A 72,089-nucleotide genomic window follows, 5' to 3' on the forward strand; every position below is an offset into this window, starting at 1 on the left:
TTTTACTTTAGTTATTTTTTTTCTCGGCGAAAAACTGCGAACTCGACAAATTTGGTTGCACAACTTCCCTCTATCATATACACCCAGCTACACCGATGCTAGCTGACTGTGGTTTTGCAATAGCAGTGTTCAAATGACCATGATCGCCGGCGCCGACATTGTTACACTGTATCAACGTAATCCCAGCGCAACTTTGAACTTTGAATGAACTGTAAATGCTGCCTTCATTCTAGAACATATTATAGCAACACGGATGGAAATAATAAATGATGTAACAGAAGAATACGGCCTAGTAATAAACTTAAGTGACTTCTAAAGACTGAATGTTTTTTGCAAACTTCGTATATGGGCCCATTTAGTTATAAACAGACGTTAGCTTCACGTTTATGTCACACTATGAAAACAACCAAAAACATGTTGCTTGTTTTTGAGCGGAGCGGATCGCCAACCAGCCTACCGGCTTGTCACAATATTTGTCAAACCAAACAAAATCAATGCTAAACATAGCAGCTAAACATGTATTGATATATTTGAACTCGATTATACGTTGACATCTCTGTATATTCACTGTCGTCAAATCTTACATAATTTCCCCATCATTCCTTATCCAGCGCCCCAACACGTTCGTCTGCGTAACAGTCAAAATCACCATCTTTGTTTGTCTCGCGCGCATGCGTGGCACGACGACTACCAATCTTTAAAGAGATGGTAATTCATCAGAGAGTAATGGATGCAAATAGAATTTCATTTTTGTTTGTTCAACATCTCATTACTTGGCTTTTCATTCACATCGTTGCATTTACTTTCATCTCAGTTTGCATCTTTTATTTTAGTTTCTTTGTAGTACTTTCCAGGCCTCAAAGTCACTCTTGTATTTTATCTTTATCTGGAACGTCAATGTGTTTCAGCTATTTGACTAAAAGTCTGAAGTCAGCGTAAAATAGTGTAGCCTGTGCTTCACCAATTTTCTACGCTATACTACCCCTACAGAAATATCACGAGAGATTCAAGGGAAGAAGATTTTCTGTTTCCTTGATAGTGTCATCTTGAGTACTAGTATATTGAGAGAAGGCAGACATGTCTGATACAAAGGACATCATCCGTTGGATCGACAGGATCAGGTGATTTATTGTCAAACACGTCAATGAATATTACGACGACGGTTGGTTCCTCGGGAAGTGGACAAAATGGATCTCCCCCAATAAAAAGGAACGAGGTTGTGTGGAATGATTTGATCAGGGTATGAGGTGTGTTTTTATTGTCCTGCGCCATTGTTCGTACATGTGTTGGAGTTTCTGTTCCCAGGTGTTGAGATGATTAATTGTTTGAATTGCATTATTCTACTAGTTATTCGGCTTGACTTTATTTGCGTTTCCAGTAAACAAGACGATTGGATTATATTGATCAGTTTATTCAACAATGAAGTCATCGGTAAACAAAAGCGATTCACGCTTTTTATGTTAGGTGGTTCGTTGAAGTTTAAGTAAGCACCATTTATATTATTATCTGAAGTGGTCTATTCATTATTATCACGCAGACCAGTTAATGAGAGCACGTTGTTTATCAAAACGCTTACATTGTTGTTTTAACCATTTAGCTCCATGGTTTAACCGGATGCGTGTCACACAAGTGTTCGATGAATGGAGACACCAGAATTTCACAACTTGGGCATATTGACTCAGTTCCAGTAGGAATTACATATAATTCCCTCACTTCAATATTTTAAGACGCAATTCAGAATTTCCATGTAACAGCCGAAAACCTCAGCACACAGTTGCCTGACGGTGAATAAAGACAATCGATAATAGCATGTCGGGGCTATAGGCGATTTCAATGAATATAGATTTAGAACGTCAATATGTTTCAACACTCGTAACAAGAAAATATGCCGCTAAAACATCAGAGGCGAGGACTTATTTTTATTATTTCACACAGTTCTGATTGATCTAGCGGCCAGACTCGCTCGCAACTGCTACGTTTAGTGTACACACATACAAATAGCATCGTAGACATTCAGAATGTCGATACACTTCAACACGTGTAACTTAAAAACAAGTGGCTAGGACATCGGACATAATTAATTATTTTATTTCACACAATGCCGAATCGATGTAGCCATGGAACTAAAAACCATGATGTAGCTAGCACTCGCAACTACATACAAATCGCCACTCGCAACTGCCACTTTCTAGCGCTCGCAACTGACACGTTTTTCTACTTGCGACTCGCACCTCACCACTCGCAACTGGTGTATTTATGCACCCTTACATACCTCACAAACGACAACAACTGTTCTATGGAGCAAAATGCGTTGACATTAGCGCCCTCATCGGTGAATATGGCATAGGCACAAGATTGATACGATTTTTTATAGATAGAGAAAGGATGTGTACAGTACAAAATACTCTCACCTTTACAGTGCGACATGTCACCTTGACTCAGTTGAATCATGGAAGGTAGTGGTTGAATAAACGACTCATCCGTTGTGGATATACCCAAGTAGTCAGGAAGTGACGTAATGGTCGTGTATGACTTAGTCAAAGGTGACTTTGTTTTATTTGACGTCAACACAATGGGTGCAGAGACGGGATAATGGAAGATTCGATACAAGTGGAGAACCGAATTGTGGGTAGTCAAAGGAATCTGTACTTGTACGTATAGGTGTCGTTTCGTTTGGTGAAAGACAACTATCTTATTTTTATAATAATATGTCAAGTCCTCGTGCGCCAAATGAAATTGAGGATACCGCGATTGCAGGTATGATTTGGCTTGAGATATTCCTTTTCTGAGCTGATGGTGAGATATAAGTTTCACCGGTAATAATCCCTCAATCAATGCATGCATAGCCGGTAAGTGAGTTTGATATTTAATAATTAAGTTAGTTAGGGTCTGAGTCCTCTCTGAGTTACGTAATAGCAGTGCTGTGAGTCCTGCAAGAGCCTTCGTTTGCAGTGTGTTTTGTAACACGTGCGTCGCAGTGGAATTCAATGCTTCGTGTAGACGGGTTAAGTCCCCAGCAATGGACGAGATAGTATTGTGGGTAGAATTTAATTGTTTCCACAGATTGAGAATTCTTCTGTCCGTGATTTCCGAAATTGAATTAAGTTTTAAGTTGGCGTCATTTAGTTGTTCGTTAAATGAATAAGACGCTTTCTCAACGGAAGCAATGTGTTGCGAAAGTACTTTTAATTGCTTGTCCGTTGTGATGCCAAACAATTTATTGGCAATGGTACCAACGAAGTCGATCAGGCCTCTCTTCGAACGAATAGACTCAGATAGGTCGATCGGATCAGGTTTTCCCAATAGTAGTATTTCTTTGGACAAAGATTTGATTCGTAATAGTGCGTTTTGTGCGTTGTCATGGAATGTATCTGTGATAGACGAATATTGCTGACAAAACGTAGGATTTGGTGATGAGCATGGATTGATGGTCAAAGAATTCAGAAATAGGAATTTTGGGGATTACTCGCTTCTGCAGTGTAGGGATACCATAAGACCTTATAACGGAACACTAAAGTCGTTCACACACCCATGTAGTCAGACACAGTCAGTTTCTGGAGTTGAGCTTCGGTGTTCTTTAATATTAAGACACGTGAGACACCCCTTGCTAGGTTATCGTAACACTCCGTCAAGACCTGCACCTGGTACGACGTCCCAACGTCCCCGGATTCCCTTTCCCCCCTCCCCATTTAAGCGTTGGCGAGAAGTCAGTTCACACCTGCTGGCACATGAATTCACACTACGTGGACAAATTGTAATGCAGGAACAAAGAAATTTGAGTCGGCGTGGGTTCCCACGCCTGCTTCCGTTTTCGCAGTGCGCTGTTAAAATGCCAGCATGATGCAAACATGACAACAGCAATGTGGCTGGCAAAAACACAAGTATATAGTTCTTAGCTACTGATCGGATGGAACTTTAACTCTGTATGGAGGCCGGCGATTGGACAATAGCCGGTGCATATTATAGTGCAGACGCTTGTTTTTATACAAACTGTTCTGTAACATTTTTGTTTCAGGTTGTGTGTTTGTGCTTGGCGAACTGTAGACGCATGTGTCTCTGCTTGTAGATATGAAAGAATTGAGGGACACACACATAAACACCACCTAGTATTCCCAGGTTGAGGTGGGGTTTATTATAACGACCTTTTTATTATTTAATTAATTTTCTAATATTTTGATATATATATATATATATATATATATATATATATATATATATATATATATATATATATATATATATTAATATATATAGTCTATTTCGGTGGTCTATTTAATAAAGTCTTAACTCCTGATGAGTGAGGTACTCCATGTACCTTACGAAACAGTACTGTAGAGTGAACTTAATCATGTAGTCGTGTCTTAATTTCTCTGTCCACGTATATATATATATATATATATATATATATATATATATATATATATATATATATATATATATATATATATATATATATATATATATATATATATATATATATATATATATATATATATATATATATATATGTTGTCGTATTGCGTATATCGATATTGCGTATCCTTGTGCATAATAAATGTTCGTATAATTTATTTGAACGGGTCACTAAGCGGTGGGATGCTTTTTAGTGTTAAAAAATTAAACATACGTGGGTGTGACCACTTAAAATCAAATGTATTCACAGTATGACCATCTAAAATTCCCCAGTATACAAATACTAAAGCTATTATAAATAACCAATTTGTATAAATTCACATAAGGTGTTCAAACGTGTTACACTTTTTACTGCGGTTGCTCATATCTGATTGCGTACATTATTCATGGGGTGCATTTGTATTACGGGGTTAATGATTTAAAAAGAGAGGCTCTAAACATTTGCTGGTCTTAAATTCAGTTTAAATTTGCATTTAATAATAATTTGCATTTAAATTGATGAAAGGATGATGATATTTGCCGGACTCCTCGTATCTTGAGAGCTATACATCATCCTATCCTATTTCTTCAAAAATGTATATATTGAATACTATTGGTAAAATTAGACTGCCAATATAAAGAATCTCCTTATTATTTTTCGTACATACAGAGTCTGTACTTAATGTTTAATTGTTCACTAGGACAATGAGTTTTTTTTATTACAAACTACAACCATAAGTCCATAGCTTGAAATTCGCTAGTTCCTACTTTTAGATACATATTGTTTGAATAGGTTACTATGACGTATAAGTTATTAACATTCCTGATCACCACGGTGTTCTCTGTGTAAACATGTACACAAACTATTCAATTGCAGGAATTTCCAATAATTATGGACTACAGGAATCAATGTTTTAAATCGACTCGCACTGCATCTACCATGCATCTTGGAACGTAATACATGTACTTAATTCACTTGTTTATTTATTTATTTATTTATATATTCATTTATTATAAGTCTTATTCATGGATTTTGGTTACTTTCATCTTTTGAAAAAATCGAATAAATATTTATTTATTGAGTATATCGTTGGTGTCAATAAGACGTTATCCACGTACTGACGTAATACAAATAAAATGTTAATTAACAATAATATATACCACAATATATGCGCTTAAACTTAATCTTAAATGGTTATTAAATACGATGATATTTTTAGGATAATTGCAATTTCGTTGTAGTTATCTAAAATGAAAATAAAAACAGATCTGTGAGAAAGTGTTTTTCTATTTTTGTCACGTTCAACTAGATGAAAGATGTATAAATGACACATTGTATGATCATAATAAACCAAATACAGTGAACACATTTACATTTACATTCGAATACATATTCAGGAGTCTGACTGATGTTAATGTTCTTTACAATGTGCTTTCAGACATAATTGGTGTCGGTAAATCAAACCTACTAACAAATAAGATGTTAGTAAAACACATTTGTTCTATTTCATAATTGTTCATATCTGTCAAATTTTCTGTGCCTTTCATTCGGTTACTGAAATACATATCATTTTGTTCATTACTTTTCTTTTTTTTAAACTTATCTGTGCTTTTCATCCGGTTACTCAGTAATCCTCCTTTTTTCTTCAAGAAACACTTCTTGTAAACCCAATATAGGATAACGATAGCAAATCCCTCAACAATCGCAAAAATTGTGTGGATCATCGGTATCGTCATCATTTCAGCCATGTTGGTGTATCCCTGAAGTATGAGATAATTTATCAAACTCAAGGCAAGTGCTCCATTTTGGATTCCAGTCTCAAAAGCAACGGTTTTGGCTTGCTTAGGCATAAGTCCAAATAACCTAGATAGGAAATACCCAACGGTGAAGGCAGTGAAAGGATAAAGAGTGCCAACACACCATGGCCTCCAACCAGTAGCGAAGACATGTGGGAACACTACAACACTAAGTATTATGAAGAGAACAATTTGAATGTTGACAATGATGTTCAACACCTAGAATAAAAAGATAAACATATGATTATTAATCAGTAATTTTAATGTAAATTGCATTGTATACCGAACTACGTGGTAAAAAAATATCAAACGATGTTTTCCACCCCATACTTACAAAGGCAAGTTTTTCGGAAAAGCGTGGCCACTTCCATCGTATCAGCATTCCAACAGATGTTGGTATGAGCATAATTACCAGAGCTATTGCAATTTCCTCGGGTGCTGGCATAATAACATTTGATATTGCAATCCAATAACGTGAGTAGAGAAACAGACACCATGGCATCATACCAATGGCCAAGACGTTGGATACAGTTGTCATGCAGACACTGCAAAAAAGATCTTAGAATTTCGTTTGACACGTTTTCGTCCAACATGCACGGGCATGAATTTTTATACTTGATTTGGTGATCGAATTATAGTAATAATGAATTACTCATGAAGAAAGTGGGTCCCTATTCTACGTTTCATATTTTACGTTTACAAAAAACAAAAATATTTTATCTAAAATACAACTCTAATACAAACTGGGAGATTGTAGCCACGTAATTACCTGAGAGCAATGTCACCTTCTGACCAATATGTCATGATATTTGACGCTGTACCTCCTGGACATGTTGCAATGAGAATGGTTCCTATGGCGACGTTAGCTGGTAACTGAAAAACTACTGCTAACGTGAATCCAATAAGCGGCATGATACCAAACTGGCATAACGCCCCCACAGTTACTGGTATGGGTCTTTGAAATATTTTCTTTATATCCTTCCATTCCATTGTACATCCAAGACCAATCATGAGCAAAACTAAACATATGTTTAAGTTGATCTGATTGGCTATCAGTATGTCCTGAGGTGGCTTATGTGGAGCTGTTATTGTTTCATTTGTTATGTTTGGAAACATTCTGTAAAACATAGTCAACAAAAACGATTAAACACAAAACATAATTACTAAGGTCATGTTTATTTAAATTTGTATACTATTCTCTAGTACATATTCTGGATAAAGCTAGTACAGTTCACAGTATAGGATATTGAGAGGTGCATTTTAGGCTGAATTTGATTGTTATTCGAGCAAGCGAGGCTGCTTCTTTGGAAGATCACGTGATATAGCATCACGACCAATTATTACTTATTTCACTGTATGATTTATTAATTATTCAAAATACATGTAACAAAATCACAGGGTCTTTTCTCGACTAGTTGTGTTGAATTTGAATATAATATGGACGAGGCTCTTTTTTATTTAGTCTAGTTAAGGCGAGAGATGGCTGTCTCAAAATCTGTATTTTATTGTCTAAATATGCAAATTATGAGTGGATCATCACACAAAATTTAACGCTAATATTTTGTTCCATTAAAGTTATTGTAGATTCCTTTTGGTTGTACCTTTGTGTATAAATGTATTTTTTGTTGGAATATAACACATCACAGTTTCGTTTATTATAAATTTATTAAAAATGAAATAGCTGAAATGAACAAAATGACGGAGACATGTTTGTATATTAAATATCTCCAACTAAGTTATGCAATTGATTTTTTTCTTGACAGAAATGAACTTGGTATTGCAATAATTTTAATATTATATATATATATATATAACACGATATTGAGTTTTGAGAATTTTAAGACAAATCTTTAAAATATGTAATAATTGGCCTTGAACGAGGCCATATAAATAGATATCTCAAAAAGCTGTCTCTTCCACTTGAACATTAACATATACATTTGGGTCAATCACACACAAATGGTGTAGAAAAGTAGAATCCCATAAATAACCCACTCAGGTGATAAATGTCTCGTCCTTCTGCTGTATACGTACTATCGGAGAAATATTAAAAGTTCGATGTGAAATCATACGTGTTCGTGTATCTCCGTATCATGCACCTCGATTTTAGAGTATGCCATTCGCATGACGTCACTAATACTGTTATAATTATATCGTATTTACGTATGTTACATACGTGATACACACATGGATGCCTGAAACGGATTTAACTTTTATATTCTCATGTTTAAAACCTAATATAATACTACATAAACTGTGACAACAAACTGAACCGGTTTAAAATGAATCAGAATATTTCCGTGGACGTAGAGAAGAAACCCTCAGTATGTGTGACGTGATTGACCGACTTTGTATTAAATTAGTGACCTTGCGTGACCACAATGACCCCGACACAAACGAAGACTGCACTCACATTTAAAATTGCGTATGTAGGTAAAGCCCGATTAACTACTACCACGGGATATGATCATGATCGCTTGTGTGCTGTGCCAGGTAAACACAGATATTGCTATAGTGTTTTCACTAATCTTCTACTAACCTCATGTTCTGTGATTATTGCTCTCAATACTGGATTTGAGTGTATCAACTTGTCGTTATTAGAGCTACTTCGTTGGAACAATGTACGTTTAAGGTGGCTCATATGTAAATGAGTTTATCACTTCCCATTTCTGGTACGCAGGGTATGGTTGGTTCAAACTAGGTCACGTGACATTTATATACAGTATTACAAGACGTCAATGAAAGACGTAAATAAATCTAGTGCGCAACTGTATTGCACATAACAAACAATCGTTAACTGCCGATGGTGCCCCAGTCTTCATCGTGTTTGTTTTATACGTAGATTGTTTAGACAGAAAGTGTCCCGAGATCACGATGTAGCGGCATGTTTTAGGCGTAGCGCGTTTTTCGCGCTTAGGCTCACTAATGTATCAATGAAATTGTAAACTTTCACAATTTTTGTTTATTCCTTTTATTTATCTTTTATGTAACAATCTTGCTCTTTTAAAACAATTCTAGAACGTGCACCGCCCCCTGCACAGTATCAAACTCGATGCATTTAATATGAGCGGATATTGGGTGAGCGGCCTCTAGTGGTGTACTGGCTCCATCCCAATATGGCGTCATCTTATACAAGTCAGTCAGAATATATGTACTGTACAACTTTGCCACCCATTGCCATCCATTTGTTACTGCCAGGATTTAGAAAATACTATAAATCTAATTGTGAGGGTTGGATGTCTCATATTTTCTAAATTATTTACATTTGTTGATGATGTTTTATGAGGCTTGTATTCCAATTTACAGTGTCAGAGATGTATTTATACCATTTCGTACGTTGTTGTTAGTGATCAGCTGGTCCATTGATGGCAGGTGGCTAAAATGAATTAGAATGCATGCTTTGTTTTCCGAAACAATGACTTTCTTTGTGGCAATTACACACATGCATATTTGCAGTGCTGGTTGAGTCCTCAACTGTCTCCTATGGTATGATATTATAATAATAATTTTGTATTAATGCGTTTTTCCTGTATTTTTCTGTGGTTAATATTTCCATCATCATGTCTACCTGGCATTTTCCTTACCTCCTTCCCGGATATTCATGATATGTGTCTTATTATAAGACTATGTTTAACACTGGAGTGATAACTATGATGTTGTGTCAATTTGATTCACTTGAGTGTACTCAAATTAGCCTGCCTCTATTAAGAGATTAAATCTGCGCGTGCGTAATTGGTATACCCTTTCCAAACTTATTTCTCATTTTGATGCATTATCTATTTATATCTGTTTTAGCAAAACATCTAACTATATAATTTATAGAGTACAAAAAATGATGCAGAATTAAGCTGCAGCATCTTAAGCATTATTTCTAGTGTGTATTGAAAAATGTATGCATATATGTATAAATGTGAGTGTCTGCTGTGATTTTGCAATAACTCCATAAGTGAAGTTCTTTCTATAAGTGAGGCCTCTCTCTATAAGTGTAGCCTTGCCCTATAAGTGAAGCATCACACCATAAGCGAGCCACGCCCATGAGTGAAGCCTCAACCTATTAGTGAGGCATCGCCTTATAAATAAGGCCTCACAATATAAGTGAAGTCTCACACAAATATTGAAGCATCATCCTATAAGTGAAGCCCCACACTATAAGTGAAGCCTCACACTGTAAGTGAAGCCTTGCCCTATAAGTGAAGCCTTGCCTTAAAAGTGAAGCCTTGCCCTATAAGTGAAGCCTCACATTATAAGTGAAGCCTCACACTATAAGTAAAGCCTTGCCCCATGAGTGAAGCCACACTGTAAATGTGAAGCCTTGCCCCATAAGTGAAGCCCCACCCTAGAAGTGAAGCCTCTCTCTAAAAGTGAAGCATCCCACCATAAGCGCGCCACGCCCCATTAGTGAAGCATCACCCTATAAATGAAGCCTCAAACTATAACTGAAGCCTCACCCTAAAAGTGAAGCCTTGCCCCATGAGTGAAGCATCACACCATAAGCGAGCCACTCCCCATAAGTGAAACCTCAACCTATTAGTGAGGCATCACCAAATAAATGAGGCCTCACAATATAAGTGAAGCCCCACACTATAAGTGAAGCCTCTCCCTAAAAGTGAAGCATCACAACATAAGCGAGCCACGCCCCATAAGTGAAGCCTCACACTATAAATGAAGCCACACCCTATAAATGAAGCCTTGCCCCATGAGTGAAGCCCCATCTAGAAGTGAAGCCTTGCCCAATAAGTTAAGCCCCACTCTATAAGTGAATCCTTGTCCTATAATTGAAGCATCACACCATAAGCGAGCCACCCTAAAAATTGAAGCCTTGCCCCATAAGTGAAACCTCACCCTAAAAGTGAACCCTTGCCCTATAAGTGAAGCCTCACACTATAAGTGAAGCCTCACACTATAAGTGAAGCACCACCCTAAAAGTGAAGCCTTGTCCTATAAGTGAAGCATCACACCATAAGCGAGCCACGCCCCACGCCCCATAAGTGAAGCCTCACCCTAAAAGTGAAGCCTTGCTCCATAAGTGAAGCCTCACCCTATAAGAGAAGCCCCACCCTATAAGTAGAGCCTTGCCCTATAAGTGAAGCCTCACACTATAAGTGAAGCCTCACACTATAAGTGAAACACCACCCTAAAAGTGAAGCCTTGCCCCATAAGTGCAACCTCACACTAAAAGTGAACCCTTGCCCCATAAGTGAAGCCACACACTGTAAGTGAATCCTTGCCCTATAAGTGAAGGTCAAGGCGTCTCTTTTAGGGTGAGTCTTCACTTATAGGGCAAGGATTCACTTATAGGGTGTGGCTTGCTTATGGTGTGATGATTCACTTTTAGGGTGAGGCTTCACTTTTAGGGCGAGGCTTCACTTTTAGGGTGAGGCTTCACTTATAGTGTGAGGCCTCATTTATAAGGTGATGCTTCACTATTTGGGTGATGCTTCACTTATAGGGCAAGGATTCACTTATAGGGTGGCGCTTCACTTATAGGCCAAGGCGTCTCTTTTAGGGTGAGTCTTCACTTATAGGGCAAGGATTCACTTATAGGGTGTGGCTTGCTTATGGTGTGATGATTCACTTTTAGGGTGAGGCTTCACTTTTAGGGCGAGGCTTCACTTTTAGGGTGAGGCTTCACTTATAGGGCAATGCTTCACTTTTAGGGTGAGGCTTCACTTGTAGGGCAATGCTTCACTTTTAGGGTGAGGCTTCACTTATAGTGTGAGGCCTCAATTATAAGGTGATGCTTCACTATTTGGGTGATGCTTCACTTATAGGGCAAGGATTCACTTATAGGGTGGCGCTTCACTTATAGGTCAAGGCGTCTCTTTTAGGGTGAGTCTTCACTTATGGTGCGTGGCTCGCTTATAGTGTGATGCTTCACTTATAGGGCAAGGATTCACTTACAGTGTGGGGCTTCACTTATAGTGTGAGGCTTCACTAATAGGGCAAGGCTCTACTTATAGGGTGGGGCTTCTTTTATAGGGTGAGGCTTCACTTATGGGGCAAGGCTTCACTTTTAGGGTGAGGCTTCACTTATGGGGCGTGGCTCGCTTATTGTGTGATGCTTCACTTATAGGACAAGGCTTCACTTTTAGGGTGGTGCTTCACTTATAGTGTGAGGCTTCACTTATAGGGCAAGGCTCTACTTATAGGGTGGGGCTTCACTTACAGTGTGGGGCTTCACTTATGGGGCAAGGGTTCACTTTTAAGTTGAGGTTTCACTTATGGGGCAAGGCTTCAATTTTAGGGTGGTGCTTCACTTATAGTGTGAGGCTTCACTTATAGGGCAAGGCTCTACTTATAGGGTGGGGCTTCACTTATAGGGCAAGGCTCTACTTATAGGGTGGGGCTTCACTTATAGGGCAAGGCTTCACTTTTAGGGTGAGGCTTCACTTATAGGGCAAGGCCATACTTATAGGGTGAGGCTTCACTTATGGGGCAAGGCTTCACTTTTAGGGTGAGGCTTCACTTATGGGGCGTGGCTCGCTTATGGTGTGATGCTTCACTTATAGGACAAGGCTTTACTTTTTGGGTGAGACTTCACTTACAGGGCAATGCTTCACTTTTAGGGTGAGTCTTCACTTATATTGTGAGGCTTCATTTACAGGGTGATGCTTCACTATTTGGGTGAGACTTCACTTATGTGGCGTGGCTCGCTTATGGTGTGATGCTTCACTTATAGGACAAGGCTTTACTTTTTTGGGTGAGACTTCACTTATAGGGCAATGCTTCACTTTTAGGGTGAGGCTTCACTTGTAGGGCAATGCTTCACTTTTAGGGTGAGGCTTCACTTATAGTGTGAGGCCTCAATTATAAGGTGATGCTTCACTATTTGGGTGATGCTTCACTTATAGGGCAAGGATTCACTTATAGGGTGGCGCTTCACTTATAGGTCAAGGCGTCTCTTTTAGGGTGAGTCTTCACTTATAGGGCAAGGATTCACTTATAGGGTGTGGCTTGCTTATGGTGTGATGATTCACTTTTAGGGTGAGGCTTCACTTTTAGAGCGAGGCTTCACTATTTGGGTGAGGCTTCACTTATGGTGCGTGGCTCGCTTATAGTGTGATGCTTCACTTATAGGGCAAGGATTCACTTACAGTGTGGCGCTTCACTTATGAGGCAGGGGTTCACTTTTAGTGTGAGGTTGCACTTATGGGGCAAGGCTTCACTTTTAGGGTGGTGTTTCACTTATAGTGTGAGGCTTCACTTATAGCGTGAGGCTTCACTTATAGGGCAAGGCTCTACTTACAGGGTGGGGCTTCACTTATAGGGTGAGGCTTCACTTATGGGGCAAGGCTTCACTTTTAGGGTGAGGCTTCACTTATGGGGCGTGGCTCGCTTATGGTGTGATGCTTCACTTATAGGACAAGGCTTTACTTTTAGGGTGAGACTTCACTTATAGGGCAAGGCTTAACTTTTAGGGTGAGGCTTCACTTATATTGTGAGGCTTCATTTACAGGGTGATGCTTTACTATTTGTGTGAGGCTTCACTTATGTGGCGTGGCTTGCTTATGGTGTGATGCTTCACTTATGGGGCAAGGCTTCACTTATAAGGCAAAGCTTCACTTATAGGGCAAGGCTTCACTTATGGGGCAAGGCTTCACTTTTAGGTTGAGGCTTCACTTGTAGGGCAAGGCTTCACTTTTAGGGTGAGGCTTCACTTATAGTGTGAGGCCTCATTTATAAGGTGATGCTTCACTATTTGGGTGATGCTTCTCTTATAGGGCAAGGATTCACTTATAGGGTGGGGCTTCACTTATAGGTCAAGGCGTATCTTTTAGGGTGAGTCTTCACTTATAGGGCAAGGATTCACTTATAGGGCATGGCTTGCTTATGGTGTGATGATTCACTTTTAGGGTGAGGCTTCACTTTTAGGGTGAGGCTTCACTTATAGGGCACGACTTCACTTTTAGGGTGAGGCTTCACTTATGGGGCAAGGCTTCACTTATAGGGTGTTGCTTCATCTATTGGGCAAGCCTTCACTTTTAGGGTGAGGCTTCACTTATGGGGCAAGGCTTTACTTTTAGGTTGAGACTTCACTTATAGGGCAAGGCTTCACTTATAGGGTGGGACTTCACTTATGGGGCAATGCTTCACTTTTAGGGTGAGGCTACACTTATGGGGCTCGCTTATGCTGTGATGCTTCACTTTTAGGGTGGGGCTCCACTTATGGGACAAGGCTTCACTTTTAGGGTGAGGCTTCACTTTTAGGGCGAGGCTTCACTTTTAGGGTGGGGCTTCACTTATAAGGCAGTGCTTCACTTATAGGTCGGGGCTTCGCTTATGGGGCGTGGCTCACTTATGCTGTGATGCTTCAATTATACAGCAAGGCTTCACTGTTAGGGTGAGGCTTCACTTATAGGGCAAGGATTAGGGTGAGGCTTCATTTATAAGGTGATGCTTCACTATTTGGGTGAGGATTCACTTATAGGACAAGGCTTCACTTATAGGTCAGGGCTTCACTTATAGTGTGAGGCTTCACTTATACTGCAAGCCTTCACTTTTAGTGTGAAAGTGTGAGGCCTCATTTATAATGTGATGCTTCACTATTTGGGTGACACTTCGCTTATGGTGTGATGCTTCACTTATAGGGCAAGGATTTACTTATAGGGTGGGGCTTCACTTATAGAGCAAGGCTTAAATTTTAGGGTGCGGCTTCACTTATGGGGCAAGGCTTCACTTATAGGGTGGGGCTTCACTTATAGTGTGAGGCTTCACTTATAGGGCAAGGCTTCACTTATAGGGTGGAGCCTTGCCCCATAAGTGAAACCTCACCCTAAAAGTGAACCCTTGCCCCATAAGTGCAGCCCCACACTGTAAGTGAAGCCCCACCCTATAAGTAGAGCCTTGCCCTATAAGTGAAGCCTCACACTATAAGTGAAGCACCACCCTAAAAATGAAGCCTTGTCCTATAAGTGAAGCATCACACCATAAGCGAGCCACGCCCCATAAGTGAAGCCTCACCCTAAAAGTGAAGCCTTGCCCCATAAGTGAAGCCTCACCCTATAAGAGAAGCCCCACCCTATAAGTAGAGCCTTGCCCTAATAGTGAAGCCTCACACTATAAGTGAAGCCCCACACTGTAAGTGAATCCTTGCCCTATAAGTGAAGCGTCACACTATAAGCGAGCCACGCACCATAAGTGAAGCCTCACCCAAATAGTGAAGCATCACCTAATAAATGAGGCCTCACACTATAAGTGAAGCCTCACCCTAAAAGTGAGGCCTTGCCCTAAAAGTGAAGCCTCACCCTAAAAGTGAATCATCACACCATAAGCAAGCCACACCCTATAAGTGAATCCTTGCCCTATAAGTGAAGACTCACCCTAAAAGAGACGCCTTGACCTATAATTGAAGCGCCACCCTATAAGTGAATCCTTGCCCTATAAGTGAAGCATCACCCAAATAGTGAAGCATCACCTTATAAATGAGGCCTCACACTATAAGTGAAGCCTCACCCTAAAAGTGAAGCCTTGCCATACAAGTGAAGCCTCAACCTAAAAGTGAAGCTTGCCCTATAAGAGAAGCATCACACCATAAGCGAGCCACGCCCCATAAGTGAAGCCTCACCCTAAAAGTGAAGCCTTGCCCCATAAGTGAAGCCTCACCCTATAAGTGAAGCCCCACCCTGTAAGTAGAGCCTTGCCCTATAAGTGAAGCGTCACGCTATAAGTGAAGCCTCACACTATAAGTGAAACACCACCCTAAAAGTGAAGCCTTGCCCCTTAAGTGCAACCTCACACTAAAAGTGAACCCTTGCCCCATAAGTGAAGCCCCACACTGTAAGTGAATCCTTGCCCTATAAGTGAAGCATCACACTATAAGCGAGCCACGCACCATAAGTGAAGCCTCACCCAAATAGTGAAGCCTCGCCCTAAAAGTGAAGCCTCACCCTAAAAGTGAATCATCACACCATAAGCAAGCCACACCCTATAAGTGAATCCTTGCCCTATAAGTGAAGACTCACCCTAAAAGAGACGCCTTGGCCTATAAGTGAAGCGCCACCCTATAAGTGAATCCTTGCCCTATAAGTGAAGCATCACCCAAATAGTGAAGCATCACCTTATAAATGAGGCCTCACACTATAAGTGAAGCCTCACCCTAAAAGTGAAGCCTCGCCCTAAAAGTGAAGCCTCACCCTAAAATTGAATCATCACACCATAAGCAAGCCACACCCTATAAGTGAATCCTTGCCCTATAAGTGAAGACTCACCCTAAAAGAGACGCCTTGACCTATAAGTGAAGCGCCACCCTATAAGTGAATCCTTGCCCTATAAGTGAAGCATCACCCAAATAGTGAAGCATCACCTTATAATTGAGGCCTCACACTATAAGTGAAGCCTCACCCTAAAAGTGAAGCCTTGCCCTACAAGTGAAGCCTCACCCTAAAAGTGAAGCATTGTCCTATAAGTGAAGTCTCACCCAAAAACTAAAGCCTTGTCCTATAAGTGAAGCATCACACCATAAGCGAGCCACGCCCCATAAGTGAAGCCTCACCCTAAAAGTGAAGCCTTGCCCCATAAGTGAAGCCTCACCCTATAAGTAGAGCCTTGCCCTATAAGTGAAGCGTCACCCTAAAAGTGAAGCCTTGCCCTATAAGTGAAGCCCCACCCTATAAGTAGAGCCTTGCCCTATAAGTGAAGCCCCACCCTATAAGTAGAGCCTTGCCCTATAAGTGAAGCCTCACACTATAAGTGAAGCACCACCCTAAAATTGAAGCCTTGCCCCATAAGTGAAACCTCACCTTAAAAGTGAACCCTTGCCCCATAAGTGAAGCCCCACACTGTAAGTGAAGCCCCACCCTATAAGTAGAGCCTTGCCCTATAAGTGAAGCCTCACACTATAAGTGAAGCACCACCCTAAAAGTGAAGCCTTGTCCTATAAGTGAAGCATCACACCATAAGCGAGCCACGCCCCATAAGTGAAGCCTCACCCTAAAAGTGAAGCCTTGCCCCATAAGTGAAGCCTCACCCTATAAGAGAAGCCCCACCCTATAAGTAGAGCCTTGCCCTATTAGTGAAGCCTCACACTATAAGTGAAGCCTCACACTATAAGTGAAACACCACCCTAAAAGTGAAGCCTTGCCCCATAAGTGCAACCTCACACTAAAAGTGAACCCTTGCCCCATAAGTGAAGCCCCACACTATAAGTGAAGCACCACCCTAAAATTGAAGCCTTGCCCCATAAGTGAAACCTCACCCTAAAAGTGAACCCTTGCCCTATAAGTGAAGCCCCACACTGTAAGTGAAGCCCCACCCTATAAGTAGAGCCTTGCCCTATAAGAGAAGCCTCACACTATAAGTGAAGCACCACCCTAAAAGTGAAGCCTTGTCCTGTAAGTGAAGCATCACACCATAAGCGAGCCACGCCCCATAAGTGAAGCCTCACCCTAAAAGTGAAGCCTTGCCCCATAAGTGAAGCCTCACCCTATAAGAGAAGCCCCACCCTATAAGTAGAGCCTTGCCCTATTAGTGAAGCCTCACACTATAAGTGAAGCCCCACACTGTAAGTGAATCCTTGCCCTATAAGTGAAGCATCACACTATAAGCGAGCCACGCACCATAAGTGAAGCCTCACCCAAATAGTGAAGCATCACCTAATAAATGAGGCCTCACACTATAAGTGAAGCCTCACCCTAAAAGTGAGGCCTTGCCCTAAAAGTGAAGCCTCACCCTAAAAGTGAATCATCACACCATAAGCAAGCCACACCCTATAAGTGAATCCTTGCCCTATAAATGAAGACTCACCCTAAAAGAGACGCCTTGACCTATAATTGAAGCGCCACCCTATAAGTGAATCCTTGCCCTATAAGTGAAGCATCACCCAAATAGTGAAGCATCACCTTATAAATGAGGCCTCACACTAAAAGTGAAGCCTCACCCTAAAAGTGAAGCCTTGCCATACAAGTGAAGCCTCAACCTAAAAGTGAAGCCTTGCCCTATAAGAGAAGCATCACACCATAAGCGAGCCACGCCCCATAAGTGAAGCCTCACCCTAAAAGTGAAGCCTTGCCCCATAAGTGAAGCCTCACCCTATAAGTGAAGCCCCACCCTGTAAGTAGAGCCTTGCCCTATAAGTGAAGCCTCACGCTATAAGTGAAGCCTCACACTATAAGTGAAACACCACCCTAAAAGTGAAGCCTTGCCCCATAAGTGCAACCTCACACTAAAAGTGAACCCTTGCCCCATAAGTGAAGCCCCACACTGTAAGTGAATCCTTGCCCTATAAGTGAAGCATCACACTATAAGCGAGCCACGCACCATAAGTGAAGCCTCACCCAAATAGTGAAGCCTCGCCCTAAAAGTGAAGCCTCACCCTAAAAGTGAATCATCACACCATAAGCAAGCCACACCCTATAAGTGAATCCTTGCCCTATAAGTGAAGACTCACCCTAAAAGGGACGCCTTGACCTATAGGTGAAGCGCCACCCTATAAGTGAATCCTTGCCCTATAAGTGAAGCATCACCCAAATAGTGAAGCATCACCTTATAAATGAGGCCTCACACTATAAGTGAAGTCTCACCCTAAAAGTGAAGCCTTGCCCTACAAGTAAAGCCTCAACCTAAAAGTGAAGCCTTGCCCTATAAGTGAAGCTTTGCCTTATAAGTGAAGCCTTGCCCCATAAGTGAAGCATCACACCATAAGCAAGCCACGCCACATAAGTGAAGCCTCACCCAAATAGTGAAGCATCTCCCTGTAAATGAAGCCTCACAATATAAGTGAAGCCTCACCCTAAAAGTGAAGCATTGCCCTATAAGTGAAGTCTCACCCAAAAAGTAAAGCCTTGTCCTATAAGTGAAGCATCACACCATAAGCGAGCCACGCCGCATAAGTGAAGCCTCACCCTAAAAGTGAAGCCTTGCCCCATAAGTGAAACCCCACACTATAAGTATGGCCTTGCCCTATAAGTGAAGACTCACCCTAAAAGTGAAGCACCACCCTAAAATTGAAGCCTTGCCCCATAAGTGAAACCTCACCCTAAAAGTGAACCCTTGCCCCATAAGTGAAGCCCCACACTGTAAGTGAAGCCCCACCCTATAAGTAGAGCCTTGCCCTATAAGTGAAGCCTCACACTATAAGTGAAGCACCACCCTAAAAGTGAAACCTTGTCCTATAAGTGAAGCATCACACAATAAGCGAGCCACGCCCCATAAGTGAAGCCTCACCCTAAAAGTGAAGCCTTGCCATACAAGTGAAGCCTCAACCTAAAAGTGAAGCCTTGCCCTATAAGAGAAGCATCACACCAAAAGCGAGCCACGCCCCATAAGTGAAGCCTCACCCTAAAAGTGAAGCCTTGCCCCATAAGTGAAGCCTCACCCTATAAGTGAAGCCCCACCCTGTAAGTAGAGCCTTGCCCTATAAGTGAAGCCTCACGCTATAAGTGAAGCCTCACACTATAAGTGAAACACCACCCTAAAAGTGAAGCCTTGCCCCATAAGTGCAACCTCACACTAAAAGTGAACCCTTGCCCCATAAGTGAAGCCCCACACTGTAAGTGAATCCTTGCCCTATAAGTGAAGCATCACACTATAAGCGAGCCGCGCACCATAAGTGAAGCCTCACCCAAATAGTGAAGCCTCGCCCTAAAAGTGAAGCCTCACCCTAAAAGTGAATCATCACACCATAAGCAAGCCACACCCTATAAGTGAATCCTTGCCCTATAAGTGAAGACTCACCCTAAAAGAGACGCCTTGACCTATAGGTGAAGCGCCACCCTATAAGTGAATCCTTGCCCTATAAGTGAAGCATCAACCAAATAGTGAAGCATCACCTTATAAATGAGGCCTCACACTATAAGTGAAGTCTCACCCTAAAAGTGAAGCTTTGCCCTACAAGTAAAGCCTCAACCTAAAAGTGAAGCCTTGCCCTATAAGTGAAGCTTTGCCTTATAAGGGAAGCCTTGCCCCATAAGTGAAGCATCACACCATAAGCAAGCCACGCCACATAAGTGAAGCCTCACCCAAATAGTGAAGCATCTCCCTGTAAATGAAGCCTCACAATATAAGTGAAGCCTCACCCTAAAAGTGAAGCATTGCCCTATAAGTGAAGTCTCACCCAAAAAGTAAAGCCTTGTCCTATAAGTGAAGCATCACACCATAAGCGAGCCACGCCGCATAAGTGAAGCCTCACCCTAAAAGTGAAGCCTTGCCCCATAAGTGAAGCCTCACACTATAAGTATGGCCTTGCCCTATAAGTGAAGACTCACCCTAAAAGTGAAGCACCACCCTAAAATTGAAGCCTTGCCCCATAAGTGAAACCTCACCCTAAAAGTGAACCCTTGCCCCATAAGTGAAGCCCCACACTGTAAGTGAAGCCCCACCCTATAAGGAGAGCCTTGCCCTATAAGTGAAGCCTCACACTATAAGTGAAGCACCACCCTAAAAGTGAAGCCTTGTCCTATAAGTGAAGCATCACACAATAAGCGAGCCACGCCCCATAAGTGAAGCCTCACCCTAAAAGTGAAGCCTTGCCCCATAAGTGAAGCCTCACCCTATAAGAGAAGCCCCACCCTATAAGTAGAGCCTTGCCCTATTAGTGAAGCCTCACACTATAAGTGAAGCCCCACACTGTAAGTGAATCCTTGCCCTATAAGTGAAGCATCACACTATAAGCGAGCCACGCACCATAAGTGAAGCCTCACCCAAATAGTGAAGCATCACCTAATAAATGAGGCCTCACACTATAAGTGAAGCCTCACCCTAAAAGTGAAGCCTCACCCTAAAAGTGAATCATCACACCATAAGCAAGCCACACCCTATAAGTGAATCCTTGCCCTATAAGTGAAGACTCACCCTAAAAGAGACGCCTTGACCTATAAGTGAAGCGCCACCCTATAAGTGAATCCTTGCCCTATAAGTGAAGCATCACCTAAATAGTGAAGCATCACCTTATAAATGAGGCCTCACACTATAAGTGAAGCCTCACCCTAAAAGTGAAGCCTCGCCCTAAAAGCGAAGCCTCACCCTAAAAGTGAATCATCACACCATAAGCAAGCCACACCCTATAAGTGAATCCTTGCCCTATAAGTGAAGACTCACCCTAAAAGAGACGCCTTGACCTATAAGTGAAGCGCCACCCTATAAGTGAATCCTTGCCCTATAAGTGAAGCATCACCCAAATAGTGAAGCATCACCTTATAATTGAGGCCTCACACTATAAGTGAAGCCTCACCCTAAAAGTGAAGCCTTGCCCTACAAGTGAAGCCTCACCCTAAAAGTGAAGCATTGCCCTATAAGTGAAGTCTCACCAAAAAAGTAAAGCCTTGTCCTATAAGTGAAGCATCACACCATAAGCGAGCCACGCCCCATAAGTGAAGCCTCACCCTAAAAGTGAAGCCTTGCCCCATAAGTGAAGCCCCACACTGTAAGTGAAGCCCCACCCTATAAGTAGAGCCTTGCCCTATAAGTGAAGCCTCACACTATAAGTGAAGCACCACCCTAAAAGTGAAGCCTTGTCCTATAAGTGAAGCATCACACCATAAGCGAGCCACGCCCCATAAGTGAAGCCTCACCCTAAAAGTGAAGCCTTGCCCCATAAGTGAAGCCTCACCCTATAAGAGAAGCCCCACCCTATAAGTAGAGCCTTGCCCTAATAGTGAAGCCTCACACTATAAGTGAAGCCCCACACTGTAAGTGAATCCTTGCCCTATAAGTGAAGCGTCACACTATAAGCGAGCCACGCACCATAAGTGAAGCCTCACCCAAATAGTGAAGCATCACCTAATAAATGAGGCCTCACACTATAAGTGAAGCCTCACCCTAAAAGTGAGGCCTTGCCCTAAAAGTGAAGCCTCACCCTAAAAGTGAATCATCACACCATAAGCAAGCCACACCCTATAAGTGAATCCTTGCCCTATAAGTGAAGACTCACCCTAAAAGAGACGCCTTGACCTATAATTGAAGCGCCACCCTATAAGTGAATCCTTGCCCTATAAGTGAAGCATCACCCAAATAGTGAAGCATCACCTTATAAATGAGGCCTCACACTATAAGTGAAGCCTCACCCTAAAAGTGAAGCCTTGCCATACAAGTGAAGCCTCAACCTAAAAGTGAAGCTTGCCCTATAAGAGAAGCATCACACCATAAGCGAGCCACGCCCCATAAGTGAAGCCTCACCCTAAAAGTGAAGCCTTGCCCCATAAGTGAAGCCTCACCCTATAAGTGAAGCCCCACCCTGTAAGTAGAGCCTTGCCCTATAAGTGAAGCGTCACGCTATAAGTGAAGCCTCACACTATAAGTGAAACACCACCCTAAAAGTGAAGCCTTGCTCCATAAGTGCAACCTCACACTAAAAGTGAACCCTTGCCCCATAAGTGAAGCCCCACACTGTAAGTGAATCCTTGCCCTATAAGTGAAGCATCACACTATAAGCGAGCCACGCACCATAAGTGAAGCCTCACCCAAATAGTGAAGCCTCGCCCTAAAAGTGAAGCCTCACCCTAAAAGTGAATCATCACACCATAAGCAAGCCACACCCTATAAGTGAATCCTTGCCCTATAAGTGAAGACTCACCCTAAAAGAGACGCCTTGGCCTATAAGTGAAGCGCCACCCTATAAGTGAATCCTTGCCCTATAAGTGAAGCATCACCCAAATAGTGAAGCATCACCTTATAAATGAGGCCTCACACTATAAGTGAAGCCTCACCCTAAAAGTGAAGCCTCGCCCTAAAAGTGAAGCCTCACCCTAAAATTGAATCATCACACCATAAGCAAGCCACACCCTATAAGTGAATCCTTGCCCTATAAGTGAAGACTCACCCTAAAAGAGACGCCTTGACCTATAAGTGAAGCGCCACCCTATAAGTGAATCCTTGCCCTATAAGTGAAGCATCACCCAAATAGTGAAGCATCACCTTATAATTGAGGCCTCACACTATAAGTGAAGCCTCACCCTAAAAGTGAAGCCTTGCCCTACAAGTGAAGCCTCACCCTAAAAGTGAAGCATTGCCCTATAAGTGAAGTCTCACCCAAAAACTAAAGCCTTGTCCTATAAGTGAAGCATCACACCATAAGCGAGCCACGCCCCATAAGTGAAGCCTCACCCTAAAAGTGAAGCCTTGCCCCATAAGTGAAGCCTCACCCTATAAGTAGAGCCTTGCCCTATAAGTGAAGCCTCACCCTAAAAGTGAAGCCTTGCCCTATAAGTGAAGCCCCACCCTATAAGTAGAGCCTTGCCCTATAAGTGAAGCCCCACCCTATAAGTAGAGCCTTGCCCTATAAGTGAAGCCTCACACTATAAGTGAAGCACCACCCTAAAATTGAAGCCTTGCCCCATAAGTGAAACCTCACCTTAAAAGTGAACCCTTGCCCCATAAGTGAAGCCCCACACTGTAAGTGAAGCCCCACCCTATAAGTAGAGCCTTGCCCTATAAGTGAAGCCTCACACTATAAGTGAAGCACCACCCTAAAAGTGAAGCCTTGTCCTATAAGTGAAGCATCACACCATAAGCGAGCCACGCCCCATAAGTGAAGCCTCACCCTAAAAGTGAAGCCTTGCCCCATAAGTGAAGCCTCACCCTATAAGAGAAGCCCCACCCTATAAGTAGAGCCTTGCCCTATTAGTGAAGCCTCACACTATAAGTGAAGCCTCACACTATAAGTGAAACACCACCCTAAAAGTGAAGCCTTGCCCCATAAGTGCAACCTCACACTAAAAGTGAACCCTTGCCCCATAAGTGAAGCCCCACACTATAAGTGAAGCACCACCCTAAAATTGAAGCCTTGCCCCATAAGTGAAACCTCACCCTAAAAGTGAACCCTTGCCCTATAAGTGAAGCCCCACACTGTAAGTGATGCCCCACCCTATAAGTAGAGCCTTGCCCTATAAGAGAAGCCTCACACTATAAGTGAAGCACCACCCTAAAAGTGAAGCCTTGTCCTATAAGTGAAGCATCACACCATAAGCGAGCCACGCCCCATAAGTGAAGCCTCACCCTAAAAGTGAAGCCTTGCCCCATAAGTGAAGCCTCACCCTATAAGAGAAGCCCCACCCTATAAGTAGAGCCTTGCCCTATTAGTGAAGCCTCACACTATAAGTGAAGCCCCACACTGTAAGTGAATCCTTGCCCTATAAGTGAAGCATCACACTATAAGCGAGCCACGCACCATAAGTGAAGCCTCACCCAAATAGTGAAGCATCACCTAATAAATGAGGCCTCACACTATAAGTGAAGCCTCACCCTAAAAGTGAGGCCTTGCCCTAAAAGTGAAGCCTCACCCTAAAAGTGAATCATCACACCATAAGCAAGCCACACCCTATAAGTGAATCCTTGCCCTATAAATGAAGACTCACCCTAAAAGAGACGCCTTGACCTATAATTGAAGCGCCACCCTATAAGTGAATCCTTGCCCTATAAGTGAAGCATCACCCAAATAGTGAAGCATCACCTTATAAATGAGGCCTCACACTAAAAGTGAAGCCTCACCCTAAAAGTGAAGCCTTGCCATACAAGTGAAGCCTCAACCTAAAAGTGAAGCCTTGCCCTATAAGAGAAGCATCACACCATAAGCGAGCCACGCCCCATAAGTGAAGCCTCACCCTAAAAGTGAAGCCTTGCCCCATAAGTGAAGCCTCACCCTATAAGTGAAGCCCCACCCTGTAAGTAGAGCCTTGCCCTATAAGTGAAGCCTCACGCTATAAGTGAAGCCTCACACTATAAGTGAAACACCACCCTAAAAGTGAAGCCTTGCCCCATAAGTGCAACCTCACACTAAAAGTGAACCCTTGCCCCATAAGTGAAGCCCCACATTGTAAGTGAATCCTTGCCCTATAAGTGAAGCATCACACTATAAGCGAGCCACGCACCATAAGTGAAGCCTCACCCAAATAGTGAAGCCTCACCCTAAAAGTGAAGCCTCACCCTAAAAGTGAATCATCACACCATAAGCAAGCCACACCCTATAAGTGAATCCTTGCCCTATAAGTGAAGACTCACCCTAAAAGGGACGCCTTGACCTATAGGTGAAGCGCCACCCTATAAGTGAATCCTTGCCCTATAAGTGAAGCATCACCCAAATAGTGAAGCATCACCTTATAAATGAGGCCTCACACTATAAGTGAAGTCTCACCCTAAAAGTGAAGCCTTGCCCTACAAGTAAAGCCTCAACCTAAAAGTGAAGCCTTGCCCTATAAGTGAAGCTTTGCCTTATAAGTGAAGCCTTGCCCCATAAGTGAAGCATCACACCATAAGCAAGCCACGCCACATAAGTGAAGCCTCACCCAAATAGTGAAGCATCTCCCTGTAAATGAAGCCTCACAATATAAGTGAAGCCTCACCCTAAAAGTGAAGCATTGCCCTATAAGTGAAGTCTCACCCAAAAAGTAAAGCCTTGTCCTATAAGTGAAGCATCACACCATAAGCGAGCCACGCCGCATAAGTGAAGCCTCACCCTAAAAGTGAAGCCTTGCCCCATAAGTGAAGCCTCACACTATAAGTATGGCCTTGCCCTATAAGTGAAGACTCACCCTAAAAGTGAAGCACCACCCTAAAATTGAAGCCTTGCCCCATAAGTGAAACCTCACCCTAAAAGTGAACCCTTGCCCCATAAGTGAAGCCCCACACTGTAAGTGAAGCCCCACCCTATAAGTAGAGCCTTGCCCTATAAGTGAAGCCTCACACTATAAGTGAAGCACCACCCTAAAAGTGAAACCTTGTCCTATAAGTGAAGCATCACACAATAAGCGAGCCACGCCCCATAAGTGAAGCCTCACCCTAAAAGTGAAGCCTTGCCATACAAGTGAAGCCTCAACCTAAAAGTGAAGCCTTGCCCTATAAGAGAAGCATCACACCATAAGCGAGCCACGCCCCATAAGTGAAGCCTCACCCTAAAAGTGAAGCCTTGCCCCATAAGTGAAGCCTCACCCTATAAGTGAAGCCCCACCCTGTAAGTAGAGCCTTGCCCTATAAGTGAAGCCTCACGCTATAAGTGAAGCCTCACACTATAAGTGAAACACCACCCTAAAAGTGAAGCCTTGCCCCATAAGTGCAACCTCACACTAAAAGTGAACCCTTGCCCCATAAGTGAAGCCCCACACTGTAAGTGAATCCTTGCCCTATAAGTGAAGCATCACACTATAAGCGAGCCGCGGACCATAAGTGAAGCCTCACCCAAATAGTGAAGCCTCGCCCTAAAAGTGAAGCCTCACCCTAAAAGTGAATCATCACACCATAAGCAAGCCACACCCTATAAGTGAATCCTTGCCCTATAAGTGAAGACTCACCCTAAAAGAGACGCCTTGACCTATAGGTGAAGCGCCACCCTATAAGTGAATCCTTGCCCTATAAGTGAAGCATCAACCAAATAGTGAAGCATCACCTTATAAATGAGGCCTCACACTATAAGTGAAGTCTCACCCTAAAAGTGAAGCTTTGCCCTACAAGTAAAGCCTCAACCTAAAAGTGAAGCATTGCCCTATAAGTGAAGTCTCACCCAAAAAGTAAAGCCTTGTCCTATAAGTGAAGCATCACACCATAAGCGAGCCACGCCGCATAAGTGAAGCCTCACCCTAAAAGTGAAGCCTTGCCCCATAAGTGAAGCCTCACACTATAAGTATGGCCTTGCCCTATAAGTGAAGACTCACCCTAAAAGTGAAGCACCACCCTAAAATTGAAGCCTTGCCCCATAAGTGAAACCTCACCCTAAAAGTGAACCCTTGCCCCATAAGTGAAGCCCCACACTGTAAGTGAAGCCCCACCCTATAAGGAGAGCCTTGCCCTATAAGTGAAGCCTCACACTATAAGTGAAGCACCACCCTAAAAGTGAAGCCTTGTCCTATAAGTGAAGCATCACACAATAAGCGAGCCACGCCCCATAAGTGAAGCCTCACCCTAAAAGTGAAGCCTTGCCCCATAAGTGAAGCCTCACCCTATAAGAGAAGCCCCACCCTATAAGTAGAGCCTTGCCCTATTAGTGAAGCCTCACACTATAAGTGAAGCCCCACACTGTAAGTGAATCCTTGCCCTATAAGTGAAGCATCACACTATAAGCGAGCCACGCACCATAAGTGAAGCCTCACCCAAATAGTGAAGCATCACCTAATAAATGAGGCCTCACACTATAAGTGAAGCCTCACCCTAAAAGTGAAGCCTCACCCTAAAAGTGAATCATCACACCATAAGCAAGCCACACCCTATAAGTGAATCCTTGCCCTATAAGTGAAGATTCACCCTAAAAGAGACGCCTTGACCTATAAGTGAAGCGCCACCCTATAAGTGAATCCTTGCCCTATAAGTGAAGCATCACCCAAATAGTGAAGCATCACCTTATAAATGAGGCCTCACACTATAAGTGAAGCCTCACCCTAAAAGTGAAGCCTCGCCCTAAAAGCGAAGCCTCACCCTAAAAGTGAATCATCACACCATAAGCAAGCCACACCCTATAAGTGAATCCTTGCCCTATAAGTGAAGACTCACCCTAAAAGAGACGCCTTGACCTATAAGTGAAGCGCCACCCTATAAGTGAATCCTTGCCCTATAAGTGAAGCATCACCCAAATAGTGAAGCATCACCTTATAATTGTGGCCTCACACTATAAGTGAAGCCTCACCCTAAAAGTGAATCCTTGCCCTACAAGTGAAGCCTCACCCTAAAAGTGAAGCATTGCCCTATAAGTGAAGTCTCACCAAAAAAGTAAAGCCTTGTCCTATAAGTGAAGCATCACACCATAAGCGAGCCACGCCCCATAAGTGAAGCCTCACCCTAAAAGTGAAGCCTTGCCCCATAAGTGAAGCCTCACCCTATAAGTAGAGCCTTGCCCTATAAGTGAAGCCTCACCCTAAAAGTGAAGCCTTGCCCTATAAGTGAAGCCCCACCCTATAAGTAGAGCCTTGCCCTATAAGTGAAGCCCCACCCTATAAGTAGAGCCTTGCCCTATAAGTGAAGCCTCACACTATAAGTGAAGCACCACCCTAAAATTGAAGCCTTGCCCCATAAGTGAAACCTCACCTTAAAAGTGAACCCTTGCCCCATAAGTGAAGCCCCACACTGTAAATGAAGCCCCTCCCTATAAGTAGAGCCTTGCCCTATAAGTGAAGCCTCACACTATAAGTGAAGCACCACCCTAAAAGTGAAGCCTTGTCCTATAAGTGAAGCATCACACCATAAGCGAGCCACGCCCCATAAGTGAAGCCTCAACCTAAAAGTGAAGCCTTGCCCCATAAGTGAAGCCTCACCCTATAAGAGAAGCCCCACCCTATAAGTATAGCCTTGCCCTATTAGTGAAGCCTCACACTATAAGTGAAGCCTCACACTATAAGTGAAACACCACCCTAAAAGTGAAGCCTTGCCCCATAAGTGCAACCTCACACTAAAAGTGAACCCTTGCCCCATAAGTGAAGCCCCACACTATAAGTGAAGCCTCACCCTAAAAGTGAAGCCTTGCCATACAAGTGAAGCCTCAACCTAAAAGTGAAGCCTTGCCCTATAAGAGAAGCCCCACCCTATAAGTAGAGCCTTGCCCTATTAGTGAAGCCTCACACTATAAGTGAAGCCCCACACTGTAAGTGAATCCTTGCCCTATAAGTGAAGCATCACACTATAAGCGAGCCACGCACCATAAGTGAAGCCTCACCCAAATAGTGAAGCATCACCTAATAAATGAGGCCTCACACTATAAGTGAAGCCTCACCCTAAAAGTGAAGCCTCGCCCTAAAAGTGAAGCGTCACCCTAAAAGTGAATCATCACACCATAAGCAAGCCACACCCTATAAGTGAATCCTTGCCCTATAAGTGAAGACTCACCCTATAAGAGAAGCCCCACCCTATAAGTAGAGCCTTGCCCTATAAGTGAAGCCTCACACTATAAGTGAAGCCCCACACTGTAAGTGAATCCTTGCCCTATAAGTGAAGCATCATACTATAAACGAGCCACGCACCATAAGTGAAGCCTCACCCAAATAGTGAAGCATCACCTAATAAATGAGGCCTCACACTATAAGTGAAGCCTCACCATAAAAGTGAAGCCTTGCCCTAAAAGTGAAGCCTCACCCTAAAAGTGAATCATCACACCATAAGCAAGCCAAACCCTATAAGTGAATCCTTGCCCTATAAGTGAAGACTCACCCTAAAAGAGACGCCTTGACCTATAATTGAAGCGCCACCCTATAAGTGAATCCTTGCCCTATAAGTGAAGCATCACCCAAATAGTGAAGCATCACCTTATAAATGAGGCCTCACACTATAAGTGAAGCCTCACCCTAAAAGTGAAGCCTTGCCATACAAGTGAAGCCTCAACCTAAAAGTGAAGCTTGCCCTATAAGAGAAGCATCACACCATAAGCGAGCCACGCCCCATAAGTGAAGCCCCACCCTATAAGTAGAGCCTTGCCCTATTAGTGAAGCCTCACACTATAAGTGAAGCCCCACACTGTAAGTGAATCCTTGCCCTATAAGTGAAGCTGTGCCTTATAAGTGAAGCCTTGCCCATAAGTGAAGCATCACACCATAAGCAAGCCACGCCACATAAGTGAAGCCTCACCCAAATAGTGAAGCATCTCCCTGTAAATGAAGCCTCACAATATAAGTGAAGCCTCACCCTAAAAGTGAAGCCTTGCCCCATAAGTGAAGCCTCACCCTATAAGTAGAGCCTTGCCCTATAAGTGAAGCCTCACCCTAAAAGTGAAGCCTTGCCCTATAAGTGAAGCCCCACCCTATAAGTAGAGCCTTGCCCCATAAGTGAAACCTCACCCTAAAAGTGAACCCTTGCTCCATAAGTGAAGCCCCACACTGTAAGTGAAGCCCCACCCTATATGTAGAGCCTTGCCCTATAAGTGAAGCCTCACACTATAAGTGAAACACCACCCTAAAAGTGAAGCCTTGTCCTATAAGTGAAGCATCACACCATAAGCGAGCCACGCCCCATAAGTGAAGCCTCACCCTAAAAGTGAAGCCTTGCCCCATAAGTGAAGCCTCACCCTATAAGAGAAGCCCCACCCTATAAGTAGAGCCTTGCCCTATTAGTGAAGCCTCACACTATAAGTGAAGCCTCATACTATAAGTGAATCACCACCCTAAAAGTGAAGCCTTGCCCCATAAGTGCAACCTCACACTAAAAGTGAACCCTTGCCCCATAAGTAAAGCCCCACACTGTAAGTGAAGCCCCACCCTATAAGTAAAGCCTTGCCCCATGAGTGAAGCCCCACCCTAGAAGTGAAGCCTCTCCCTAAACGCGAAGTATCACAGCATAAGCGAGCCACGCCCCATAAGTGAAGCCTCACCCTAAAAGTGAAGCCTTGCCCCATAAGTGAAGCCTCACCCTATAAGAGAAGCCCCTCCCTATAAGTAGAGTCTTGCCCTATTAGTGAAGCCTCACACTATAAGTGAAGCCCCACACTGTAAGTGAATCCTTGCCCTATAAGTGAAGCATCACACAATAAGCGAGCTACGCACCATAAGTGAAGCCTCACCCAAATGGTGACGCATCACCTAATAAATGAGGCCTCACACTATAAGTGAAGCCTCACCCTAAAAGTGAAGCCTCGCCCTAAAAGTGAAGCCTCACCCTAAAAGTGAATCATCACACCATAAGCAAGCCACACCCTATAAGTGAATCCTTGCCCTATAAGTGAAGACTAACCCTAAAAGAGACGCCTTGACCTATAAGTGAAGCGCCACCCTATAAGTGAATCCTTGCCCTATAAGTGAAGCATCATCCAAACAGTGAAGCATCACCTTATAAATGAGGCCTCACACTATAAGTGAAGCCTCACCCTAAAAGTGAAGCCTTGCCCTACAAGTGAAGCTTCAACCTAAAAGTGAAGCCTTGCCCTATAAGTGATAACTCGAACTATAAGTGAAGCCTTGCCTATAAGTGAAGCTTTGCCTTATAAGTGAAGCCTTGCCCCATAAGTGAAGCATCACACCATAAGCAAGCCACGCCACATAAGTGAAGCCTCACCCAAATAGTGAAGCATCACCCTGTAAATGAAGCATCACACCATAAGCAAGCCACGCCACATAAGTGAAGCCTCACCCAAATAGTGAAGCATCACCCTGTAAATGAAGCCTCACAATATAAGTGAAGCCTCACCCTAAAAGTGAAGCATTGCCCTATAAGTGAAGTCTCACCCAAAAAGTAAAGCCTTGTCCTATAAGTGAAGCATCACACCATAAGCGAGCCACGCCCCATAAGTGAAGCCTCACCCTAAAAGTGAAGCCTTGCCCCATAAGTGAAGCCTCACCCTATAAGTAGAGCCTTGCCCTATAACTGAAACCTCACCCTAAAAGTGAAGCCTTGCCCTATAAGTGAAGCCCCACCCTATAAGTAGAGCCTTGCCCTATAAGTGAAGCCCCACCCTATAAGTAGAGCACCACCCTAAAATTGAAGCCTTGCCCCATAAGTGAAACCTCACCCTAAAAGTGAACCCTTGCCCCATAAGTGAAGCCCCACACTGTAAGTGAAGCCCCACCCTATAAGTAGAGCCTTGCCCCATAAGTGAAGCCTCACACTATAAGTGAAGCACCACCCTAAAAGTGAAGCCTTGTCCTATAAGTGAAGCATCACACCATAAGCGAGCCACGCCCCATAAGTGAAGCCTCACCCTAAAAGAGAAGCCTTGCCCCATAAGGGAAGCCTCACCCTATAAGAGAAGCCCCACCCTATAAGTAGAGCCTTGCCCTATTAGTGAAGCCTCACACTATAAGTGAAGCCCCACACTGTAAGTGAATCCTTGCCCTATAAGTGAAGCATCACACCATAAGCAAGCCACGCCACATAAGTGAAGCCTCACCCAAATAGTGAAGCATCACCTAATAAATGAGGCCTCACACTATAAGTGAAGCCTCACCGTAAAAGTGAAGCCTTGCCCTAAAAGTGAAGCCTCACCCTAAAAGTGAATCATCACACCATAAGCAAGCCACACCCTATAAGTGAATCCTTGCCCTATAAGTGAAGACTCACCCTCAAAGAGACGCCTTGACCTATAATTGAAGCGCCACCCTATAAGTGAATCCTTGCCCTATAAGTGAAGCATCACCCAAATAGTGAAGCATCACCTTATAAATGAGGCCTCACACTATAAGTGAAGCCTCACCCTAAAAGTGAAGCCTTGCCATACAAGTGAAGCCTCAACCTAAAAGTGAATCCTTGCCCTATAAGAGAAGCCCCACCCTATAAGTAGAGCCTTGCCCTATTAGTGAAGCCTCACACTATTAGTGAAGCCCCACACTGTAAGTGAATCCTTGGCCAATAAGTGAAGCATCACACTATAAGCGAGCCACGCACCATAAGTGACGCCTCACCCAAATAGTGAAGCATCACCTAATAAATGAGGCCTCACACTATAAGTGAAGCCTAACCCTAAAAGTGAAGCCTCGCCCTAAAAGTGAAGCGTCACCCTAAAAGTGAATCATCACACCATAAGCAAGCCACACCCTATAAGTGAATCCTTGCCCTATAAGTGAAGACTCACCCTAAAAGAGACGCCTTGACCTATAAGTGAAGCGCCACCCTATAAGTGAATCCTTGCCCTATAAGTGACGCATCACCCAAATAGTGAAGCATCACCTTATAAATGAGGCCTCACACTATAAGTGAAGCCTCACCCTAAAAGTGAAGCCTTGCCCTACAAGTGAAGCCTCAACCTAAAAGTGAAGCCTTGCCCTATAAGTGATGACTCGAATTATAAGTGAAGCCTTGCCCTATAAGTGAAGCTGTGCCTTATAAGTGAAGCCTTGCCCCATAAGTGAAGCATCACACCATAAGCAAGCCACGCCACATAAGTGAAGCCTAACCCAAATAGTGAAGCATCACCCTGTAAATGAAGCCTCACAATATAAGTGAAGCCTCACCCTAAAAGTGAAGCATTGCCCTATAAGTGAAGTCTCACCCAAAAAGTAAAGCCTTGTCCTATAAGTGAAGCATCACACCATAAGCGAGCCACGCCCCATAAGTGCAGCCTCATCCTAAAAGTGAAGCCTTGCCCCATAAGTGAAGCCTCACCCTATAAGTAGAGCCTTGCCCTATAAGTGAAGCCTCACACTATAAGTGAAGCACCACCATAAATTGAAGCCTTGCCCCATAAGTGAAATCTCACCCTAAAAGTGAACCCTTGCCCCATAAGTGAAGCCCCACACTGTAAGTGAAGCCCCACTCTATAAGTAGAGCCTTGCCCTATAAGTGAAGCCTCACACTATAAGTGAAGCACCACCCTAAAAGTGAAGCCTTGTCCTATAAGTGAAGCATCACACCATAAGCGAGCCACGCCCCATAAGTGAAGCCTCACCCTAAAAGTGAAGCCTTGCCCCATAAGTGAAGCCTCACCCTATAAGAGAAGCCCCACCCTATAAGTAGAGCCTTGCCCTATTAGTGAAGCCTCACACTATAAGTGAAGCCTCACACTATAAGTGAAACACCACCCTAAAAGTGAAGCCTTGCCCCATAAGTGCAACCTCACACTAAAAGTGAACCCTTGCCCCATAAGTGAAGCCCCACACTATAAGTGAAGCACCACCCTAAAATTGAAGCCTTGCCCCATAAGTGAAACCTCACCCTAAAAGTGAACCCTTGCCCCATAAGTGAAGCCCCACACTGTAAGTGAAGCCCCACCCTATAAGTAAAGCCTTGCCCCATGAGTGAAGCCCCACCCTAGAAGTGAAGCCTCTCCCTAAACGCGAATAATCACAGCATAAGCGAGCCACGCCCCATAAGTGAAGCCTCACCCTAAAAGTGAAGCCTTGCCCCATAAGTGAAGCCTCACCCTATAAGAGAAGCCCCTCCCTATAAGTAGAGTCTTGCCCTATTAGTGAAGCCTCACACTGTAAGTGAATCCTTGCCCTATAAGTGAAGCATCACACTATAAGCGAGCCACGCACCATAAGTGAAGCCTCACCCAAATAGTGAAGCATCACCTAATAAATGAGGCCTCACACTATAAGTGAAGCCTAACCCTAAAAGTGAAGCCTCGCCCTAAAAGTGAAGCGTCACCCTAAAAGTGAATCATCACACCATAAGCAAGCCACACCCTATAAGTGAATCCTTGCCCTATAAGTGAAGACTCACCCTAAAAGAGACGCCTTGACCTATAAGTGAAGCGCCACCCTATAAGTGAATCCTTGCCCTATAAGTGACGCTTCACCCAAATAGTGAAGCATCACCTTATAAATGAGGCCTCACACTATAAGTGAAGCCTCACCCTAAAAGTGAAGCCTTGCCCTACAAGTGAAGCCTCAACCTAAAAGTGAAGCCTTGCCCTATAAGTGATGACTCGAATTATAAGTGAAGCCTTGCCCTATAAGTGAAGCTGTGCCTTATAAGTGAAGCCTTGCCCCATAAGTGAAGCATCACACCATAAGCAAGCCACGCCACATAAGTGAAGCCTCACCCAAATAGTGAAGCATCACCCTGTAAATGAAGCCTCACAATATAAGTGAAGCCTCACCCTAAAAGTGAAGCATTGCCCTATAAGTGAAGTCTCACCCAAAAAGTAAAGCCTTGTCCTATAAGTGAAGCATCACACCATAAGCGAGCCACGCCCCATAAGTGAAGCCTCACCCTAAAAGTGAAGCCTTGCCCCATAAGTGAAGCCTCACCCTATAAGTAGAGCCTTGCCCTATAAGTGAAACCTCACCCTAAAAGTGAAGCCTTGCCCTATAAGTGAAGCCCCACCCTATAAGTAGAGCCTTGCCCTATAAGTGAAGCCCCACCCTATAAGTAGAGCCTTGCTCTATAAGTGAAGCCTCACACTATAAGTGAAGCACCACCCTAAAATTGAAGCCTTGCCCCATAAGTGAAACCTCACCCTAAAAGTGAACCCTTGCCCCATAAGTGAAGCCCCACACTGTAAGTGAAGCCCCACCCTATAAGTAAAGCCTTGCCCCATGAGTGAAGCCCCACCCTAGAAGTGAAGCCTCTCCCTAAACGCGAAGAATCACAGCATAAGCGAGCCACGCCCCATAAGTGAAGCCTCACCCTAAAAGTGAAGCCTTGCCCCATAAGTGAAGCCTCATCCTATAAGAGAAGCCCCTCCCTATAAGTAGAGTCTTGCCCTATTAGTGAAGCCTCACACTGTAAGTGAATCCTTGCCCTATAAGTGAAGCATCACACTATAAGCGAGCCATGCACCATAAGTGAAGCCTCACCCAAATAGTGAAGCATCACCTAATAAATGAGGCCTCACACTATAAGTGAAGCCTCACCCTAAAAGTGAAGCCTCGCCCTAAAAGTGAAGCCTCACCCTAAAAGTGAATCATCACCCCATAAGCAAGCCACACCCTATAAGTGAATCCTTGCCCTATAAGTGAAGACTCACCCTAAAAGAGACGCCTTGATCTATAAGTGAAGCGCCACCCTATAAGTGACTCCTTGCCCTATAAGTGAAGCATCACCCAAATAGTGAAGCATCACCTTATAAATGAGGCCTCACACTATAAGTGAAGCCTCACCCTAAAAGTGAAGCCTTGCCCTACAAGTGAAGCTTCAACCTAAAAGTGAAGCCTTGCCCTATAAGTGATGGCTCGAACTATAAGTGAAGCCTTGCCCTATAAGTGAAGCTTTGCCTTATAAGTGAAGCCTTGCCCCATAAGTGAAGCATCACACCATAAGCAAGCCACGCCACATAAGTGAAGCCTCACCCAAATAGTGAAGCATCACCCTGTAAATGAAGCCTCACAATATAAGTGAAGCCTCACCCTAAAAGTGAAGCATTGCCCTATAAGTGAAGTCTCACCCAAAAAGTAAAGCCTTGTCCTATAAGTGAAGCATCACACCATAAGCGAGCCACGCCCCATAAGTGAAGCCTCACCCTAAAAGTGAAGCCTTGCCCCATAAGTGAAGCCTCACCCTATAAGTAGAGCCTTGCCCTATAAGTGAAACCTCACCCTAAAAGTGAAGCCTTGCCCTATAAGTGAAGCCCCACCCTATAAGTAGAGCCTTGCCCTATAAGTGAAGCCCCACCCTATAAGTAGAGCCTTGCCCTATAAGTGAAGCCTCACACTATAAGTGAAGCACCACCCTAAAATTGAAGCCTTGCCCCATAAGTGAAACCTCACCCTATAAGTGAACCCTTGCCCCATAAGTGAAGCCCCACACTGTAAGTGAAGCCCCACCCTATAAGTAGAGCTTTGCCCTATAAGTGAAGCCTCACACTATAAGTGAAGCACCACCCTAAAAGTGAAGCCTTGTCCTTTAAGTGAAGCATCACACCATAAGCGAGCCACGCCCCATAAGTGAAGCCTCACCCTAAAAGTGAAGCCATGCCCCATAAGTGAAGTCTCACCCTATAAGAGAAGCCCCACCCTATAAGTAGAGCCTTGCCCTATTAGTGAAGCCTCACACTATAAGTGAAGCCTCACACTATAAGTGAAACACCACCCTAAAAGTGAAGCCTTGCCCCATAAGTGCAACCTCACACTAAAAGTGAACCCTTGCCCCATAAGTGAAGCCCCACACTATAAGTGAAGCACCACCCTAAAATTGAAGCCTTGCCCCATAAGTGACACCTCACCATAAAAATGAACCCTTGCCCCATAAGTGAAGCCCCACACTGTAAGTGAAGCCCCACCCTATAAGTAGAGCCTTGCCCTATAAGTGAAGCCTCACACTATAAGTGAAGCACCACCCTAAAAGTGAAGCCTTGTCCTATAAGTGAAGCATCACACCATAAGCGAGCCACGCCCCATAAGTGAAGCCTCACCCTAAAAGTGAAGCCTTGGCCCATAAGTGAAGCCTCACCCTATAAAAGAAGCCCCACCCTATAAGTAGAGCCTTGCCCTATTAGTGAAGTCTGAGACTATAAGTGAAGCCCCACACTGTAAGTGAATCCTTTCCCTATAAGTGAAGCATCACACTATAAGCGAGCCACGCACCATAAGTGAAGCCTCACCCAAATAGTGAAGCATCACCTAATAAATGAGGCCTCACACTATAAGTGAAGCCTCACCCTAAAAGTGAAGCCTTGCCCTAAAAGTGAAGCCTCACCCTAAAAGTGAATCATCACACCATAAGCAAGCCACACCCAATAAGTGATTCCTTGCCCTATAAGTGAAGACTCACCCTAAAGGGACGCCTTGACCTATAAGTGAAGCGCCACCCTATAAGTGAATCCTTGCCCTATAAGTGAAGCATCACCCAAATAGTGAAGCATCACCTTATAAATGAGGCCTCACGCTATAAGTGAAGCCTCACCCTAAAAGTGAAGCCTTGCCATACAAGTGAAGCCTCAACCTAAAAGTGAAGCCTTACCCTATAAGAGAAGCCCCACCCTATAAGTAGAGCCTTGCCCTATTAGTGAAGCCTCACACTATAAGTGAAGCCCCACACTGTAAGTGAATCCTTGCCCTATAAGTGAAGCATCACACTATAAGCGAGCCACGCACCATAAGTGAAGCCTCACCCAAATAGTGAAGCATCACCTAATAAATTAGGCCTCACACTATAAGTGAAGCCTCACCCTAAAAGTGAAGCCTCGCCCTAAAAGTGAAGCCTCACCCTAAAAGTGAATCATCACACCATAAGCAAGCCACACCCTATAAGTGAATCCTTGCCCTATAAGTGAAGACTCACCCTAAAAGAGACGCCTTGACCTATACGTGAAGCGCCACCCTATAAGTGAATCCTTGCCCTATAAGTGAAGCATTACCCAAATAGTGAATTATCACCTTATAAATGAGGCCTCACACTATAAGTGAAGCCTCACCCTAAAAGTGAAGCCTTGCCCTACAAGTGAAGCCTCAACCTAAAAGTGAAGCCTTGCCCCATAAGTGAAGTCCCACCCTAGAAGTGAAGCCTTGCCCCATAAGTGAAGCCTCACCCAAATAGTGAAGCATCACCTTATTCATGAGGCCTGACACTATAAGTGAAGCCACACCCTGAAAGTGAAGCCTTGCCCTATAAATGAAGCCTCACCCTAAAAGTGAAGCCTTGACCTATACGTGAATCATCACACCATAAGCAAGCCACGCCACATAAGTGAAGCCTCACACTATAAGTGAAGCCTTGCCCTATAAGTGAAGCCTCATACTATAAGTGAGGCCTCACCCTAAAAGTGAATCCTTGCCCTATAAGTGAAGCCTCACCCCAAAAGTGAAGCCTTGCCCTATAAGTGATGCCTCACAATATAAGTGAAGCCTCACCCTAAATCAGAAGCATTGCCCTATAAGTGAAGCCCCACCCTGTAAGTGAACCATATAAGTAAAGCCTTGCCCTATAAGTGAAGCATCACAGCATAAGCAAGCCACGCCCCATAAGTGAAGCCTCACCCAAACAGTGAAGCATCACAGCATAAATGAGGCCTCACACTATAAGTGAAGCTTCACCCTTAAAGTGAAGCCTTGCCATGTAAGTGAAGCCTCACACTATAAGTGAAGCCCCGACCTATAAGTGAAGCCTCACACTGTAAGTGAAGCCTTGCCCTATAAATGAAGCAATGCGTTATAAGTGAAGCCATGCCCTATAAGTGAAGCCACACTATAAGTGAAGCCTCACACTGTAAGTGAAGCCTTGCCCTATAAGTGAAGCATTGCCTAATAAGTGAAGCCATGCCCTATAAGTGAAGCCACACTATAAGTGAAGTCTCACCTTATAAATGAGGCCTCACACTATAAGTGAAGCCTCACACTATAAATGAAGCCTTGCCCTATAAGTGAAGCACTGCCCTATAATTGAAGGCTTGCCCTATAAGTGAAGCCTCACCCTGAAAGTGAATCCTTGCCCTATAAGTGAAGCATGACACCATAAGCAAGCCATGCACCATAAATGAAGCCTCACCCAAATAGTGAAGCATCACCCTGTAAATGAAGCCTCACAATATAAGTGAAGCCTCACCCTAAAAGTGAAGCCTTGCCCTATAAGTGAAGCCTCACACTATAAGTGAAGCCTCACACTAAAAGTGAAGCCTTGCCCCATAAGTGAAGCCCCACCCTAGAAGTGAAGCCTCTCCCTAAAAGTGAAGCATCACAGCATAAGCGAGCCACGCCCAATAAGTGAAGCCCCATCCTATAAGTGAACCCTATAAGTCAAGCCTTGCCCTATAAGTGAAGCATCACAGCATAAGCAAGCCACGCCCCATAAATGAAGCCTCACCCAAATGGTGAAGCCTTGCCCTATAAGTGAAGCCTCACCCTAAAAGTGAAGCCTTGCCCTATAATTGAAGCATCACAGCATAAGCGAGCCACGCCCCATAAGCGAAGCCCCGATCTATAAGTGATGCATTGGCCCATAAGTGAAGCCTCACCCTAAAATTGAAGCCTTGCCCCATAAGTGAAGCCCCACCCTATAAGTGAAGCCTTGCCCCATAAGTGTAGCCTCACCCTAAAAGTGAAGCATTGCCCCATAAGTGAAGTCCCACCCTAGAAGTGAAGCCTTGCCCTATAAGTGAAGCATCACACCATAAGCGAGCCATGCCCCATAAGCGAAGCCCCGATCTATAAGTGATGCATTGCCCCATAAGTGAAGCCTCACCCTAAAATTGAAGCCTTGCCCCATAAGTGAAGCCCCACCCTATAAGTGAAGCCTTGCCCCATAAGTGTAGCCTCACCCTAAAAGTGAAGCATTGCCCCATAAGTGAAGTCCCACCCTAGAAGTGAAGCCTTGCCCTATAAGTGAAGCATCACACCATAAGCGAGCCATGCCCCATAAGCGAAGCCCCGATCTATAAGTGATGCATTGCTCCATAAGTGAAGCCTCACCCTAAAATTGAAGCATTGCCCCATAAGTGAAGTCCCACCCTAGAAGTGAAGCCTTGCCCCATAAGTGAAGCCTCACCCAAATAGTGAAGCATCAACTTATTAATGAGGCCTGACACTATAAGTGAAGCCTCACCCTGAAAGTGAAGCCTTGCCCTATAAATGAAGCCTCACCCTAAAAGTGAAGCCTTGCCCTATACGTGAATCATCACACCATAAGCAAGCCACGCCACATAAGTGAAGCCTCACACTATAAGTGAAGCCATGCCCTATGAGTGAAGCCTCATACTATAAATGAGGCCTCACCCTAAAAGTGAATCCTTGCCCTATAAGTGAAGCCTAACCCCAAAAGTGAAGCCTTGCCCTATAAGTGATGCCTCACAATATAAGTGAAGCCTCACCCTAAATCAGAAGCATTGCCCTATAAGTGAAGCCCCACCCTGTAAGTGAACCATATAAGTAAAGCCTTACCCTATAAGTGAAGCATCACAGCATAAGCAAGCCACGCACCATAAGTGAAGCCTCACCCAAATAGTGAAGCATCACAGCATAAATGAGGCCTCACACTATAAGTGAAGCTTCACACTTAAAGTGAAGCCTTGCCATGTAAGTGAAGCCTCACACTATAAGTGAAGCCCCGACCTATAAGTGAAGCCTCACACTGTAAGTGAAGCCTTGCCCTATAAGAGAAGCATTGCGTTATAAGTGAAGCCATGCCCTATAAGTGAAGCCACACTATAAGTGAAGCCTCACACTGTAAGTGAAGCCTTGCCCTATAAGTGAAGCATTGCCTTATAAGTGAAGCCATGCCCTATAAGTGAAGCCACACTATAAGTGAAGCCTCACACTGTAAGTAAAGCCATGTCCTATAAGTGAAGCCACACTATAAGTGAAGCCTCACACTGTAAGTGAAACCTTGCCCTATAAGTGAAGCATTGCCTTATAAGTGAAGCCATGCCCTATATGTGAAGCCACACTATAAGTGAAGCCTCACACTGTAAGTAAAGCCTTGCCCTATAGGTGAAGCATTGCGTTATAAGTGAAGCCATGCCCTATAAGTGAAGCCACACTATAAGTGAAGCCTCACACTGTAAGTGAAGCATTACCCTATAAGTGAAGCATTGCCTTATAAGTGAAGCTTTGGCCTATAAGTGAATCATCACACCATAAGCAAGCCACGCCCTATAAGTGAAGCCATGCCCTATAAGTGAAGCCACACTATAAGTGAAGCCTCACACTGTAAGTGAAGCCTTGCGCTATAAGTGAAGCATTGCCTTATAAGTGAAGCTATGCCCTATAAGTGAAGCCACACTATAAGTGAAGCCTCACACTGTAAGTGAAGCCTTGCCCTATAAGTGAAGCATCAACTTATAAATGAGGCCTCACCCTAAAAGTGAAGCCTTGACCTATAGATGAAGCATCACAGTATAAGCGAGCATCGCCCTATAAGTGAAGCCTCACACTATAAGTGAAGCCTCACACTATAAGTGAAGCCTTGCCCTATAAGTGAAGCACTGCCTTATAAGTGAATCCTTGGCCTATAAGTGAATCATCACACCATAAGCAAGCCACGCCCCATAAGTGAAGCCCCACCCAAATAGTGAAGTATCACCTTATAAATGAGGCCTCACACTATAAGTGAAGCATCACCTTAAAAGTCAAGCCTTGCCCTGTAAGTGAAGCATCACAGCATGAGCAAGCCACGCCCCATAAATGAAGCCTCACCCAAATAGTGAAGCCTTGCACTATAAGTGAAGCCTCACCCTAAAAGTGAAGCCTTGCCCTATAATTGAAGCATCACACCATAAGCGAGCCATGCCCCATAAGCAAAGCTCCGATCTATAAGTGATGCATTGCCCCATAAGTGAAGCCTCACCCTAAAATTGAAGCCTTGCCCCATAAGTGAAGCCCCACCCTATAAGTGAAGCCTTGCTCCATAAGTGTAGCCTCACCCTAAAAGTGAAGCATTGCCCCATAAGTGAAGTCCCACCCTAGAAGTGAACCCTTGCCCCATAAGTGAAGCCTCACCCAAATAGTGAAGCATCACCCTATAAATGAGGCCTCTCACTATAAGTGAAGCTTCACCCTAAAAGTGAATCTTTGCCGTATAAGAGAAGCCTCGAACTATAAGTGAAGCCCTGACCTATAAGTGAAGCCTTGCCCTATAAGTGAAGCCTCACCCTAAAAGTGACGCCTTGCCCTATAAGTAAAGCCCCACCCTATAAGTGAAGCCTTGCCCTATAAGTGAAGACTCACACTATAAGTGAAGCCCCACCCTATAAGTGAAGCCTTGCCCCATAAGTGTAGCCTCACTCTAAAATTGAAGCCTTGCCCTATAAGTGAAGCCCCACCCTATAAGTAAAAGTTTGCCCTATAAGTGAAGCATCACGCCATAAGCGAGCCACGCCGCATAAGCGAAGCCTCACCCAAATAGTGAAGCATCACCTTATAAATGAGGCCTCGCACTAAAAGTGAACTTTCACACTAAAAGTGAAGCCCTGACCTATAAGTGAAGCCTTGTCCTATAAGTGAATCCTCACCCAAATAGTGAAGCATCACCTTATAAATGAAGCCTCACCCTAATCCTCGCCCTATAAGTGAAGCCTCACACTAAAAGTGAAGCCTTGCCGTATAATTGCAGCATCACAGCATAAGCGAGCCACGCCCTATAAGCAAAGTCCCGATCTATAAGGGAAGCATTGCCCTATAAGTGAAGCCTCACGCTAAAAGTGACGCCTTGCCCTATAAGTGAAGCCCCACCCTATAAGTGATGCCATGCCCTATAAGTGAATCCTCACACTATAAGTGAAGCTTCACCCTATAAGTGCCGCCTTGCCCTATAATTGAAGCCTCACCCTAAAAGTGAAGCCTCGTCCTAAAAGTGAAGCCTTGTCCCATAAGTGGAGTCCCACCCTAAAAGTGAAGCATCACAGCATAAGCGAGCCACGCCCCATAAGTGAAGCCTCACCCAAATAGTGAAGCGTCACCTTATAAATGAGGCCTCACACTATAAGTGAAGCCTCACACTATAAATGAAGCCTTGCCCTATAAGTGAAGCACTGCCCAATAATTGAAGGCTTGCCCTATAAGTGAAGCCTCACCCTGAAAGTGAATCCTTGCCCTATAAGTGAAGCATGACACCATAAGCAAGCCATGCACCATAAATGAAGCCTCACCCAAATAGTGAAGCATCACCCTGTAAATGAAGCCTCACAATATAAGTGAAGCCTCACCCTAAAAGTGAAGCCTTGCCCTATAAGTGAAGCCTCACACTATAAGTGAAGCCTCACACTAAAAGTGAAGCCTTGCCCCATAAGTGAAGCCCCACCCTAGAAGTGAAGCCTCTCCCTAAAAGTGAAGCATCACAGCATAAGCGAGCCACGCCCAATAAGTGAAGCCCCATCCTATAAGTGAACCCTATAAGTCAAGCCTTGCCCTATAAGTGAAGCATCACAGCATAAGCAAGCCACGCCCCATAAATGAAGCCTCACCCAAATAGTGAAGCCTTGCCCTATAAGTGAAGCCTCACCCTAAAAGTGAAGCCTTGCCCTATAATTGAAGCATCACAGCATAAGCGAGCCACGCCCCATAAGCGAAGCCCCGATCTATAAGTGATGCATTGGCCCATAAGTGAAGCCTCACCCTAAAATTGAAGCCTTGCCCCATAAGTGAAGCCCCACCCTATAAGTGAAGCCTTGCCCCATAAGTGTAGCCTCACCCTAAAAGTGAAGCATTGCCCCATAAGTGAAGTCCCACCCTAGAAGTGAAGCCTTGCCCTATAAGTGAAGCATCACACCATAAGCGAGCCATGCCCCATAAGCGAAGCCCCGATCTATAAGTGATGCATTGCCCCATAAGTGAAACCTCACCCTAAAATTGAAGCATTGCCCCATAAGTGAAGTCCCACCCTAGAAGTGAAGCCTTGTCCTATAAGTGAAGCATCACACCATAAGCAAGCCACGCCACATAAGTGAAGCCTCACCCTATAAGTGAAGTCTTGCCCTATAAGTGAAGCCTCATACTATAAGTGAGGCCTCACCCTAAAAGTGAATCCTTGCCCTATAAGTGAAGCCTCACCCCAAAAGTGAAGCCTTGCCCTATAAGTGATGCCTCACAATATAAGTGAAGCCTCACCCTAAATCAGAAGCATTGCCCTATAAGTGAAGCCCCACCCTGTAAGTGAACCATATAAGTAAAGCCTTGCCCTATAAGTGAAGCATCACAGCATAAGCAAGCCACGCACCATAAGTGAAGCCTCACCCAAATAGTGAAGCATCACAGCATAAATGAGGCCTCACACTATAAGTGAAGCTTCACCCTTAAAGTGAAACCTTGCCATGTAAGTGAAGCCTCACACTATAAGTGAAGCCCCGACCTATAAGTGAAGCCTCACACTGTAAGTGAAGCCTTGCCCTATAAGTGAAGCATTGCCTTATGAGTGAAGCCATGCCCTATAAGTGAAGCCACACTATAAGTGAAGCCTCACACTGTAAGTAAAGCCTTGCCCTATAGGTGAAGCATTGCGTTATAAGTGAAGCCATGCCCTATAAGTGAAGCCACACTATTAGTGAAGCCTCACACTGTAAGTGAAGCCTTGCCCTATCAGTGAAGCATTGCCTTATAAGTGAAGCCATGCCCTATAAGTGAAGCCACACTATAAGTGAAGCCTCACACTGTAAGTAAAGCCTTGCCCTATAGGTGAAGCATTGCGTTATAAGTGGAGCCATGCCCTATAAGTGAAGCCACACTATAAGTGAAGCCTCACACTGTAAGTGAAGCATTGCCCTATAAGTGAAGCATTGCCTTATAAGTGAAGCTTTGGCCTATAAGTGAATCATCACACCATAAGCAAGCCACGCCCTATAAGTGAAGCCACACTACAAGTGAAGCCTCACACTGTAAGTGAAGCCTTGCCCTGTAAGTGAAGCATTGCCTTATAAGTGAAGTTATGCCCTATAAGTGAAGCCACACTATAAGTGAAGCCTCACACTGTAAGTGAAGCCTTGCCCTATAAGTGAAGCATTGCCTTATAAGTGAAGCCTTGCCCTGTAAGTGAAGCCTCACACTATAAGTGAAGCCTCACACTATAAGTGAAGCCTTGCCCTATAAGTGAAGCACTGCCTTATAAGTGAATCCTTGGCCTATAAGTGAATCATCACACCATAAGCAAGCCACGCCCCATAAGTGAAGCCCCACCCAAATAGTGAAGTATCACCTTATAAATGAGGCCTCACACTATAAGTGAAGCATCACCTTAAAAGTCAAGCCTTGCCCTGTAAGTGAAGCATCACAGCATAAGCAAGCCACGCGCCATAAGTGAAGCCTCACCCAAATTGTGAAGCATCACTTTATAAATCAGGCCTCACCCTAAAAGTGAAGCCTTGACCTATAGATGAAGCATCACAGTATAAGCGAGCATCGCCCTATAAGCGAAGCCCCACAGTATAAGTGAAGCCTCTCCCTAAAAGTGAAGCATCACCCTAAAGTGAAGCCTAATCCTATAGTCGAAGCTTTTGCCAATAATTGAATCCTCGCCCTATTAGCCTCATCCTGTAAGTGAAGCATCACTCTGTAGTGAAGCTTTGCTCTATAAATGAAGTCTCACACTAAAAGTGAAGCCTTACCTTATAAGTGAAGCTTCACACTATAAGCGAAGCTTTTGCTAAAAAGTAAAGCCTCACCTTATTAGACACACCTTATAATTGAAGCCTGGTCTCACAGTGAAGCCACATCTTGTGAAAGAAGCTTCGCTCTATAAGTGAAGCATCACCCTAATAGTGAAGCCTCATCCCATAAGTGAAGCCTCATCTGTAGTGAAGCCCTGCCCAATAAGTGGGCCTCGTCCTGTAAGTGAAGCCCCACCCTATTAATGAAGCCCTACACTATAAAAAAAGCCTCGCCCTATTAGACCCACCCTATAATTGAAGCCTCGCCACATAAGTGAATCTTTGCACTACTAGTGCAATATAGTAAAATATTATGTTACATACTCTATGTTATTGCGATAGACAAGATCTTTCTCATAGGTTTAAATCGACAGACATTGACTATATTTATATAATTTAGCACCTTCTTGCAACGAAGGGTTGTGGTTTATTGTGTTCTGGTGGAAACGAGTATTGAACTGAAGCAGGCTTTTACAGAATCAATTTAAAGCAGCCTTTTAAAGAATCAATTTCTCAAAATTCGCCAACAAATTTAGTCTTGTAAATTTACTCACAGGATGACAACACCTCTCTTTGCTGTGTTTTATATGAGTCAACTTTTCACAATTATAATTATTATAAATGTTTGGTAGGAATATACACTTAATATCAGAGAAGTGGATAACATATCGACGAGATATATATGACCGGTATATATATGCGTCAGTCTGTCATTCGCATCGCCACCACTTTCAAAAGTACACGACACAATTGAAAATATAAATAAACAAGTAGGCAAATAATATCTTAGTTTGAAACGTTTTATTGCCGTTGAATATTAGATGATAAATCATCACACTGTTTGATATACATTATATGAGACTACTAATCAGTTGACCTTATTAGTACATACTATTGATTATTACATATGCTGAACACTCATTGTACTTGGTGACAGTTTTTCTTACATTTCTACCAAAATGTTAGGGCAAAAAATAACACATTAATACATTCTAATTTCAGAGGATTATATTATATCTGTAATATATCTGTAACAACTGTGATAAGTGATTTTGGAAGAGGAAAAGGTTTTCAAGGCTCTTTGTTTATATCCCATGATGTACGATTGCCAATTATTACATCTTTTTTACACCTTTTAACCACCTTGGAAGTCTTGGGGTAACACACAAATCGTTTGATTTTAAAATATAATAAAAAAAACACAGAAGGCACCTTACTAGCTAAGTACCTAAACTTACTAATGTCTCTACTCTGGTGAATTGTATTTGTCTTTCTTGTGACAAAACACTTTGCTTGAAGTTCCTTTGTGAAAATACCGAACCGAATCACTCAATTGCTACCCAATGCAGATTTAATCGACTACAGTTCCTCCTATAAATTTCCTTAAATATGTCCATAATTGTTTGAGTTATCTGGAGATGGTGTAAAAGCCTTCAACAAATCCTTATTTCCCTACCAATAAGATACAGGTCTCTTCTAAAATCAATTCAATGAACACATTTGAAATACAATTGAACAATAATTTTCAGAAGAGTCTTTGTTCTAAGCGCAATCGTCCTGTAAATCTGATGAACATTTTTGTTTTAGTTATTATATTTTACTGAGCACATTCGTTTCACATGCCAACTTGCACCCCTACATCAACCATACTGACACCTGAGATACTTTCTAAGCTGTTTTGTTTCTCTTTCTTCACTTTAAATTTTTCTACAGTTTTCATGCGGTTACTCAGTAATCCCCCCTTTTCCTTCAGGATGCATTTCTTGTAAACCCAATATAGGATAACAATTATAAATCCTTCTACCATCGCAAAAATGGTGTGGATCATTGGTATCGTCATCATTTCAAGCTGGTTGGTGTATCCCTGAAGTATGAGATAATTTATCAAACTCAAGGCGAGTGCTCCATTTTGAACTCCTGTCTCAAAAGCAACAGTTCTGGATTGCTTGGGCTTAAGTCCAAGTAGTCTAGATAGGAAATACCCAACGACGAATGCAGTAAAAGGATAAAGAGTGCCAACACACCATTCCCTCCAACCAGTAGCGAATATGGGAGGGAACACTACAACGTTGATTGTTATGAAGATGATAAGTTGGAAATTTACGATGATGTTCAAAACCTGAAAAAAAAAACACAATAAATATAAAAGATGTTATATAGATCAATGCAGTTTGGAGTTGTAGCCTCGTGGTGCAAGTCATAGTAAACTTGTGTACCAACAACATATAGTGACATTTCCGTGTGAACAAGTATTTCTTCCCCATACTTACAAATGACAGTTTTTCGGAAAATCGTGGCCACTTCCATCGCACCAGCATACCAATACCGCCCGGTATGAGCATGATCGCCAAAGCAATCGCAATTTCCGCGGGTGATGGTATAATAACATCTGATATCGCAATCCAATATTGTGAATAGAGGAACAAACACCATGGCATCATACCAATTGCCAACACGTTGGAAACGAATGTCATACAGACACTGCAACAAGAATTGAGTATTTTACGCCCATTATGTCACAAACAAACAGTATTTTTATTTTTATTTATCTGTATTAATAAAACAACGATTACATATGACACCATATATAAATTAAGTGCCTACTTCTGATTACACTAAAGTAGTTTAATATATAGCCCACACGTGCTATATCACACCAATGCGTACACGTGCTATATCATACCAATACGTACACGTGCTATATCACACCAATACGTACACGTGCTATATCACACCAATACGTACACGTGTTATATCACACCAATACGTACACGTGCTATATCACACCAATACCTACACGTGCTATATCACACCAATACGTACACGTGCTATATCACACCAATACGTACACGTGCTATATCACACCAATACGTACACGTGCTATATCACACCAATACGTACACGTGCTATATCACACCAATACGTACACGTGCTATATCACACCAATACGTACACGTGCTATATCATACCAATACGTACACGTGCTATATCACACCAATACGTACACGTGCTATATCACACCAATACGTACACGTGTTATATCACACCAATACGTACACGTGCTATATCACACCAATACGTACACGTGCTATATCACACCAATACGTACACGTGCTATATCACACCAATACGTACACGTGTTATATCACACCAATACGTACACGTGCTATATCATACCAATACGTACACGTGCTATATCACACCAATACCTACACGTGCTATATCACACCAATACGTACACGTGCTATATCACACCAATACGTACACGTGCTATATCATACCAATACGTACACGTGCTATATCACACCAATACGTACACGTGCTATATCACACCAATACCTACACGTGCTATATCACACCAATACGTACACGTGCTATATCATACCAATACCTACACGTGCTATATCACACCAATACCTACACGTGCTATATCACACCAATACGTACACGTGCTATATCACACCAATACGTACACGTGCTATATCACACCAATACCTACACGTGCTATATCATACCAATACGTACACGTGCTATATCACACCAATACCTACACGTGCTATATCACACCAATACCTACACGTGCTATATCATACCAATACGTACACGTGCTATATCACACCAATACCTACACGTGCTATATCACACCAATACGAGAATATACTCAAGTTTTAGGAGCTACTGATAGACACGTAATTACCTGAGGGTTATGTCACCTTCAGACCAATATGTCATGATATTTGACGCTGTACCTCCTGGACATGTTGCAATGAGAATGGTTCCTATGGCGACGTTAGCTGGTAACTGAAACAATATTGCCAAGGTGAATCCAATTAGCGGCATGATACCAAACTGGCATAACGCCCCCACAGTTACTGGTATGGGTCTTTGAAATATTTTCTTAATGTCCTTCCATTCAATTGTACATCCAAGACCAATCATGAGAAACACTAAAGCTATGTTTAGATTAATCTGACCAAATATCAATAAATCCTGTCGAGGTTTGAATGGAGCCTGCATTGTCTCGTTCGTGATGTTAGGAAGCATGGTGGACGACATTCTTGCGGGAACCTGAAACAAAACAAAACAAAACAAAACAAAACTGCTGTAATCCCACTGCAAACATTCAGGATTAAAATTGTGAGATTACTGACAATACTAATAGTGTTGGTGTAAGGTTGTTCACATTGAAACTCCTTAATCGTTGTTTTGTGGTTTTGATTGATGCGCAGATCGACGCACACAATAAGGTCACATCGAAAAGCAATGCAAATCTTTATTTATTGTACATCGTGATCAGATCAAGACTCTCGTTCATACATTCAACTTAGGGCACAATGGGTTGAGGGAAGTCACGTTTATCAACATAAATCTCGCGCATACGTGACGTATAAATACCTCATATATTCTATATATATGATATATACCCTGCTTCTCAAGTGGAAATAGACAGCCAATATAATCGCTAATCTAATGTGATAACAAATTCAGCTGCCTTTAATAGTTTAATTGCAAACGCATGACCGAAAGACACAGGCAGTTCACATCGGAATATTTATTTGTGCTGGTTAAAGGTTTAATGGGTGTGTCGTAAAAGGACACGTTGACCCCGATCAAGGACGTCAACGGAACCCTGAGGCTTTGTATTCTCTGGGTGACCTTATGCGACCCGAAGACAAAGTGAGAAAATTGCATGACTGGGTTTGCGTAATTTCGACCTCTATACACACTTCACTGCCACAATGGCTGTCCAATTGTGATTCATGGCTTTACTTTTACCTTTAGAAAACTGGACCACGGTGGTAAAATAAAACATTTGTTGTGGCGTACTTTTAACGCTGAAACATCTGTTGTGAATTCTATTTGTGTTCATACATAAAAGTAGGCTATAAAGAAGTAACTTATAAAAATTCTTGCAAACGAGTTTACGACCGTACGTCATGTAAATGTTCTTTGCGAATGACATTTATTATTGAAATGAGCTCGTATGTGTGGGTACAGCGTTGATATTCTATTATAAGATTTATCAAGACGACCATGGTGTCTTGCATTGATGCATTGGCTCAGATCTTGCTATGTTGGTTCCCATGCATCAGAAAACCTTATCGTGGCCAACCTGCACAACATTCTAAGCAATTTGTACTTCAGAATTTTGAATTTTAGTAATTTGAAACAAAATACCCCCAACATGGAGTTTAACAATTATATTATACCCGGCCATCGGTAAACAATGACAGATTTACCCCGGTCAACACAACACGGCAAGGTTTGATTGCAATGTGCTACACACTTGGGTTATGTCATCGATATTCATTCGATCTTAGTTCAACAAAGGGTACCTACCTGTGCTCAGAACTCTTGAAACAAATGAAAAGGCTTTTTCTCGTCTATTATGCAAATTATTATTTAAATTCCATCGACCGAATACCTCTACCGAAGCATACACTTATTTAAGTAGTAAATGAAAGGGCGTTACTTATGTTGGACATAAGGTGAAGGAAACACCACGGGACAGAAGCGTGTTGCAAGGGCGTAGCCCGAAACAAATCTCTGATGTCTTGCGGTGTTAGCTACTTATACACTGACTGATTTAAGTTATAGTGACGTACTAGTCAGGGTCAACATAATTTCTTCATCAACAAAATATTCTCTAAGTTCGACTACCTGTTAACACTGACCACTCGGCAGCACGATAACCGGTTTTACTACTTCACTGATTAAAATAATTCTGACATCTCAACAGCACATTATCTTAGCAAACCTTTTGATGAACCCGTGTAACATCACATAAATACATTGGCAGAGTAAATTGTATTTCAAATACGGTATTGTATCCTGAGCACTGTATTAGTTTTGGCAATGAATGTTTGTCTCAATTCTGACAGGTCAATGACGTGGATTTAAAATTTGATTCTAAATTTGCTTACGTTTTATATATATTTTATGTTGTATTTCAGTAGCGTTGCTATGAGGATGTTTTATGTATTCCATTTTAATGGCGCCTTTTTTATGTATCACGCCTCTTGGCATTTGTGAGTGTTGTCACGTATCTCTGTGGCATGTGGTCTTGGAACATACTGAATCAACCTGGTCTAGTAGACTTTTTTTACAGTGTTCTTTCATTTCATTTTTATAGAATCGTGCATGGAATCATGGGAAAAATTTGTGTGCATTGCCGTGTGATAGCTGTAATTTGTTGAATAACAAATGATGTTTATGATCTACTGAGTTGCCTACGTGACATAGCTGCTAGCAAGATCACATTTTGATTGGCTCATGTAGAATCCCACGTGGTGTCTCTGAATGTGGACCATTTATGTCTATAAATTGGACAGACTGAGGGCAGTTGGCGTCCATCTTTTTTACAGTGATATAGCCTGTATGTTCTTGCTGCGATATTTTGAGACAAGTGATACAGGCTTCAACCATCAATCTGTGAGACTTGTATGAACTGCTCTGCAATCTATCTTTTGCGTTCAGCGGTGCCCTCCAGAATACCAGCGTTCCTCGTCATTGTGTTGCAAAAGCCATTGACTGTCATCCATTTCTACATCCTGGAACACTTCCCTTGGCAATCTCCTGTTTCAGTGATTTTATACATTGTATTTTTCTGTGCATTTTTTCTTGTAATTATTTTGAGAGGTATTAAAGCAAGAAGCTTTAACTCGATATTTTGGTGTATGTGTATCACAGCACTATTTAGCCAAATGAATATAGTTCACTGCTAGTGAAGGAATTTGACGTTAAACATAGAACAGGTTTGTGCAGTCACAAGACTTTAATCACATCGATTTACAATTTAAAGTGTAACTCTATTTATTACACAATCATCGGTAAACAACTGCAAATTTAATCTGACCATCTATAACACCACAGAGTGGATTATCAGATTAATCAGTGCTAATTCAAAAACCGTATCTACATACAGAATACTGTAAAGTTGTACACAAATTAAAACACCATTTCTATGTATAAATATAAATCCGAATATTCGACCAACAAATGTATGGTTCGTTTACTTTGTTACACGATGAATGCAGACATAGTCATGGGTTTAGCTAATGCTTATTTGCATGCCAGTGAGTACTACGTTATATATCATAGAGTGGGTGAAAGGTGAAATTACTTTGCAATGAAATTCTATTCATGTAATTGTCCTGAGTTCTGAGGTTAATGTATTCGGTAACACGCACGATGGCAAATAGTATACTATATGTTTATTTGTCTAACTTGTAATTTTTCCACAGAACAATAAATGAATAAGCCGCTCTAGACATTAGTCAATATAACTAAAACTATTTTTATCATTGATCCAAACATTCATCGAAAGCGCAACATTTTGAAAATGTATTAGTTATGCAGATTCGATGTTAAAAACATCCATGAAACCTGTATTAAATCGAAAGTTGGTCGTTCGTGTGCTAAAGGGAATGTGAAAAAACAAACAAAAATAGATGATGATTGTATGATGTTCCAAGGCACAGATTGGGATCCACAATGATTCAACCTTTAACCGAGCAACCTCCTGTATGACAACACTCGCAGATGGCTAGAAGCATACAAAGTACCCCATAAGTGGAATGTATCACTCAAAAATGCAATATATATGGAATATATACAAATTTAGTTTCACGTCATTCACCTGACTCGTACATTCACTGCTGGAAATAGTACTGTAAATGGATTAATTTCTCACTAGATTTAAATTTTGCTATTTTGGCTGATAGGCAAAATCCACAATGTACTTTAACAGTTAAAGTAATAATGTAACATATTGTTTCCCTGCCAATTTTGTGAACTTTAAAGCAAGATATTAATATTCTGAAAACATCGAATAATGAAATTTAAATGACATTGACAAACAAATTGTGCCCAGGGTAGAATGTGCAAGTAGTGAACACCCTGTTACACATACATAATGCGTTGTGTACATATTTGAATAACAATGCATTATACTACTATATTTATTCGTGGTCGCTTACGGTCACCGAAGAGTACGCCAAGATAGGCGAATTGTCGTAAATCCGTTTTTCGACCTTTACTATTTATGTTATTGCTGAACGAATTTCCAACATAAATAACACTCTTTTATGCTTCGGTAGAAGTATGCAGTTGATAGTTTTGAAAGGTTGAGAGAAAGTCTGTAGCAGACGACACTTATTTTTGTAAATAATGCGATGTGTTCATTCCCACGTGACTGCGATCTGACCAATAAACAAGGTGATCTTAAACATGAAGTATAATACAACCAAATCAGTACATTTTTAATTCATTGCTCTAATCAGGGTTTGGTATTTGAATTGTAGACCAAATGCTATGAATCTCTTAATCCGCGACGTCAGACAGGAATCATGTTGGAATGTGACCACACTTTCTTAGAGGGAGTGGATTTATTGGGAATGGAACAAACACAGGGCAGTCAAATAAAGTCTATATTGTGAATTCATGTCATGTACCCTAGCATAATGCTTTCTATTAATATAGACAGGTACTGGTGACGCAGACTAAATACCTCGTCACTCGTGCGCGTACAGTGTGCCACAGAAATAACTTACCTTATAACAATAACATTGGAGGCATCTTTTCTTATGTCTATTGGCAAAGTTTAACATTAGGCACAATTATGAATAAAATAATGATTTATTTTAATGTGTTAGTCAATTCTGTGTTAGTTACACCCACTATTTTATTTCCAATTGGTGACAGGTAACCCACGTTCATGTACTACGTTATATATCATAGAGTGGGGGAAAGGTGAAATTACTTTGCAATAGAAGCCTATTCATGTAATTGTTCTGAATTCTGAGGTTAACGTATTCGGTAACACCGACGATGACAAACGCACGTATCTGAGAGGACAATAGTATATGTTTATTTGTCTAACTTGTAAGTTTCCTACAGAACAATAAATGAACAAGCCATGCATAGCACAGTCCACGTTAGTTATCAAATTTAAGATACTAGTATATAGTTTTGTTGATAGAAATATAGTTACATAAACATGATGATTTTTTTTTAAATTAAAATGATTGACATCTTGTATCTGATCGTCAAACGAGTACTTGTCCATATTGAAAAATATTTCTCTGGAACAGCATTAATCAAAACAAAATGAGTCGGCCATTTTGAATACATCTATATATCTATAACATGATGTAAAACGGATATATAAAATTTGAACATAATCAGTAAAAGCATATCAGAGATAAGGCTCTAGAAGTGTATTCATTTAAACAAAATGGCCGCCAGTCAGCCATTTTGAATCCGATATTGAATAATAAAAATTATGTGCATCAAGGTCCCATAATGTTCAACGTATGTACCAAATTTGAACAAAATCCATTCATAAACGCCAAGATCCATTTCTGGAATGCCAGAAATGCTTGATTTTTGATGATTTTTTAGCACAAAAACGGCTGCCATTTGGCCATTTTGAATCAGATACTAGTAGTCAAACCAATATATCTATGTCATGATGTAGAATGAATATATAAAATTTGAACATAATCAGTCAGAGCATGGCAGAGATATGGCACTAGAACTGCATTCATTAAAACAAAATGGCCGCCATAATGTCCAACATATGTACCAAGTTTAAATACAGTCCATCCATAAATGCTTGATTTTTATGATTTTTTAGCACAAAAATCACCACCATTCGGCCATCTTGAATCAGACCGTGAAACAAATTGATTTTCATATGTATAATATTATGTATGATGTATGTGTCAAGTTCGATTGTGATTGGTCCAGACATGTCTAAAATACAGACCCGGACGCACACACGCACGGACACACAGATGCACGGACGCACGAACGCACAGAGGTCAAAACATAAGTCCCCGTTTTTGGACTGCGTCTGAACGGGGACTTATAGGCTGCTCTAGACGTGAATAAACATAACTAAAACTATTTTTATCATTGCATGTTATGTTAATTAGGTATTTGTTTAGTATGTGTCATTAATACCTGTCTATAACAATGTAAATCTTTATGCTAAGGTACGTGACTCGAATTCGTAATACAGCTTTCCTTTATCTGCCACGTGTCCACGTACACGTACACAAATAACTCGTGTGGTTTTGTTTATTTAAGTTAGTTCTTGTCAAATTGGTTTCCTCTCCCTCAAATAAACCCATTTTACCCAACTTACACACATTCTATGCTAATTTGACTTCATATTTTTGAAATTCATAAATAAATCTGTAACACATTTTTAATAAGAATAATCTTTTTGCTAAAGAAATTAAATACGTTGAATATCACAATACTCAATGGAACTACAAGGTCATATGAAAACGATGTCCTCTACCAAAAGACCATGATTTGTATATCCTATTTGTGCTTACGGGATAGTTAAAGAAAGCAAAAAAATTAAGGGATACATGATAGACGTGACATGGTTTCACGACGAAATTACAAGACCCAACGAGTGATTTCAGTAGATGCTTTTTTTAATTTGGCATACTGAAAGAAAAAATGACACAGTAAGTGAGTAATTTTGCGCAAAACTAAAAGTATATTTTACACACGTTGTGTACGTGGCATGGGGTCAAAATAAAACACGACGTTCGCTTTACGATGACCACAACCATTTATAATTCACGAATTTCACTGTAAACTGAATCTACTTTACGAGGTAAATCGCGTCAACCTGATTTAATGCGGCACTGCAGTTCCTGAATCGGAAATCATTGTGTTGTTTGTTTGTGGAATCGGTCAAACGTGTAAGATTGTTTATCTCCAACAGAACGTCAATAATCCCAGCCGGCTCATAAAGGTTTAAACACATTTAAAGACATTACCCCCCCCCCCCCCCATCCACCAACACTGCAATTCAAAACTGGTCATAACAATTCTGAAGGTGTACCGCAAACATGGGGTTAATTCATTATTTGACATTATAAAAAGAGACACTATTTATTTCCCGGCCTTCGTTAAAGAATGGCAGATTTGCGCCGGTCACATAACACGCCAACGTTACAGTAAATGATTCTGACAGCAATGTGTTACTCACAAGGGCTATGGTGGGTTTGGGACGCTATCAGATTGACAATATACTCATTCAACAATGGGTACCTTAGCACAGAACAGAATTGAAAATCCCTTCTTTATGCGACAGTGTCACTGCTAATGTCACTGATCAGTCCCAACAATCAAATATATACCTCTAAAGACTCGTCATTAGTTCAAGTAGCAAAAGAAAGGGGTGTTATTTATGTTAACATAGGTAGTAAAAGTCAAATTTACGCCAATCTTAACCCCAGCGTAGTCTTCCGTGGTCGTAAATGACCCCGATCATAATAAAGTAGTATAGTGCATTGTTATTCAAATATGTGCATAACAGACTACAGGGTAGTAACGTTTCACATTTTAGCACATTCATGGGTTAAAGTTTACAACATTGTTATGTTGTAACTGTACCTGTAACAACAACCTGTAGACTGTCTCTGCGGTGGATCAGCAAAAATAGCGAAAGTCTAGTCAGGCAAATAATGCATTCACAGTACTAGTGTTATTATTAGCAGTGACTGCGTGACTTAGGTCAATTAGGGACTGGACAGAAAATACAGAAGGGGTACATTGTATTTGGGGGGGGGGGTCACTGATTTTTTTGCAAGTGTCGAGGGGAGAGTTACAGTAATCTGTGCAGGCATAAAGGGAAGGGTCACAATTTTTTGTTCAATGCAAGACAATGACACCACAGTAAAAGTGGCCGAAATTGTATGCACATTCTGATTGACTGTGTAGCCTCAACAAACACCTACTCCTATTACTCATTTAGCAGTTGTATTTACATTGAATGACATGTTAAAAACATAAGTTATATTCAGAGCTATGACGACAAACCCCTGTCTAATGATTCTAATAATGAATCGTCAGACAGTGGAGAATGAAAAAAACAAACAAGTTACTGGATCAGAAAGTACTTTGGCGACTGGTAATTCACCATTGGGGAAAATAATACTGTTTGATTAAAACAAAGATTTAACAGATTTATTGTAGTGTAATAATATGATATACTATGTGTTCACAATTCCAATAACCACTGTTTGTTTGCATGACTGTAATTAATATGCAAATTACTTAATACACTGATTATTCAAACAGTGGCGGATCCAGAGGGGGCCAGGGGGGCCATGCCCCCCAAACGCATGACGATTCGTATCATCTGGATTACGCATAGCTTCTCTGCGATTTACGGTCCGTATATCTTAAGCGTAGCTTGGACCCCCCAATACATTTTGCTGGATCCGCCACTGTATTCAAATGTGATCTTTAAATCTTTATCTTGAGCCATGATTATCGTGTGTAAGAAGAATTAAGACCGCCAGTTAACCCTTTCTGCTCTTACGAGCAATGTCAAATTTGTTTTGTCATTTCAGTAAGTTGACATCCTTTAGAACATGATATATAGTAGATAATATTTGGTAATCGTAGTCCTAAGTAACTATTAAAAATAGCTAGACGTTTCGAGCAATGGTTATAGATAAATATGGTTGACTCCCTGTAATCTTGCTTTTTTGCTATACTACTATATTTCTGTACATGAGCAAGGATAAAGAAAATTCGGTTTGGATACACAAAAATGCATGAATAGCTTATCCTGTTCAATTTCTAACCATATATTTCGATTTTAGAAGAGTAATTTAACACAACGCTTCAACGAATTAGTGATCTAGCCCTCAAAACATTTTCGAACGTTTCTGGAATAATTCATGACCATGTTCACCAGACGGAGAAATGTCCGTTTTTCCCATTTGAGGCTTAAGTATCGAATGTACCGCGGAAATGTCTTCAAGTATCCCAGACAAAATGATTACATGAATTTGTTGAATCTCACCATGTTTACCAGACAGCGAAATGCCCGTTTTAACACCCTTTGAGGTTTTAGCACTGAATGAACACCATATGTCGGGCTCTACCCGGCCATTGTTTACTCGATTAAAATGAATACATTACAGAAAGGCGACAAGCTAATACTTTAAGTCATCTACCTCGGGAATTTTGCACAGTGTCCCGCCCCAAAATAATCGCGTAAATTCGTTATTTGCTTATGTTTCGTTCGTTCAAACTAAAACAACCACATTTCTCACCGAAAAAGTCACATCATTCTGATCTAAACTATTATATATCAGTTATTATATTTTTTATACGTTTTTACTGCCAGTGTTTAATCTTCACAGACTGTTGGCAGAATAACGACATTCATTACCTGCATAGCTACTTATAAAGTACTTTATACACATTTTCTCTTCTTTGCATTTGAAATTATTGCAAATCTTTGGTCAGAGCGTCCTCTAGCATTTGTTGGGAATCATCTTTATTTGAAATGCTCTGATTGGATGGAAGTTTGAGTTGAGATAAAGTTGGCTTGTTATGGATTCAAATAAGCACTAACCACTAATTTGACAGGGAAGTGATAGTTATAATGCAGTAAGCTGTTTTAATTACTGGTGTGATAGAGTTTTAGAGTCAAATACATTTATTGGTCAACTGAAAAATCAAAATAAAGTTTCTCTATAACTTAGACTCTTATTGATCAAGTTATGACCCGTATCCCCCATAAAATAATGGTTGCATCTAATATTAAAATGAAGATGACGGACTATAGCGTTGATCCATCTCGTCCTACTCTGGATTACGTGGAGCAAATAAAGATCCTAGAAAATTAGTATGTATATGCCTTTTTTTTTTTTTTTTTTCATTTTTGCTGTCTTTGACTTTCTTAATATGCTTGTTGCTATTGACAACAGTTCAGTCCTTTGTACTGCTTCAGTCAATGTTTTTCTTCACTACCCATCTCCTCGTTGGGCGATATGTGGCTTGTGTGGCGTAATTAAGGTGGGCTCAACCCACCAAATCAGCACAGAGAGTAGGGCAATTGTCACATTTAGTGCTCCAAGTAAATATTCTCTGCCCATGTGTATTTATATAAATATATGCAGTTTCTTTGGCTTGAATAAAATTCACTTGCTTCAAACATACATGTATACTGGTTCACGTGTTTATAGTTGAAATTTAGCCAATCTTATCACCCAGGACAATTGGACATTGACATGTCACAACGTTCATTTTCAAGTGCCACACCTTAGAACAAGTAGTCATATCTGTTATTGGCTGGAGCTTTCTTTATATGGACCAGATGAATTAAAGCATATATTATAGACAGATAATCAGATTTATATACATGCAATTGTATTTTAATACCAGTTGGAGAGTGCCCTTTATGGCTGGCGCATTCTTGTTTAATTGTGCTTTAGAGGGGGGGGGGGGCAGCAACATTGATCTACCTCTTTTGAACTACACCGTCGACTTGCCGGCTTGCAGTTTGTTTCTTCTACAAATTTAGTCGTATTTTCGACATTGTTAAGGCATTCTTTAACACATTTGTTTAAGTCATCATAAAGCCTAAAATTTTAATTTTGGGTCATTCTTTTGTGGCGCGATTGAGTACGTCCTTGTCAAGTGGACGCAACGCACGCGCTTTGCCGCTTTCGTTCAATTTGAGTAATTCGGCAGAAATAAAACTACATGATGTCGGAGGGCGTACAGTGGAAAAGATACGGCGTTGCGATTTACACGTCGTTCAGGATTTCAACCCAGACGTGGTTATTTTACAGTTGGGTACAAATGATTTAGCATCACTGTCTGCATCCAATGTATGGTCACGTTTAATTAACTTGGTGCGTCATTTGCACGATCGCATAAACGTATTGGTCATTATCGTGTGTCAGGTTTTCCCTCGCGTCACAGCAGCTCGAAGTAACTTTAACGAACGTGTGGCACAGTTAAACAATATCTTAGAGGTGGAGTTAGGGGGCCTGGCTTACAGACACTTCTGGAAGCATAGGCGTGTTTTTAGCAACACGGCAACAATTTTCTGCCCCGATGGCATTCACTTTAACGGCATCGGTGAGGTCAAATATTATAGAAGCTTACGTGGAGCAATACTTAAATCCTTACAATTAATTTGATTGTATTTTGTGATAATCCTAATATATATATATGCAATTTGTTTGTTGTTTACGGATTAGATGTAGTACTTCTGTCTATGCATATTTATTTTATTTACTTGACCCAGTGGTGGTTTTACTTTGATTGAGTACAGCATGATTAGTGCAATATTCATACTCGGTAACCGTTTTGGTGGCCATTTGCACTAGTGCTGTTTTTGTACCCTCTCCCAATGACATACCTTGTTATGGCAGAGTTGTTTTACCAATTTTATTGGTTGTATGTATCTTCTGTTTGAAACTGTTTTTGTACCCTCTCCCAATGACATACCTTGTTATGGCAGAGTGGTTTTACCAATTTTATTGGTTGTATGTACCTTGTGTTTGAAACTGGAAGGTTATTATCTTTAGTTAGCATGCATTTTGTTTTGTTAAACATTTATTATTATTTAATTGTCTGTACAAAATTAATTCTGTTTATTCATAATTACGTGCATGTCATTTTTAACGGTATCCTTTTCACTTCTGTTGTTGCTATTACCATGGTTTTTTATCATGCGATAGAATATTTAGTACAGTTTATTTTCTGTCAATAATTTATTTTGTCAACAGTATGCCACCAAAACGTACAGCACCAGTCACCAGGGCAGCTACAGCAAAGCGTATAGACAGATAATCAGATTTATATACATGCAATTGTATTTTAATACCAGTTGGAGAGCGCCCTCTATGGCTGGCGGATTCTTGTTTAATTGTGCTTTAGAGGGGGGGGGGGGGGCAGCAACATTGATCTACCTCTTTTGAACTACACCATCGACTTGCTTGCAGTTTGTTTCTTCTACAATTTTAGTCGCCCTCCACCACCCCGTGCACCTCCATTGTAATTATGGCACAGATGGGTGTGGGTGTTTCTGGGGGCCTCAAACTGGATGTTTATAAGGCCTTTTGATGGACAGATTTCATGTTTCTTATGAATAACAATTTTAATTTTAAACCTTTATGCTCTTGATCGTGGGGATCCATTAAACAAAATAACAAGTGTCAATATTATTAAGAAAGGGTCTTTGACAGCGGCCCTCAAACCCTTGTTGCGAGACGACTGTGCTGACAGAGAGTAAAAGGTACAACACGAATTTATCCGGAGTTAGTGGATATTGTAAGTACGTTTTCGATTCTCTCGATCAATAATATTCACGAGACTTGGTTTAAGAATGTAGGAGCGAGGTAAATATCCGACACATCTTATTTATATTAAAATTGCATCGCTCAAATAACACGAAAGGATTTGTTAGTGTAGTAAACACAGCAATCTTCTTTATATGGAAATCGTAGTCTATGCTGAGCTTGTTTCAAATGTCGCTGTGTCGATAGAAAAAATAAAACGTGTGTTGTCATGACAATATGGATGATAATAAACAATAGGATTTCTTCTTCAAGGACATTACTTGTGGTTCACACATGTTTTGACGTGGTGTAAATTTATAACCAATGATTGTATTTAACAGATCAGAAAATACGTTTTAGTGTACACATAACTAAATATATTTGTATTAAAATATATTATGCTTACAAAAATTTAACAATATATATGATTGAATGGAATGTCAGTAATCATTACAATTTATTGAAGATCGAGAACTAGCTCTTGCAGTACAGATGTCATTCAGCGCTTGTCGTCACTTCGAAATAAAAAAAAAAAAACGATTTACAACAAAAAGCTAATTAAATATTACAAAATATGGAAATCGTATATTATTAGTCCCCGTTCGGACGAAGTCCGAAAACGGGGACTTATAATTCGGTCTCCGTCCGTGTGTCCGTGCGTCTGTGCGTCTGTGCGTCCGTGCGTCTGTGCGTCTGTGCGTCCGTACGTCCGTCCGGAGTCATATCTCAGAATCCCTTGGACCGATTCCGTTCATTCTTTGCATGTGCCTAGTACTGTATGTGGGACATATGCACATGCAGTGGTTTAGCGATTCGAATCAAAATGGCCGACTGGCAGCCATCTTGTTTTTTGAAAATGTTGTATTTTGGACATGCTTTGTAAGTTTTCATTCAAACATGGTACATAGGTTATACATGTTAGGATACATGTCCATGACGATTTATTTCACAATTGGATCAAAGATGGCCGACTGGTAGCCATCTTGTTTTTTGGAAATGTTGTATTTTGGATATGCTTTGTTAGTTTTTCATTCAAATTTAGTGCATAGATCATACATGTTAGAATACATGTTCCCGACCGTCCGTGAGTTCCTGAGTCTGTCCGTCCGTCTGTCCGTCCGTGTGTCCGTCCGTCTGTGCGTCAGTCTGTCCAGAGTCATATTTTAGAATTCTGTGGACCGATTCCGTTCATTCTTTGCATGTGCCTAGTACCTTATGTGGGACATATGCACATACAGTGGTTTAGCGATTCGATTCAAAATGGCCGACTGGCAGCCATCTTGTTTTTTGAAAATGTTGTATTTAGGACATGCTTTGTCAGTTTTCATTCAAACTTGGTACATAGATTATACATGTTAGGATACATGTCCATAACGATTTTTTTCACAATTGGATCAAATGTGGCCGACTGGCAGCGATCTTGTTTTTTGAAAATGTCGTATTTTGGACATGTTTTGTTAGTTTTCATTCAAATTTAGTACATAGATCAAACATGTTAGAATACATGTCTCCAACCGTCCGTGAGTTCTTGAGTCTGTCCGTCCGTGTGTCCGTCCGTCTGTGCGTCAGTCTGTCCAGAGTCATATTTTAGAATTCTGTGGACCGATTCCGTTCATTCTTTGCATGTGCCTAGTACGTTATGTGGGACATATGCACATGCAGTGGTTTGGCGATTCGATTCAAAATGGCTGGCTGGCAGCCATCTTGTTTTTTGAAAATGTTGTATTTTGGACATGCTTTGTCAGTTGTCATTCACATAGATTATACATGTTAGGATACATGTCCATGACGATTTATTTCGCAATTAGATCAAAGATGGTCGACTGGCAGGCATCTTGTTCTTTTTTAGGATACATGTCCATGACGATTTATTTCACAATTGGATCAAAGATGGCCGACTGGCAGCCATCTTGTTTTTTGAAAATGTTGTATTTTGTACGTGCTCTGTCAGTTTTCATTCAAATTGGACATGCATGTACTTTACACATGTTAGGATGCATGTCCATAACAATTTGTTTCAAAATCAGGTCAAGGATGGCCGATTGACAGCCATCTGACTTTTTGGCCTTACTACTATATTTCCACAATTTATGTACCATTTTCATTTGTATTTGGCACATACATCATACATATCAGTGTGTTTCATAATCAGATCAAAGATGGCCGAATAACGACTGTTTTTATTTTTGTATACGCCACTTGGAACTCAAGTTTCAAGGAAACGCTCGCGACAATCCCTCCGCTTTAATATGACGAGTACAAAGGGGACTGTGCAATTTTCAATGACTTGTTTTAATTTTCTTAGTATATAAGTTTTATTATATAAAATAAACAGTTAGTCATTATAGTTTTTACTTTTCACACACATTTATATACCGCACGTACAACGTCTATGTAAAAACACGGACCAAACGTGGCATCAGAAACAGGACAATCGGACTGGTATGAAGTAAAATTAGAATAAAATGATTTCATGTGACATTTAATACTCATATTATTTTCATGACTACTCGTAACTCGTAACAATCAATACTCATTGACAAATTGAATTTTAACCCCGTACAAATCTACACGAGATAATACTTAATAATAAATAACCATGTTATGTAAAGTACTCGCCATGTTATGTAGTGCATTCACCATGTTATGTAGTGCATTCACCATGGAATGTAGTGTATTCACCATGGTATGTAGTGCATTCACTATGCTATGTAGTGCATTCACTATGTTACGTAGTGCATTCACCATGATATGTAGTGCATTCACTATGTTACGTAGTGCATTCACCATAGTATGTAGTGTATTCACCACGGTATGTAGTGCATTCACTATGCTATGTAGTGCATTCACTATGTTACGTAGTGCATTCACCATGGTATGTAGTGCATTCACCATGTTATGTAGTGAATTCACCATGTTATGTAGTGAATTCACCATGTTACGTAATGCATTCACCATGTTATTCACTATGTTATGTAGTGCATTTATTATGCTTTATTATTATGTAGTGTATTCATCATGTTATGTATTGCATTCACCATGTTATGTATTGCATTCACTATGCTATGTATTGCATTCACCATGTCATGTAGTGTATTCACCATGGTATGTATTGCATTCACCATGTTATGTAGTGCATTTACTATGCTATGTAGTGTATTCACCATGGTATGTAGTGCATTCACCATGTTATGTAGTGAATTCACCATGTTATGTATTGCATTCACCGTGTTATGTAGTGTATTCACCATGTTATGTAGTGCATTCATCGTGTTATGTATTGCATTCACTATGTTATGTATTGCATTCACCATGTTATGTATTGCATTCACTATGTTTTGTAGTGCATTCACTATGCTATGTATTGCATTCACCATGTCATGTAGTGTATTCACCATGGTATGTAGTGCACTCACCATGTTATGTATTGCATTTACTATGTTATGTAGTGCATTCACCATGTTATGTATTGCATTCACTATGCTATGTATTGCATTCACCGTGGTATATAGTGCATTCACCATGGTAGGTAGTGTATTCACCATGGTATGTAGTACATTCACCATGTTATGTAGTGCATTCACCATGTTATGTATTGCATTCACCATGTTGTGTATTGCATTCATCATGTCATGTAGTGTATTCACAATGGTATGTAGTGCATTCACCATGTTATGTATTGCATTCACCATGTCATGTAGTGTATTCACCATGGTATGTATTGCATTTACCATGTTATGCATTGCATTCACTATGCTATGCATTGCATTCACCATGTCATGTAGTGTATTCACAATGGTATGTAGTGCATTCACCATGTTATGTATTGCATTCACCATGTCATGTAGTGTATTCACCATGGTATGTATTGCATTCACTATGCTATGTATTGCATTCACCGTGGTATATAGTGCATTCACCATGGTATGTAGTGTATTCACCATGGTATGTAGTGCATTCACCATGCTATGTAGTGCATTCACCATGGAATGTAGTGTATTCACCACGGTATGTAGTGCATTCACTATGCTATGTAGTGTATTCACCATGTTATGTAGTGTATTCACCATGTTACGTAATGCATTCACCATGTTATTCACTATGTTATGTAGTGCATTTATTATGCTTTATTATTATGTAGTGTATTCATCATGTTATGTATTGCATTCACCATGTTATGTATTGCATTCACCATGTCATGTAGTGTATTCACCATGTTAAGTATTGCATTCACCATGTTATGTAGTGCATTTACTATGCTATGTAGTGTATTCACCATGTTATGTAGTGCATTCACCATGTTATGTCGTGAATTCACCATGTTAGGTATTGCATTCACCATGTTATTCACTATGTTATGTAGTGCATTTATTATGCTATGTAGTGTATTCACCATGTTATGTAGTGCATTCACTATGTTATGTATTGCATTCACTATGTTATGTATTGCATTCACCATGTTATGTATTGCATTCACTATGCTATGTATTGCATTCACCATGTCATGTAGTGTATTCACCATGTTATGTATTGCATTCACCATTTCAGGTAGTGTATTCACCATGGTATGCAGTGCATTGATCATGTTATGTAGTGCATTTACTATGTTATGTAGTGCATTCACCATGTTATGTATTGCATTCACTATGCTATGTATTGCATTCACCGTGGTATATAGTGCATTTACCATGGTATGTAGTGTATTCACCATGGTATGTAGTGCATTCACCATGTTATGTAGTGCATTCACCATGTTATGTATTGCATTCACCATGTTATGTATTGCAATCACCATGTTATGTATTGCATTCACTATGCTATGTATTGCATTCACCGTGGTATATAGTGCATTCACCATGGTATGTAGTGTATTCACCATGGTATGTAGTGCATTCACCATGCTATGTAGTGCATTCACCATGGTATGTAGTGCATTCACTATGCTATGTAGTACATTCACTATGCTATGTAGTACATTCACTATGCTATGTAGTGCATTCACCATGTTATGTAGTGCATTCACCATGTTATGTAGTGAATTCACCATGTTATGTATTGCATTCACCATGTTATGTAGTGCATTCACTATGCTATGTAGTGCATTCACCATGTTATGTATTGCATTCACCATGTATTGCATTCACCGAGGTATATAGTGCATTCACCATGGTATGTAGTGTATTCACCATGGTATGTAGTGCACTCACAATGTTATGTATTGCATTCATCATGTCATGTAGTGTATTCACCATGGTATGTAGTGCATTCACCATGTTATGTAGTGCATTCACCATGTTATGTAGTGCATTTACTATGCTATGTATTGCATTCACTGTGCTATGTATTGCATTCACCGAGGTATATAGTGCATTCACCATGGTATGTAGTGTATTCACCATGGTATGTAGTGCATTCACCATGCTATGTAGTCCATTCACCATGGTGTGTAGTGCATTCACTATGCTATGTAGTGCATTCACTATGCTATGTAGTACATTCACTATCCTATGTAGTGCATTCACCATGTTATGCAGTGTATTCACCATGTTATGTAGTGCATTCACCATGTTATGTAGTGCATTCTCCATGTTATGTATTGCATTTATCATGTTATGCATTGCATTCACTATGCTATGCATTGCATTCACCATGTCATGTAGTGTATTCACCATGGTATGTAGTGCACTCACAATGTTATGTATTGCATTCACCATGTCATGTAGTGTATTCACCATGGTATGTAATGCACTCACAATGTTATGTATTGCATTCAGCATGTCGTGTAGTGTATTCACCATGGTATGTAGTGCATTCACCATGTTATGTAGTGCATTCACCATGTTATGTAGTGCATTTACTATGCTATGTATTGCATTCACTGTGCTATGTATTACATTCACCGAGGTATATAGTGCATTCACCATGGTATGTAGTGTATTCACCATGGTATGTAGTGCATTCACCATGCTATGTAGTGCATTCACCATGGTATGTAGTGCACTCACTATGCTATGTAGTGCATTCACTATGCTATGTAGTACATTCACTATCCTATGTAGTGCATTCACCATGTTATGCAGTGTATTCACCATGTTATGTAGTGCATTCACCATGTTATGTAGTGCATTCACCATGTTATGTATTGCATTTACCATGTTATGCATAACATTCACTATGCTATGTAGTACATTCACTATCCTATGTAGTGCATTCACCATGTTATGCAGTGTATTCACCATGTTATGTAGTGCATTCACCATGTTCTGTAGTGCATTCACCATGTTATGTAGTGCATTTACTATGCTATGTAGTGTATTCACCATGTATGTAGTGTATTCACCATTTTATGTATTGCATTCACCATGTTATGTATTGCATTCACTATGCTATGTATTGTATTCACCGTGGTATATAGTGCATTCGCCATGGTATGTAGTGTATTCACCATGTTATGTATTGCATTCACTATGATATGTATTGCATTCACCATGTCATGTAGTGTATTCACCATGGTATGTAGTGCATTCACCATGTTATGTATTGCATTCACCATGTCATGTAGTGTATTCACCATGGTATGTATTGCATTTACCATGTTATGCATTGCATTCACTACGCTATGCATTGCATTCCCCATGTCATGTAGTGTATTCACCATGGTATGTAGTGCACTCACAATGTTATGTATTGCATTCATCATGTCATGTAGTGTATTCACCATGGTATGTAGTGCACTCACAATGTTATGTATTGCATTCACCATGTCATGTAGTGTATTCACCATGTTATGTAGTGCATTCACCATGTTATGTAGTGCATTCACCATGTTATGTAGTGCATTTACTATGCTATGTATTGCATTCACTGTGCTATGTATTACATTCACCGAGGTATATAGTGCATTCACCATGGTATGTAGTGTATTCACCACGGTATGTAGTGCATTCACCATGCTATGTAGTCCATTCACCATGGTGTGTAGTGCATTCACTATGCTATGTAGTGCATTCACTATGCTATGTAGTACATTCACTATCCTATGTAGTGCATTCACCATGTTATGCAGTGTATTCACCATGTTATGTAGTGCATTCACCATGTTATGTAGTGCATTCACCATGTTATGTATTGCATTTACCATGTTATGCATTGCATTCACTATGCTATGCATTGCATTCACCATGTCATGTAGAGTATTCACCATGGTATGTAGTGCACTCACAATGTTATGTATTGCATTCACCATGTCATGTAGTGTATTCACCATGGTATGTAGTGCACTCACAATGTTATGTATTGCATTCACCATGTCATGTAGTGTATTCACCATGGTATGTAGTGCATTCACCATGTTATGTAGTGCATTCACCATGTTATGTAGTGCATTTACTATGCTATGTATTGCATTCTCTGTGCTATGTATTGCATTCACCGACTTATATAGTGCATTCACCATGGTATGTAGTGTATTCACCATGGTATGTAGTGCATTCACCATGCTATGTAGTCCATTCACCATGGTATGTAGTGCATTCACTATGCTATGTAGTGCATTCACTATGCTATGTAGTACATTCACTATCCTATGTAGTGCATTCACCATGTTATGCAGTGTATTCACCATGTTATGTAGTGCATTCACCATGTTATGTAGTGCATTCACCATGTTATGTATTGCATTTACCATGTTATGCATTACATTCACTATGCTATGCAATGCATTCACCATGTCATGTAGTGTATTCACCATGGTATGTAGTGCACTCACAATCTTATGTATTGCATTCACCATGTCATGTATTGTATTCACCATGGTATGTAGTGCATTCACCATGTTATGTAGTGCATTTACTATGCTATGTATTGCATTCACTGTGCTATGTATTGCATTCACCGAGGTATATAGTGCATTCACCATGGTATGTAGTGCATTCACCATGCTATGTAGACCATTCACCATGGTATGTAGTGCATTCACTATACTATGTAGTGCTTTCACTATGCTATGTAGTACATTCACTATCCTATGTAGTGCATTCACCATGTTATGCAGTGTATTCACCATGTTATGTAGTGCATTCACCATGTTATGTAGTGTATTCACAATGTTATGTATTGCATTCACCATGTTATGTATTGCATTCACTATGCTATGTATTGTATTCTGCGTGGTATATAGTGCATTCGCCATGGTATGTAGTGCATTCACCATGGTATGTAGTGCATTTACCATGGTATGTAGTGCATTCACCATGGTATGTAGTGCATTCACCATGCTATGTAGTGCATTCACTATGCTATGTAGTGCATTCACTATGCTATGTAGTGCATTCACCATGTTATGTAGTGCATTCACCATGTTATGTATTGCATTCACTATGATATGTATTGCATTCACCATGTCATGTAGTGTATTCACCATGGTATGTAGTGCATTCACCATGTTATGTATTGCATTCACCATGTCATGTAGTGTATTCACCATGGTATGTATTGCATTTACCATGTTATGCATTGCATTCACTATGCTATGCATTGCATTCCCCATGTCATGTAAGGTATTCACCATGGTATGTAGTGCAGTCACAATGTTATGTATTGCATTCACCATGTCATGTAGTGTATTCACCATGGTATGTAGTGCATTTACTATGCTATGTATTGCATTCACTGTGCTATGTATTGCATTCACCGAGGTATATAGTGCATTCACCATGGTATGTAGTGTATTCACCATGGTATGTAGTGCATTCACCATGCTATGTAGTCCATTCACCATGGTATGTAGTGCATTCACTATGCTATGTAGTGCATTCACTATGCTATGTAGTACATTCACTATCCTATGTAGTGTATTCATCATGTTATGCAGTGTATTCACCATGTTATGTAGTGCATTCACCATGTTATGTAGTGCATTCACCATGTTATGTATTGCATTTACCATGTTATGCATTGCATTCACTATGCTATACATTGCATTCACCATGTCATGTAGTGTATTCACAATGGTATGTAGTGCACTCACAATGTTATGTATTGCATTCACCATGTCATGTAGTGTATTCACAATGGTATGTAGTGCATTCACCATGTTATGTAGTGCATTCACCATGTTATGTAGTGCATTTACTATGCTATGTATTGCATTCACTGTGCTATGTATTGCATTCACCGAGGTATATAGTGCATTCACCATGGTATGTAGTGTATTCCATTCACCATGGTATGTAATACATTCACCATGCTATGTAGTCCATTCACCATGGTATGTAGTGCATTCACTATGCTATGTAGTGCTTTCACTATGCTATGTAGTACATTCACTATCCTATGTAGTGCATTCACCATGTTATGCAGTGTATTCACCATGTTATGTTGTGCATTCACCATGTTATGTAGTGCATTCACCATGTTATGTATTGCATTCACCATGTTATGTATTGCATCCACTATGCTATGTATTGTATTCACCGTGGTATATAGTGCATTCGCCATGGTATGTAGTGTATTCACCATGGTATGTAGTGCATTCACCATAGTATGTATTGCATTCACCATGGTATGTAGTGCATTCACTATGCTATGTAGTGCATTCACTAAGCTATGTAGTGCATTCACTATGCTATGTAGTGCATTCACCATGTTATGTAGTGCAATCACCATGTTATGTATTGCATTCACCATGTCATGTAGTGTATTCACCATGGTATGTATTGAATTTACCATGTTATGCATTGCATTCACTATGCTATGCATTGCCTTCCCCATGTCATGTAGTGTATTCACCATGGTATGTAGTGCACTCACAATGTTATGTATTGCATTCACCATGTCATGTAAGGTATTCACCATGGTATGTAGTGCAGTCACAATGTTATGTATTGCATTCACCATGTCATGTAGTGTATTCACCATGGTATGTAGTGCATTTACTATGCTATGTATTGCATTCACTGTGCTATGTATTGCATTCACCGAGGTATATAGTGCATTCACCATGGTATGTAGTGTATTCACCATGGTATGTAGTGCATTCACCATGCTATGTAGTCCATTCACCATGGTATGTAGTGCATTCACTATGCTATGTAGTGCATTCACTATGCTATGTAGTACATTCACTATCCTATGTAGTGTATTCATCATGTTATGCAGTGTATTCACCATGTTATGTAGTGCATTCACCATGTTATGTAGTGCATTCACCATGTTATGTATTGCATTTACCATGTTATGCATTGCATTCACTATGCTATACATTGCATTCACCATGTCATGTAGTGTATTCACAATGGTATGTAGTGCACTCACAATGTTATGTATTGCATTCACCATGTCATGTAGTGTATTCACAATGGTATGTAGTGCATTCACCATGTTATGTAGTGCATTCACCATGTTATGTAGTGCATTTACTATGCTATGTATTGCATTCACTGTGCTATGTATTGCATTCACCGAGGTATATAGTGCATTCACCATGGTATGTAGTGTATTCCATT

The 72,089-nt window shown here is 41.3% G+C and overlaps 2 protein-coding genes and 1 long non-coding RNA gene across 4 annotated transcripts; 1 reads left to right on the forward strand and 2 right to left on the reverse strand.

Annotated features, from left to right (window-relative positions):
• Positions 1 to 4,868: 4,868 nt before the first annotated feature.
• Positions 4,869 to 8,826, reverse strand: LOC100378495 (ileal sodium/bile acid cotransporter-like). The gene is made up of 4 exons (XM_002741832.3): positions 8,729 to 8,826; positions 6,959 to 7,306; positions 6,524 to 6,734; positions 4,869 to 6,408 (listed from the first exon to the last, which is right to left on the reverse strand). The coding sequence occupies exons 1-4, from the start codon at positions 8,731 to 8,733 to the stop codon at positions 5,815 to 5,817; spliced, it is 1,158 nt and encodes a 385-aa protein (XP_002741878.3). The 5' UTR covers positions 8,734 to 8,826; the 3' UTR covers positions 4,869 to 5,814.
• On the forward strand, positions 8,621 to 52,130 carry LOC146748010 (uncharacterized). Its single transcript, XR_014929004.1, has 2 exons — positions 8,621 to 8,682; positions 51,600 to 52,130. It is a non-coding gene; the product is annotated as an uncharacterized LOC146748010 (long non-coding RNA).
• LOC100378643 (ileal sodium/bile acid cotransporter-like) lies at positions 46,253 to 56,757 on the reverse strand. Of its 2 annotated transcripts, none has more exons than XM_006825349.3 (4): positions 56,543 to 56,757; positions 49,164 to 49,534; positions 47,737 to 47,947; positions 46,253 to 47,585 (listed from the first exon to the last, which is right to left on the reverse strand). In XM_006825349.3, exons 2-4 carry the CDS (start codon positions 49,520 to 49,522, stop codon positions 47,082 to 47,084), a joined length of 1,074 nt encoding a protein of 357 aa, XP_006825412.1. In that variant the 5' UTR covers positions 49,523 to 49,534; positions 56,543 to 56,757; the 3' UTR covers positions 46,253 to 47,081. The 2 variants fall into 2 exon arrangements, with proteins under 2 accessions (XP_006825412.1, XP_085353379.1); XM_085497253.1 differs by lacking the exon at positions 56,543 to 56,757 and adding an exon at positions 50,807 to 50,900.
• Positions 56,758 to 72,089: the final 15,332 nt, after the last annotated feature.

Source organism: Saccoglossus kowalevskii, chromosome 3, assembly GCF_978046115.1.
Source record: "Saccoglossus kowalevskii chromosome 3, keSacKowa6.1, whole genome shotgun sequence".
NCBI classification, from domain to species: domain Eukaryota; kingdom Metazoa; phylum Hemichordata; class Enteropneusta; family Harrimaniidae; genus Saccoglossus; species Saccoglossus kowalevskii.

What these genes read in the sequence shown, in the direction of transcription:
- LOC100378495 (XM_002741832.3), bottom strand. An exon ending in GAAGGTGACATTGCTCTCAG is followed by an intron (nt 6,735 to 6,958) that starts GTAATTACGTGG and finishes TCTTTTTTGCAG; the next exon opens with TGTCTGCATGACAACTGTAT. An exon ending in TTTCCGAAAAACTTGCCTTT is followed by an intron (nt 6,409 to 6,523) that starts GTAAGTATGGGG and finishes TTTTTATTCTAG; the next exon opens with GTGTTGAACATCATTGTCAA.
- LOC100378643 (XM_006825349.3), bottom strand. Translation starts at nt 49,522, where the DNA reads ATGTCGTCCACCATGCTTCCTAACATCACGAACGAGACAATGCAGGCT. An exon ending in GAAGGTGACATAACCCTCAG is followed by an intron (nt 47,948 to 49,163) that starts GTAATTACGTGT and finishes TTCTTGTTGCAG; the next exon opens with TGTCTGTATGACATTCGTTT. An exon ending in TTTCCGAAAAACTGTCATTT is followed by an intron (nt 47,586 to 47,736) that starts GTAAGTATGGGG and finishes TTTTTTTTTCAG; the next exon opens with GTTTTGAACATCATCGTAAA.